General features: G+C 46.7%; 4 protein-coding genes and 1 long non-coding RNA gene across 9 annotated transcripts; 4 read left to right on the forward strand and 1 right to left on the reverse strand.

Moving 5' to 3' along the window:
• Positions 1 to 4,007: 4,007 nt before the first annotated feature.
• On the forward strand, positions 4,008 to 8,116 carry LOC123107034 (uncharacterized). Its single transcript, XM_044529044.1, has 6 exons — positions 4,008 to 4,485; positions 5,209 to 5,276; positions 5,352 to 5,471; positions 5,555 to 6,799; positions 6,902 to 7,118; positions 7,242 to 8,116. Exons 1-5 carry the CDS (start codon positions 4,110 to 4,112, stop codon positions 7,079 to 7,081), a joined length of 1,989 nt encoding a protein of 662 aa, XP_044384979.1. The 5' UTR covers positions 4,008 to 4,109; the 3' UTR covers positions 7,082 to 7,118; positions 7,242 to 8,116.
• A 9,480-nt stretch (positions 8,117 to 17,596) lies between these two features.
• LOC123107035 (uncharacterized) lies at positions 17,597 to 21,873 on the forward strand. The gene is made up of 6 exons (XM_044529045.1): positions 17,597 to 18,094; positions 18,819 to 18,877; positions 19,094 to 19,222; positions 19,339 to 20,592; positions 20,680 to 20,896; positions 21,022 to 21,873. Exons 1-6 carry the CDS (start codon positions 17,722 to 17,724, stop codon positions 21,699 to 21,701), a joined length of 2,712 nt encoding a protein of 903 aa, XP_044384980.1. The 5' UTR covers positions 17,597 to 17,721; the 3' UTR covers positions 21,702 to 21,873.
• A 1,074-nt stretch (positions 21,874 to 22,947) lies between these two features.
• On the forward strand, positions 22,948 to 23,831 carry LOC123103710 (heavy metal-associated isoprenylated plant protein 25). 2 transcript variants are annotated; one of them, XM_044525386.1, is made up of 3 exons: positions 22,948 to 23,212; positions 23,293 to 23,374; positions 23,461 to 23,788. In XM_044525386.1, the coding sequence occupies exons 1-3, from the start codon at positions 23,201 to 23,203 to the stop codon at positions 23,652 to 23,654; spliced, it is 288 nt and encodes a 95-aa protein (XP_044381321.1). In that variant the 5' UTR covers positions 22,948 to 23,200; the 3' UTR covers positions 23,655 to 23,788. The 2 variants fall into 2 exon arrangements, with proteins under 2 accessions (XP_044381321.1, XP_044381320.1); XM_044525385.1 differs by having other exon boundaries at positions 23,015 to 23,212; positions 23,290 to 23,374; positions 23,461 to 23,831.
• A 44-nt stretch (positions 23,832 to 23,875) lies between these two features.
• LOC123103709 (dihydrolipoyllysine-residue acetyltransferase component 4 of pyruvate dehydrogenase complex, chloroplastic) lies at positions 23,876 to 30,395 on the reverse strand. The gene is made up of 6 exons (XM_044525384.1): positions 29,309 to 30,395; positions 29,005 to 29,196; positions 28,812 to 28,899; positions 28,664 to 28,734; positions 28,468 to 28,551; positions 23,876 to 24,196 (listed from the first exon to the last, which is right to left on the reverse strand). Exons 1-6 carry the CDS (start codon positions 30,158 to 30,160, stop codon positions 24,092 to 24,094), a joined length of 1,392 nt encoding a protein of 463 aa, XP_044381319.1. The 5' UTR covers positions 30,161 to 30,395; the 3' UTR covers positions 23,876 to 24,091.
• Positions 24,777 to 27,659, forward strand: LOC123103711 (uncharacterized). 4 transcript variants are annotated; one of them, XR_006449943.1, is made up of 4 exons: positions 24,777 to 25,211; positions 25,291 to 25,363; positions 25,456 to 25,609; positions 26,309 to 27,659. It is a non-coding gene; the product is annotated as an uncharacterized lncRNA (long non-coding RNA). The 4 variants fall into 4 exon arrangements; XR_006449941.1 differs by having other exon boundaries at positions 26,329 to 27,659; XR_006449942.1 differs by lacking the exon at positions 25,291 to 25,363.
• Positions 30,396 to 71,255: the final 40,860 nt, after the last annotated feature.

The following is a 71,255-nucleotide window of genomic DNA, read 5'->3' on the forward strand; positions in this document are numbered from 1 at the left end:
GAACCAACTTCTTCAAATGCTTGGCATCACCCATCAGGTGTACCGACGGCCAGCTCGCCACCATTGGGGCCTCCTTCTCCTGCCCAATCGCGGATTTTCCCATCAAATACCTCAGGCTACCCCTCTCAACCTACAAGGTGTTGGCCTATGCGCTCCTACCACTCGTCGACAAACTCTCCAAGAAACTGGCTACATGGAAAGCTTCTCTGCTGTCACGTGACCAGTGGCTAGCTCTTGCCTGCCACGTCCTCTCTTCCATGCCGGTGCATATCTTGCTCGCACTGGCGATCAACCCATCCATCTTGAAGAAGATCAACCGGCTAATCCGCGATTTCCTCTGGCATGGTAACAAAGATGCACATATTGGCTGCTGCATCGTGTACTGGCAAAAGGTGTGTCGCCCCCTGGCGCTCGGTGGACTGGTGATTCGTGACCTACACCGCACCGGAGTTGCTTTACGCACACGCTGGCTCTGGCTGCAGCACACTGACCTCGCACGCACCTGGAAACATCTCCATCTGCATCCGACCCTAAGGCTTCTCAGCTTTTTCATGCCTCGACAATTTGGACCCTCGGTGACGGCAACACCTGCAAGTTCTGGCAGGATCATTGGCTCCATGGTAAATCTATCCCTGAGATCGCGCCCACCTTATCCTCCCTCATCCCGAGGCAATGCAGAGGACGACAACTTGTTAGTGAGGCTCTCACCGATCGTGGCTGGATCACGAACATCCACGGCAACCTAAACCCCCTTGTGATCATCGAGTATGTTGAGCTATGGAGATTACTCCAAGGCATTGAACTCTCCGAGGAGCCAGATAAGCTCTCCTGGAAGTGGACTATCGATGGCAACTACACGGCGTGGTCTGCCTACCACACGCCATTCCTTGGGGCTACCACCGCACCCTACCGGTAGCTCATCTGGAAGACTTGGGCTCCCTCCAATGTGAAGATCTTTCTCTGGCTAGCCTCCCTCAATTGATGTTGGACCGCCGACCGTCGTGCGCGACACGACCTGCCGCACGACCCATCTGCAAACTGTGCGGCCAGGACGACGAACATCTCCACCACCTCCTCGTTGGATGCGTCTTCTCGCGCATTATTTGGCATGACATCTTGGCCTGGTGCCGCATACCCACAATACCGCCCCCTGGCAGCACCGGCTTCTTCGACTGGTGCACTACGACAAAGACAAACGTGCCGGCGAGCCTACGCAAAGGACTTAACTCCCTTATCATCCTCACATCCTGGGCCATCTGGAAGCACCGCAACGCAGTCCTCTTCGACAACATAACACCCTCCTACTGCAGACTTCTCAACGACATCAAACAGGAGGCGAAACTATGGGCAAGAGTCGGTGCCAAAGGGCTCGATCCGACCATTCTTGTAACATAAAATGTAACTATCGAGGCTGAGCATCCTCCTACTTCTCTCTGCTCACATCTGCGCCTGGGTACCGCCATCTAATATGCACGATACCCAGGACGCCAACCTTGTATTCTCTCTCACCCTATCAATGGAATGATACGCGACCTCATGTATTCAAGAAAAAAAACCTTAAATCTTATTGAACGACCTCAACCAGATAAGCAGGGATTACTATATGATTCAACACATCATCTAGAATATTCTAGAATGTTAAGTGCTTGCTTAGCACAAGAATGGGTAGTGTTGCTAATGCCTCGGCGGGTTCGCCCAGTCCGTCTGCGTCAGTTGCTTCGGGTCATTCCTGGCTGTGGTGGATAGGCACAGATAGACGCCGACACACCCGGGAACACGAGGATTGCACTGGCCGGTTGTTTGCTGCACTGAATAGCGGTCTACTGGCCTCGTTCACAACGCCAACCTGGACGTCGGTCACGAGTAGTTGTACGTACGCACCACACATCATCCTATGGCTTTTTTTGCGCGTCATCCTATGGTTTGACCCATCCCAAAGGGCGCTATGTGCCAATACATCCCTCCTACGCACAACACATATGATCGACGATGATATGGAAAACATATCGTAAGCAAATTAAGGAGTAGTAGAAGATTTGGATCGAAGCAAATCAAAGCACCAAGTGTAAAAAGTATATATACAGTGCACAACTCGGAGGAATTAATTGCATGCATTGCATGCACACCGGAGGATGGCAAAAAAGGGAAGCTGCATGCACCAGATGGACATATCTGGTGCAATATTATTTGGTGTAGGTGTAGAGGACCCATGGACAAAAATCGTTGGAAGAAAATTTACCTTTTCCTTCTTTGGAGCAGCATAAAGGAAGAGGACGAGATATAGAAAGGCAATTACCTGGAAGAAATTAATTCAATACCCTACGGAGGATGGACGGATGAGGAGACAAAAATGGAAAAGTTGTATCCAACCTTTATTTTTAGCCCGTTATACAAGTGTCACGTCGTAGAGCAACGAAGGGGTGTAAACGCACAGGTGGCTATGACAACTGTGGTACCTTTTAAAAGGTATGAGGTAAAATAAGAAAATAATTAACATGAGCATTTATTACAATAAAATTTCTAATAAAATTTGTCCAAAGTATTATATGCACATGCACGGGACCACACCTCCCCCGTGCTCTTTGAGTGAATAGCAAACAACTTTGCTATGACCACCCTATATTTTTTTTTATTTTCAACCCGAGAAATAAGAATATTGTCATCCACATTCTTACACTATGGACCTTCATATATAAATTTACCTCACTCCTTACTTTTTATAAGCATTTAGCCCTCTTTTGGTACTCTTGAATAGACTACACCTTCAGTCGATGTATTAGTGCCCTGTTAACCCCCCCTCGCCCCCCAACTATCGACGGGCAAGCCAATAGATGGGTCGTTCTAGCGTCCGGTCCAGTAAAAGAGTGAGTGCTCGCATAGATTTAGGGACCGGTAGATTTTTAACGACCTGGTTAGTATTTCACGCCACATGCCAGGCCAAGCACCTGGTAAGAGAACTTCCCGATGCCCCGACCATCGCCCTGGGTGCCTAGGGCCCATCTCCGCCCCGCCCTAGTATATCATGTTCTAACAAAGGGGCAAGGGCTTGTTTGAAACCGCATGCACGTGCGGCGTACGTCAACTCCAGCCCAACTCAAATAACATGCTCGTCATTTCCGACCCATATACACCCTCACCCCCTCACCCCCACTCACATATCGTGCTCGACATTTCCCGCCAAATATCAACATTTTCCTTCCTCCCGCGTACAATATTCAAACAAAATGCACATACCAGTGTTCCAATGAAAGGGGTAAGGCCTTTTTGAAACTGAACCCGGCCCACTCAAACATCATGCTAGCCCTTCCCGTTCTTACATCGACCCCACTCCCTCCCCATGCACGGACCGTGCTCTCCATTTCCCGCCCATATATCAACATCTCCCCTCCCCTCGCATATAATGTTCCGACGAAAGGGGCAAGTCATGTATGAAACCATTTGCACGTGCGGCGTGCGCCTATACATCATACCCCACTCAAATATCATGCTCATAGTTTCCCGCTCGTATACCATCCCCTTCCTCCCTGCTTATATATCATGACCGTCATTTCCCACCCATATATCAATGTTTCCCCTCCCCTCGCGCATTATGTTCCAGCAAAGGGGTAAGGCATGTCTGAAACTGTCTGAACGCGCCTTGTACGTACGCATATACATCAGCCCCCCGCTCAAATATCATGCTCATAGTTTCGCTCCCATATATCATCCCCCCTCCCAATCACATAGCTAGCATGCTCCCCATTTTCACCATGGATGCAAAACTCCAGCAGCCCTTGGACAGGACTACCCAATAGAATCAGGACCAAACTGCCACATTTTTTTTGAGGGAGGACCAAACTGCCACTTCCAACCTCTGGGCAAGCTTCACTCAAGTGGAAATCCTCATAACTTGAGGACACTCTCCGCGAAACCACCAGTATTTCCTCCTATAAAATCCCCCTAACACCCATCTCTCGAACAGTGTGTTCACAGGAACAAGAATTCGGTCCAGAAATAGTAGTCCCTAACAGCACCCTGTCCTTGGCCCCCTCCCGTTTGAATCACCCTCCCCTCGGCCGCTTCCCCTTTTCGCTGTCGTCCACTACCAGTGCCAGCCAGGTGAGAAGGCCATGAGTAGCTCGCGCTCTCGGGCGGCTGTGGTGGACGAGGGTATTGCCAAGACGGCAGCGAGGGAGTGGGTTGGGTGGGAGGAGGAGGTCGTGCTGGGGCACGACGACGGCGAGGAGCGCAAGGTGTGCTACTACCTCCTCCGCGCGGCACCCCAGGACAGCGGTAAGAGCGAGAGGGATCTGGCGGTGGTGGGTAAGTACTGGGGGCCTGGGAACATAGCCTACTCGGCGGACGTGCAGTTTCTACTGTCCCTCGAGACGGCGCTGGAGTCTGGGTCGGCATCCGCTAGGCTGGTGACGCTGGCGTCGGAGATCACCGGGCTCAGGTGGAAGTCCAGGAGGGAGATCATGGACTGGCTCACCTCGCTCGTCTCAGGTACCACGTGCTCCTTTTTTCCATGCCCTAGTAGTGAATTTTTCTGGTCGTTTTAGTACCATGTGATTAAGCTGATGGATCAGGCGGCTTGAATTCTCCCCATGCATCTCCAACGATCGATCCGATCATGTTTGGTTAGTGTTTAGTAGGGGTTTACGTCTTGAGCACAAGATCCGTTCTTATTCTATTTTCTTGTGTTTCTAGTGTTCGGATTTGAATGTTTAGGAGCTCTGTAGCGTTAATACACACGCTGCTCCTACGTCCAGCCAGATCGTCAATTTCTTCTCATGTTTCGTCACGTTTTTGTTCGGTTCAGGATTCAGTACAAAGCTAGGGATCATATCCATGACCATCTTGCAGTGCTGTCCTTCTATCCCCTTCCTTTACTACCACTACTCTGGGATATCTTTTGTCTAATCTAATAGATCTACTCCTTTTTGTCAAGAGGATGACAACTTATTGTTAGATATCTTTTCTCTAATCTTATAGATCTACTCCTTTTCTCATGTATCGCCCTATGTATCTTCTATCTTGTCTTGTTCCTGATGTATATGTTTGGTTTGCTAGATCTGATTTACGCGTTTCTTTCCCTTTGTGTTTGGTTAACTTTTCTTGAGATAGTGTTTGGATAACTTATATGTTTCCTCTTGTGTTTGGTCTTCTAAGGCCAATATGATGTGGATAGAAATCGACTAACTTGCCCCGTTGTTGTCGTATTTGTAGATCCTCCATATGGAGCCTTTGGATTGACTTGTCCCGACCACCATGATGGTGGTAGCGCTGCATCTAAGGTACATACGATCGTACAAGCCGTCTTCCTGAGAAATTCTTCCTCTCAACGAAATTAACGCTGGCTGTTCATTCAGGTTATCCTCGCTACTGCTGGGGAAAACAAAGAAGGGTTCACATGGATATGCAAACTGCCCAATCTTGATCAACGTCGGAAGCATTACAAATCCTTTTGGCGAGGGAGACTGAGAATTTCGGTATGTGTTCATCAACTTACCCCTTGTTTTCTTGTTTTGTTTTCGGCTGCCCCATCTTGGTTTACATCTACATGTCTTTGTAGGTTCATGATTTTGTGTTCATCAAGGGTGGAGGGAGGGAGAGCCATGTCGCCTATGTGGAAGACATGTACGAGGATGCCAGCGGGAAGAAGATGGTGCTGGCACGATGGTTCGAGGAACAAGACGGTGAGCACGGTGCTGTATTGCCCCCCGATCTTTATCGCATGGAGATCTTCTTTGGCTATGGGCTGCAAGATCTGAGGGTTGAATTTGTGGAGGCGGTGGTTCCAGTCCTGAATCCAGAGCACTTTGAGATGTTCAAGAAAATACATGGAGGGCGCAGTAGCTGGCAGCCCTTTGTATGTCGTCGGCAGATCGAGGATGAGACCGTCGGGCCCTTTGACATCGCGCAGCAGCTGCAAGGATATGCAAACCAGGAGATTGTAAAGGCAATTGTTGCCGCATCCTCGTCGACGATGGTGCAGGCCAAGCCACCTAATAACAACAAAGGTAAAGCTGCCATTACTAGCCTGGTCGCCGAGAACCATGCTGGTTCTTCCAGTGCTGCCATTATCAATGACAAAATCATGCAGAAGCATATGGCCCCTCCATCTCCATGCAGCACAACTCCTTCCAGCTCTGTTGTTGGTGACAATACCATGGAGAAGCACAACCAGAAGCGCCCTCCATGCAGTGCAGCTGCTTCCAACTCTATTATCGTTGACAAAACCATGGAGAAGCAGAAGGAGATGTCCCCTCCATGCAGCGTAACTCCTTCCAGCTCTGTTATTGGTGACAAAATCATGAAGCAGAAGCAGAAGCCACCTCCATGCAGTGCAACTCCTTCAAGCACTGTTATCAGTGATAAAACCATGGAGAAGCAGAAGCCCCCCGCATGCAGCGCAACTCCTTCCAGTTCCAGCTCTGTTATGGGTGACAAAGCCATGGAGAAGCAGAAGGAGAAGGAAATGCCCCCTCCATGCAGCGCAGCTCCACACAGTGTCACCATTGGCCAGACCGTCGGAAGCAGTGTCGTTCCCCGCAGCGTGGTGAACTGTCAGGCCACCGCACAGAATCAGCCGCCCCTGAGTGGTACTAGTAATGCAGCAGCCAGTGATGTGTCAACCATGGTGAACCCTGCTGAGAAGATGTTCCAGCCCGGCGTCCGTCTTGAAGCCCTAAGCCAAGACAGCAGCGTGAGGGGCTGTTGGTTCAAATGTGTGGTACTCAAGAGGAACGAGAAAAATGACAAGATCTGGGTGCGGTACCAAGACCTTCGAAAACCCGAGGGCAAAGGACAGCTCAAGGTCGGTCCTGCTTCCTCTTCTTTCTCTGGTATACATCTTGCATGTGTTGACGATGATGATGGTGTGTGTGCTCAACACTAGTTTCCTTTCCTTGTTTTGCAGGAATGGCTCAAAGTTGCAAGAACTGCGGAGCCTGACCGCCTGGGCATTCGCCTTGCCAAAAGGCCCATGCTCCGCCCACAGCTCCCATCATGCTACAGGAAGATCGAGTCTCCGGTGGATATCGGGGTCATCGTCGACGCGTGGCTGAACGGCGGATGGTGGGAGGGGATCGTGCTGTAGCAGGAGACTGCTGGCCACGTCAAAGTTTATCTCCAAGGTGAGCTAGCCAGCTTTGAGCTCTCTTGTAATGGTAGTACACTACATACTCGGTTAGTACTTACTAGAACACTGGACTGGAGCTCTGCCTCATGCATGCATGCTTGCTTGCTGAAATTTCCAGGGGAGGGGAGACTCGTGGAGTTCAAAGTGGACGCTCTGCGCAAGTCGTTTGAGTGGCGTGAGGAGCAGTGGATGCCTCTGGATGCAAGGCAAGATGTTGCAGCCAAGATAACCCTTGACCTGAAGAAGCGGAAGGCGGCGGCCGCGGCCGCGGCAAGCCCAGCAGGACTGCTGCTGCAACCTCGGGAGGATCCTGGAACTGCAAACTCTGTTCCTCCACGGAAGAGGATCCTGGAACTGGGTCACCCTTCCAAGGAAGAAAGGCTGCAGGATGGAAAGAGCAAGGGTCCTGCTGATGAACCTGCCAAGACAGTTCCAGACAAGGCAAGCCCGCAGCAGCGCCGTGAGGAGGGTGATGGAGATGGCCTGTCCTGTGGCGGCGGCTCAGCTGATGCCAAGCGGTGCCGGGTTGATCCTGCAAACTCTGACAGCCTCAACTACGCTGAACGCAAGGGCAAGGCTGCGAAATCTTCTGGCGTCAAGAAAATGGGGTCTTCGGAGGGCAGCGGCAGCCAGGGAGGCACCAGTGGCTCCGGCTCCAGTGGAGGCGCTGCGCCGGTGAAGCCAGCAGTGCCTATTAAGGAGATATGTGTCACCAATGGAGAGGCTCCTCTCGTCGCCATGGACGAATCGGAGGTGATCGATCTGACCATGTATGACTGAAGCTGGTAGCAGGATATGATGAAGTCTCTCTGGCCTCAACTTTCCATTCATGAACTGTTATTTCTCAAACATTTCGTTCATTCGCCTATCGCATGTGTGCGTGATTTTTATTACCATTCTAGGCACATAGTTGTTTGTGCTTTCTGAACTTCAAATAAAAGGAGACATTCGTCGTATGTTTTGCTCCTCATCTTTGGTGTCTGTCAACTACTTGTCAGGAATTCTTGTTTTTTTCAGCTCAAAAAAAAATATTCTTGTTTTTCTTCTTCCTGGAGTACACCAAGCGGTGTATCATCATGCATCCAAAGGAGAAAGCCAGGCAAGTTGTTGGCTTGGTGGTTCAGCTCCCCAAACTGGCCCAGGAATCTGATCCTGCCCAAATATGCTGCAGGTAGTTTTCACTGTCTGGACACCAATTCTAGTCTTACTGCTAGTACTTCACTGGGTAGCCGATTTCCTTGCAGCATATTAATCTCCTGGTGAAACTGGCTGGGTCAAACTAGCCAGCTACATAATCTGGTGGCCTGCAACTTTCCACCATTATCACCACTTATCACCGCGAAAGCGCAGGATGATTCTCGTTTTCGCTTGTAAAGATGAAGTCTAGATTCTAATTCCAAGCGCACACAAGGCTGGCGGAGTCAAGACTGATGCCATGAGAAACTAGATAGAAAAGCTCGGATATGTTCACACAGATTTTGCGTAGCCTTTTCCTAGGTTGTTCTCGCTGTGGCGCATAGATGTCTTTATTATTGTGAGGCTTCTGTCACCACTAGTGTATCGATCTCTATCGGCATAATGAATGGTACTTGATATACATAAGAGATACTACGTAGTATGTGGAAGAGAAGAATGGCATTAGTGAGATCAAATTCCAGCAATTTTGCGTCTCATAGGCTACACTGCAAAATTTCGGATACACCGAACAACATTGTTTTCTGAGCTTGAAGCGTAAATTTCTATTTCTAGAATTGATGGCGGACAGAGATAGTTGCAGTAAACCCTTTTTAGATGAGGCCAAGAGCCTCAGATGTTTTCGCCTCAACAAGTCTGGTGCCTCATTGCTAACAGCCCAGTGCCCCAACATGTCATCTTCCATGCCACTTGTCACTTGAGCGGTATTGGGACAAGCAATTATTTTGTTGAACAACCTCAATCGTATAAGCAGGCATTACAATACGATTCAACACATCATCTAGATACCCTAGCACAAGAATGGGCAGCGGGGCTGGTGCTTCACCCAGTCCGTGTGCGTGCATCTGTTGCTCAGGGCAGTTCCTGGCTGTGGTGGGAAGGCACATGCAGACGCCGACGAACCAGCGAACATGAGGATTGCATCAACCGGTTGCTTGCTGCACCCAACAACGGCCTACTGGCCTCTCGCGCAATGCCAACCTGGATGCCGGTCACCAACAATTGTACGTACATGGCACACATCATTATCTAGTTTTTTTTACGCGTCATCCCATGGTTTGACCTGTCCCAAAGAGGCGCTCTGTGCCAAAGCATCCCGTTCACACATAGCACATACGATGATTTAGAAAATGTATCGTAAGTAAATTAAGGAGTAGTAGAAGATTGGATGGAAGCAAATTCACGAGAGGATGGAAAAAAGGGTGCATGCACCAGATGAAAGTATCCGGTGTGTGTAGATGACCCATGCACAAAAATTAGTGAAGGAAAGCTTACCTTTTCTTTCTTTCTTTGGAGTGGCCTGAAGGAAGAGGACGAGATGTAGAAAGGCAATACCTAGTAGAAAATTAATAATGCAATAATACGCTGAGGAGAACGGACAGATGAGGAGACAGAAACGGGAAAGTTGTAACCAGCCTTTATTTTTAGCACGTTATACAACTGTCACGCCGTAGAGCAACGAAGAGGTGTACACACACCGGTGGCCATGACAAGTGTCGTGTTAGTCAAAAAGGTAGTTGCTAAAATAAGAAAATACTTAAGACGAGCATTTATCACGATGAAATTTCTAATAAGATTTGATCAAAGTATGTTATACATAGAATCACATCCCTGGCGGCCATTGAGTGAATAGCTCCAAACACTTTGCTATCATCACCATAGGACTTTCTTATTTTCAACCCTAGCAATAAGAGCAACTCTAGCAGACCCCGCAAAACGCCCGGTCTGCAAAAATTCCGGCAAGTATGCGGGCTCGGGCCATTTTTGCGGCCAGAACAGAGCCGCATATTCGCCCAGCCCACAAAAACTTTTGCCGCAGCCCACAAACCGCACGTCCCGAGCACTACAAGAGCAACTCTAGTAGACCCCGCAAAACGCTGGCCCACAAAGCGCATTTGTAGTTCACGCAAAACAGCTTTTGCGGGCCGACGCGGGCTGGTACAGATGCAGACCCCCCAAACGGATTCGTAAAAAAGTATATTCGCAGAATATGCTTTTTACGGGTCGGCTATGCGGGTTCTGCTCTTTGCGCCGCTGCATCCCCGCATATTATCAGCCCGCAAATCTCAAATCCAACATAATTCAACAATCGAAAACAAATTGAATTATTCAAATCAAACATAAAATAATAATCATCCGCATTATAAATAATTATTCAAATCATCGTAGCAAACTTAAATTAATGCCCGCGGCAATTTGCCTCGCAAGCTTCAACAATTTTCATAAAAAGGGATCGGCGCATTCGATACCTTCTGCGGAAGAGGTGCACAGGATATGTAGGATTCTCCGAAGAATAATCTTGCATCAACATCTCGTTTCCAAGATGGCGATTCCGCGGAATGCACAGACGCCTGACAGTAGATCCTCGCCTCCTCTTCCGGTACTCGTCTTCATGCTCCTTCACGGCAAACGCCATGACCAATGTTTGCTGCCGAAAGGTCGCAAGCATGGTCTCAACATCCGAGTCGTCCGAATTGGACGAATCGGATAGCAAGAACTTCTCGCACGGGGTCAACTCCATCTACACGCACACCGGCACGTCAATCTACTACACAGCTCGCAAAAATCACAAAAAAGGGACTAACCGGTGGCGAGTTTGATGTGGTCGGCGGCGACAAGGGTGGTGCGCTCGGCGGTGGTCGATCCCAGCGGCGGCGGCGACTGGGGGCGGCTCTTCTCGCCGGATCCGGAGAGGCGGTGCAGCGGCTCGGCGCAGGAGGGTGTGGGGCGGCCCCGCGGAGCGATTCCGCCCGCAGATATGGTCGGAATCGCCGGCGGCGGGTGGGCGGAAACAAAGGCGGACGGCGGCGGGAGGAGGGGGAAAAGAGCGCGGGCTGAAATATCCCTCCCGCCAACTGCTTCTCTGTGATGCAGGGCACCGCAGCCGCGAGGCGGAAACCCGCGTTTTCCCGGGTTGGGGTCAGGAATTTGCCGCGCCCCCTAAAAATTTTTGCGGGCCGGGGACGGATGCAGGGTCTGGTCGGGCAGGCTTCCGGCCCGTACCCGCATTTTGGCGGTTATTTTGTGGGTCGGGGGCGGATGCGGGGTCTGCTAGAGTTGCTCTAAGTGCGGTTCCGCGACCCTTTTGCGGGTCCAAACCCTATCCTCCCGCCACCGTGAGCCACCCGATTCCCCTTTCTCCTCTCCCAATTTCTCGCCGCCGGCGACCCTCCGCCCCGCCTCCAGCCACCATGTGGGGGCGAATGTGGAGCTCCAGACGCGGCTCCGGCAGCCGATCCGGCCGTGAGAGGGACCCGGAGCGCGAGCGGCGCGTCTGGTCCGGCGGCGCGAGGAAGCGCGGCGCGCGGAAGTGGACCAACCGCAGGCTTTCGCCGCCGGCGAGTTTCGACCGCCGGGAGACGGTGGAGTACGACCGCCGGCGCGCGTCGTTCTCCTCCGCGCGTTCTTCGTACATCGGATCCTCCTCCTCCTCCTCCGCGGGCTTCCTCCCCGTGAAGAGGGGGTGGTCGGACAAGGAGGAGGAGCCAGAGTCGCCGGCACCGTTCCCCTTCGTGCCGGTGAAGGAGGAGCCCAAGGAGCCCGCTCCGCTCGGCCGCCGCGGGGTCGTCGGGCCTGAGGACTACGTCGCGGAGTTCGATGCTATCGCTGCCTCCATCGCTGAGCGGAGCGTGCGCAAGGAGGAGGAGCATCACCGCCACGCCGAGGAGCTCGAAGCCCTCGAGTGCCGGCAGGCGGTCGCCGCCAAGGAGAAGGCCGAGGAGTGGCGCCGCATCCGCGCAGAGCAGGCGGAGAAGTTCGTCGATCTTTGCAGCTCCGGCGAGGAGGAGTGAGCGTCCGGCTCCTCCACGGCGTCGTCCAGTTGCCGCGACCTCGCTGCCGTTTAGATCCGACCCCCTAGTACTAGCTTAACGTAGTATGTATGCTTGTAGTGTGATGAACTATGTAGTATGCGATGAACAATGTAGTATGTGATGAGCTGTGTTTGTGCAATTTCTCCCGCGAAAGAAGTTTTTCAAATTATGCAGATTTAGATACGGGTTCTGCTTGGACGCGTATGTTTCTGACCCGCAAAAGCGAGTCGTATTTTTGGGGGGTCTGCTAGAGTTGCTCTAAGAGTGTTGACATCCACATGTTTTACACTATAGCCCTTCATATCTAAATTTATCCTCTCCTTTATCCCCCTTTTGATACTCTTGAACATACTACACCTCTAGCCCATATATCATTGCCCCCTCACCCCCTCTCACATATCGTGCTTGCCATGTTCTCATGACCTGCCTATATATTAGCATCTCTCCTCCCTAGCATTTTGTTGAGCAAGACCAGTGTCAAAAGTTAAGCTTTTATATCTACTGTAGAGCGTATCACATGCCAACGCATAAAAATAAGGCTTGATTGAAGAAATATTGTATAATTTAAATATGAAATTGATAATAAAATGCACCAACAAATGGTTTGAGACATACGAAAGGAAAGTTAATTAATGTTTATTTTTGGATGCTAAAAAGAATATAAAATATAGTAATTCATTAGAAAACATAAATGAGAATGGGTTGAAACTCAACAAGGTTTGTCATTTTACTTTGAATGAGCAGTGGAGGTATTAGACAAAAAATAGTATTGGTGTCCAAATGTGAGACCCCTGTGACACATAAAATATATGGTATGGCGAGGCGTGTGTCATCACTAGTGTCTAGATCTCCGTCGGCATAATTAATACTTGGCATACATAAGAAATACTAGTATGTACAGGAGAAGATAATGGCATTAGTGCAAAAATTCTCCGCCGGTTGCTTGCTGCACTGAATAGCGGCCTACTGGCCTCGCTCGCAACGCTAACCTAGACATCGGTCACGAATAGTGATACTTAGGTGCCACACATTATCCTATGGCTTTTTTGCGGGTCATCCTATGGTTCGACCCATTCCAATGGGCGCTCTGTGCCAAAACATCCTGCCTATGTACAGCACATATGATCGACGATTATTTGGAAAACATATTGTAAGCCAATTAAGGAGTAGTATAGAAGATTTGGATCAAAAAAATCAACGCACGGAGTGCAGAAAGTGCATATACAATGCACAGCTCATAGGAATTGTTAGCATGCATTGCATGCACACCGGAGGATGGCAAAAAAAGGAGGCTGCATGCACCATATGGACGTATCTGGTGCAATATTACTTGGTGTAGGTGTAGAGGACCCATGGACAAAAATTGATGAAAGAAAGCTTACTTTTTCTTTCTTTGGAGCAGTATGAAGGAAGAGGACGAGATATAGAGAGGCAATTACCTCGCAGAAATTAATGCAATACACTATGAAGGATGGACGGATGAGGAGACACAAACGGAAAAGTTGTATCTAGCCTTAACAGATGAGGAGACACCGTAGAGCAACCAAGGGGTGTAAACACACAGGTGGCTATGACAGTTGTCGTGCCACTTTAAAAGGTATGAGGTAACGTAAGAAAATAACCAACATGGGCATTTATTACAATAAAATTTCTAATAAAATTGGTCCAAAGTATCCTACGCACATGCACGGGGCCACACCTCCCTTGTGCTCTTTAAGTGAATAGAAAACAACTTTGCTATGACCACCCTATTTTTTTATTTTTGACCCGAGAAATAAGCATGTTGTCTGTTAACCCACAAGTATAAGGGATCGTTTGTAACTTTTTTGATAAATAAGAGTGTCGAATCCAATGAGGAACTAAAGGTAGGACAAATATTTCCTCAAGTTCTATTGACCATCGATACAACTCTATGCACAGTTAACGTTTGCTTTACCTAGAACAAGAATAAAACTAGAAGTACTTTGTGAGAATAAAATTATGAATAAATTGTAAGATAATAAAAGTAGTAGATAGCTTTTGTCACACAAGAAGGTCATTTGTCCCTAGGTGATCGATAACTAGACCGGAGATTATTATTGCAATTTTATATGTTGAAGAAGCATGAGCTAACATACTTTCTGTATTTGGATCATATGCACTTATGATTGGAATTCTAGCAAGCATCCGCAACTATCAAAGATCATTAAGGTAAAACTCAACCATAGCATTAAGTATCAAGTCCTCTTTATCCCATACGCAACACCCGCCTTGCTCGGGTCTGTGCTTTTATCACTCACGCCACCCACCATAAGCGAATCATGAACGTATTGCAACACCCTACAGCGCGGATCCTTCACGTTTGCGCGACACAGAGAGAACCGTAGGACAGCACCAAAATAAAATATACAACTCATACCAATCATGATCATCAATCAACCCATAGGACAAAACAGATCTACTCAAACATCATAGGATAACCACATATCATTGGATAATAATATATAGTGTTGAGCACCATATTTAAGTAGAGAATTGCAGGGGAATAGAGAGGTTACACTGCTTCATAGAGGGGGAGAAAGTTGGTGTTCACGGTAGCAAGATTGTTGATGTAGATCGCCTTCACGATCCTAGCCTCGACGGCACTCTGGCGTCATCGGGAGAGAGAGGGAGAGAGCCCCCCTCCTTCTTATTCTTCCTTGACCTTCCCCCTATATGGGAGGAGGGTTTCTCCTCTAGTCCATGGCCTCCATGGTGGTGGAGGAGTGAGAGCCCCTTCGAGATTGGATCTATCTCTTTATTATCTTCTGTTTCGCGTTTCCCAGATCTAGCCTTTCACCGTTTTCTAAATATCCGAAGATCCGTAGCTCCGACCGCGCTGAAATTTTAACACGAACTTTTTCCGGATATAAGCTTCCTTGCGCCCGAAGAATGGCAGCAACCGCCTTACTAGGTGTACACCACGCGCCAGGGGGCTGGGTCGCGCCCTGGTGTCTTGTTGGGGCTGTCACTATTAGGAAAAGGGCTAAAGATGAAATTGACACTAATGGCGCACTGTACATGTGGTGCGCCATTATTAAATACTAATGGCGCATCATGTGTTGGTGCGCCATTAGTGTGCAAATACTAATGGCGCACCACATCCACGGTGCGCCATTAGTAAAAAAAATAATTTTTTTTAAAACTACTAATGGCGCACCGTGGGGGTGGTGCGCCATTATTAGTTGAACTAGTAATGGCGCACCATGCCATGGTGCGCCATTAGTAACTTGACCACCACTTCCACCGAATGCACCCCCCCCACCCGTGGACCGCCTTTTTCAGTTTTTAAAAAAATAAAAAAATGATGGAAATGTCAAAAAAATAAAAGAAAATAAGTTTTCCATGTGATATGTGGTCTAGTTGTTGTGAAAATTTACAAATATGAATTTCAACTTTATTTGCGAAATCTCTCGAGAATTTGTAAAATGGGCATAACTTTTGCGTACGAACTCGGATGAAAAAGTTTTTTATATGAAAAATCATCTAGTCAAAAAGTTACATCCGAACCCGTTAAACATTTTCAAAATCCTCAAAAACCTAACAGAAAAAATGTTACGGGGCTTTTAAGATCTGGGGAGGCAAAAAAAATCAAAAAAATTCAAACTTATTAATGCCGTACCTGCCCATGATGCGCCATTACTATCTTCCCGCCTTCAAAATTCAAAATAAGTCAAAAAAATAATAAAAAAAAGTTACTAATGGCGCACCTGCCCATGGTGCACCATTAGTATAACCCCACCTTCAAAATTCAAAATAAGTCAAAAAATAAAGAAAAAAGTTACTAATGGCGCACCTGCCCATGGTGCGCCATTAGTATCTTCCCGCCTTCAAAATTCAAAATAAATCAAAAAAATAAAAATAAAAAGTTAGTAATGGCGCACCTGCCCGCGGTGCGCCATTACTATGCCGTATATACGGCTGGGCGTGGTCCTCTCCTCCTTACCTCTTCATTCTTTTCCTCCACTCCACCTCTCCTCCACTCCGTCTCCTCCTCTCCTCCACTCCATCTTCCCTTCTCTCCTCCATCATACTACCCTCCTCCTCTCCGGCGACCTCCTCCTCCTCCTCTCCGGCGACCTCCTCCTCCTCCTCTCCGGCGACCTCCTCCTCCCTCCTCTCCTCCCCTCCCCTCCCCTCACGGTTTCTCCTCCCTCCACTCCGGTGAGATCCTCCTCCCTCCTATCCGGTGAGCTCCTCCTCCCTCCTCTCCGGTGAGCTCCTCCTCCCTCCTCTCCTCCCATCCCCTCATGGTTTCTCCTTCCTCCTCTCCGATGCTCCGGTGAACTCCTCTTCGGCGACCTCCTCCTCCTCTCCGGCGATGTAGGCGAGCGCCTCTCCGGTGACCTCCTCCTCCTCCTCTCCGGCGAACTCCTCTCCGACAAAAGAACACGGAAAAAGAACGTACAAGATCCAAAAACAGGAACAAAATTTGAAATAATATCGTGCCAAAAAACGAGCAAAAAATGGGCAAAAAAATCACGATCCAAATCCAAATTCAAAATTCAAAAATAGCAATGGCGCACGGTGGGGGTTAGACGGTGTGCCACTACTATTTTCCCGCCTTCAAAATTCAAAAATACTAATGGCGCACCAGTGGCCTATACTAATGGTGCACCAGTGGCCTATACTAATGGCGCACCAGTGGTGCGCCATTAGTAAAAAATACTAGTGGCGTGATACTAATGGCGCACCAGTGATGCGCCATTAGTAGGCAAAACTGGTGCGTCATTAGTAGCCCTTTTCCTAGTAGTGTGTGGGCCTCCTTTTGCGTTGATTCCACCTCCCAAAAATCACATATATTCTAAAATAATCCTCCATAAATTTGTATCACATTTGGACTTCGTTTGATATGGATATTCTATGAAACAAAAAACATGCAACAAACAGGAACTGACACTGGGCACTCGGTCAATATGTTAGTCCAATAAATCATATAAAATGTTGTCAAAAGTATGTGAAAGCTGTATAATATTGGCATGAAACAATAAAAAATTATAGATACGACGGAGACGTATCATTGTCATCAACATGTTTTATACTATGGTCCTTCATATATAAATTTATTTCGCTCCTTTCATTACTTTTTATAAGCATTTTGTCCTCTCTTGGTACTCTAGAATACACTACACCTTCAGTCGATGTATCAGTGCCCTGTCAACCCCCCACTCCACACCCCCCCCCCACTATCACATAGCATGCTCGCCATTTTCACCATGGATGCAAAACGATCGGAGCCCTTGGACAGGACTACCCAATAGAATGAGGACCAAACTGCCACATTTTTTGAGGCAGGACTAAACTGCCACTTCCTAGCTCTCGGCAAGCTTCACTCAAAGTGGAAATCCTCATAACTTGAGGACACTCTCCGTGAAAAATCACTCGCATTTCCTCCTATAAAATCCCCCAAGACCCCATCTCTCGAACAGTGTGTTCACAGGAACAACAATTCGGTCCAGAAATAGTAGTCCCTAACGAGCCCCCTGGCCCTGGCCCCCACCTGTTTGAAGCATCCTCCACCCTCCGCTGGTTCCCCCTTTCGCTATCGTCCACCACCATCCAGGTGAGAAGGCCATGAGTAGCTCGCACTATCCGGCTGCTGTGGTGGACGAGAGTAATGCTAAGATGGCAGTGAGGGAGTGGGTTGGGTGGGAGGAGATCGTGCTGGAGGGCGGCGACGGCGAGGAGCGCAAGGTGTGCTACTTCCTCCTCTACGCGCCGCCCCAGGACGGCGGTAAGAGTGAGAGGGATCTAGCGGTGGTGGGTAAGTATTGGGGACCTGGTAACATAGCGTACTCGGCGGACTTGCAGTTCCTGCAATCCCTCCGGACGTCGCTCGAGTCTGGGTCGGCGTCCGCTAGGGTGGTGACGCTGGTGTTGGAGATCACCCAGATCAGGTGGAAGTCTAGGAAAGAGGTCATGGACTGGCTCACCTCGCTCGTCTCAGGTACTACGTGCTCCTTTTTTCATGCCTTAGTGGTGAATTTTTTGGTGGTTTTTGTACCATACATGATTAAGCTAACAGATCAGGCCGCTAGAATTTTTACCATGCATCTCTAACAACTGATATCAATGTTTGGTCAGTGTTTAGTAGGGGTTTACATCTCGAACACAAGATCCGATCTTATTTTTTCTTGTGTTTCTAATGTTTAGATCTGAATGTTTAGGAGCCTTTTAGCGTTAATACACAAGCTGCTCCTATGTCCAGCCAGATCAGTTTCTACTCATGTTTCGTTACGTTTTTGTTCGGTGCCAAGATTCAGTACAAGGGGGATGATATCCATGACCATCTTGTAGTGCTCTCCTTCTATCCCCTTCCTTTATTAGCAGTACTTTGGGATATCTTTTGTCTAATCTAATAGATCTACTCCTTTTTGTCAAGACGACCAGTAATTTATTGTTAAAGATCTTTTGTCTAATCTTCTAGATCTACTCCTTTTCTCATTCACCTCCCTATATGTGATCTATCTTGGCTTGTTTAATTCCTGATGTATGTGTTTGTTAATTTGCTAGATCTGGTTTATGCGTTTACTTCCTTTTGTGTTTGGTTAACTTTTTTTTAGATTAGTGTTTGGTTAACTTATGTGTTTCCTCTTGTGTTTGTCTTGTGAGGCCAATATGATGTGGATAGAAATCCCCTAACTTGCCTTCCATTGTTGTCGTCTTTGTAGATCCCCCGTATGGAGCCTTTGGATTGACTTGTCCCGACTACCATGACGGTGCATCTAAGGTACATACAATCTCAAGCGTCTTCCTGAGAAATGCTTCCTCTCAATGTGGTGGCTCATCTAATAGCAAAGTTTAGTTTTGACAATAGATCTGATGGTAGTCTTGTTAATGATGTACCGCGCTGTGTGGTGAATTTTGTATCGAACGATTGTAAGTTTTGCGATGGTTAATTAATGTAAGGTGGTGTTCAAAAAAATTGATGTATTTGTTCATCCAGGATACCCCCTCAACACTCTCTACTGCCGGGGAAAATAAAGAAGGGTTCACATGGATATGCAAATTGCGCCATCTTGATCAACGTCGCAAGCACTACAAATCCTTTTGCCGAGAGGGAATGAGAATTTCGGTACGTGTTCATCAATGGCCCCCTTGTTTTCTTGGTTTGTTTTCACATACGGACGGATCTATATATCTTGGTTTACATCTATTATTAATTGTGTCGTGCACTATATGTCTTGGTAGGTTCATGATTTTGTGTTTATCAAGAGTGGAGGGAGAGAGAGCCATGTTGCATATGTGGAAGATATGTACGAAGATGGCAGTGCTAAGAACATGGTGCTGGTACGATGGTTTGAGGAACCTGATGGTGAGCACGGTGTTGCATTGCCCCCAGATCTTTATTGTAGGGAGATCTTCTTTGGATATGGGCTGCAAGATCTGAGGGTTGAATTTGTGGAGGGGGTGGCAGCGGTCCTAAATCCACAACACTTTGAGATGTTCAAGAAAATAAATGGAGGGAGCAGTAGCTGGCAGCCCTATGTATGTCGTCGGTGCATCGATGATGGCACCGTCGAGCCCTTTGACATCGCGCAACTCCAAGGATATGCAAACCAGGAGATAGTGAAGGAAATTGTTGCCGCATCCTCCTCGACGGTGGTGCAGGCCAAGCCACCTAATAACAATGGTAAAGCTTCCATTACTGGTCTGGCCGCCAAGAATCATGTTGGTTCTTCCAGCACTGTTACCGGTGACAAAACCATGGATACACAGAAGCAGAAGCCCCCTCCATGCAGCGTAACTCCTTCCAGCGTTGTTATCGGTGGCAAAACCATGGAGAAGCAGAAGGAGAAGGCCCCTGCATGCAGCACAACTCCTTCCAGTTCCGGCTCTGTTATCAATGACAAAACCATGGAGAAGCAGAAGCCTCCTCCATGCAGCGCAACTACTTCCACTTCCAGCACTGTTATCGATGACAACAAAACCATGGAGAAGCAGAAGGAGATGCCCCCTCCATGCAGCACAACTCCTTCCAATTCCAGCTCTGTTATCAATGACAAAAACATGGAGAAGCAGAAGCCTCCTCCATGCAGCGCAATTGCTTCCACTTCCAGCACTGTTATCGATGACAACAAAACCATGGAGAAGCAAAAGGAGATGCCCCCTCCATGCAGCGCGACTCCACAGAGCACCACCATTGGCCAGATCGTCAAAAGCAGTGTCGTTCCCCGTAGCGTGGTGAACTGTCAGACCATCGCGCATAATCAGCCGCCCCCAAGTGGTACTAGTACGTGTAATGTAGCAGTCAATGATGCGTCAACCATGCTGAACCCTGAGAAGATGTTCCAGCCCGGCTGCCGTCTTGAAGCCCTGTCCCAAGACAGCAGCGTGAGGGGTTGTTGGTTCAAATGTGTGGTACTCAGTAGGAGGGAGAAAGATAACAAGGTCAGGGTGCGGTACCAAGACATTCTGAATTCCGAGGGCAAGGGACAGCTCAGGGTTGGTCCTTCCTCTTCTTTCTCTGGTATCCTGCATGTGTTGATGATGATGATGTATGTACTCAACATGAGTTTTTTTGTTTTCCAGGAATCTCTCAAAGTTGCAAGAATTGCGGAACCTGACCACTTGAGCATACGCCTTACTAAAAGGCCCATGCTTCGCCCACACCTCCCAAGACACTACAGGAAGATCGAGTCTCCGGTGGCTGTCGGGGTCATCGTCGACGCGCGGCTGAAGGGCGGATGGTGGGAGGGGATCGTGTTGCAGCAGGAGACTGCTGGCCACGTCCAAGTTTATCTCCAAGGTGAACTGCCTGCCTACTCTCTTGATCACCTAGCTAGCAGTTAATAGTAGTATATATCCAGTTGGTACTTAGCACATTGGACTGGAGCTCTTCCTGATACATTGCATGCTTGCCAAAATTTCCAGGGGAGGGGAGACTTGTGGAGCTCCAAGTGGAGTGTCTGCGAAAGTCATTTGAGTGGCATGAGGAGCAATGGATTCCTCTAGATGCAAGAAAGGATGTTGCAGCCAAGATAACCCTTGACCTGAAGGGTGGTGAGAGATCTTCGAAACAGAAGGCTCAAAAGATGGATGAGCAGTCTAGCCAGACGGCGGCCGCCGCAGCCGCAGAGCTGGCAGCACCAACTGCAGAACTAGTGCAGCCTCTGGAGGAAGGTGACGATGAACCTGCAAACTCTGCTCCTCCACGGAAGAGGTTCCTGGCTCAGGGCTACTCTTTCGAGGAAAAAAGGCTGGAGGAGCATGCCAAAAAGATCAAAGGTACTGCTAATGAAGCTGCAAAACCAGTCGCGGCGGAGGGAGATGGCATGTCCCACGGCGGCAGCTCAGCTGATGCCAAGCGGTGCTGGGTTGATCCTGCAAACTCTGACGGCCTCAATTGCGCTGAACGCGAGGGCAAGGCTGCGAAATCTTCTGGCGTGAAGAAAATGGGGTCTATGGAGGGCAGCGGCAGCCAGGGAGGCGCCAGTGGAGGCGCTGCGCCGGTGAAGCCGGTGCCCAGGGAGGAGATTTGCGTCACCAACGCAGAGGCTCCTGCCGTCGCCATGGACAAATCGGAGGTGATCGACCTGACCCTAGATGACTGAAGCTGGTGGCAGGATATGATAAAGTCTGGCCTCAACTTTCCATTCATGAACTGTTATTTCTCAGACATTTCGTGCATTCGCCTATCGTGTTTGTGCGTGCTTTTTATTTCCATTCTAGGCACATAGTTGTTTGTGCTTTCTGAACTTCAAATAAGAGGAGACATTCGTCGTATGTTTTGCTCTTCATGTTTGGTGTCTGTCTAGTTGTCATAAATTCTTGTTTTTTCAACTAAGAAAATATTCTTGTTTTTTTCTATCTTCCTGAAATACACCACACGGTGTATATATCATCATGCCCCCCAAACTGGCCCAGGAATCTGATCCTGCCCAAACATACTGCAGGTTGAGACCAGTTTTCACTGTCTGGACAGCAAATTCTGGTCTTACTACTTCACTGGGTCGCTGGTCTTACTACTTCACTGGGTCGCTGTTTTCCTTACTGCATATTAATCACCTGGTGAAACTGGCAGGGTCAAACTAGCCGGCTACATAGTCTGGTGGCCTTCAACTTTCCATCGTTATCAGCGCATGATGATCCTCGTTTCAGCTTGTAAAGATGAACTCTGGATTCTAAGCGCACACAAGACTGGCAGAGTTAAGGCCCTGTTTGGTTCAGCTTTTATCAACGGATTTCGCTGCTGCGCAGCATAATCTGAACCAAAGGGCGAACCCAGCAGAATCCGATTCCAGAAATTCGCTGCCAAAATCTGAACCAAAAGCGGAAGCAGCCTAGGACGTGCTTTTCAAAATCTGATTTCGCTGCGGGCCAAAATCTAAAAAAACTGTATTAACTGGTTTGTCAAATGACCTACATCTTTTTCACATCAGATTTTTCACAGCTGTTTTTTCACAGCAGATTTTTGACAGCTACTTTTAGAAATCCACAGCCGAACCAAACAGGGCCTAAGATTGATAAAAAAAAGCTCGGATATCTTCACATAGATTTTGCGTAGGCTTTCCCTAGGTTCTTCTCGCTGACATATCCATCCGTCATCTTCGTTCGTTTTTTGGCCATGATTTTTCCAGATTTTCATCTCTTTTTTTAAACACTGGGTAGTTCGCTACCTCTCCCTGCATATGGGTCTGAGGCGTAAAGGTAAACTGTTAAGTACAAGCTACAGCGTGGAAGAATATATATCCACAAGCCTACAGGTAGGTATCTCGTATGCAGATCTTTTTGCCGATCCAAAAATTATAAAATAGATATCCGGAGCATGTTTGCAGGTCCTACCGGCAACTTATAAAGATCCGAAGAACAGATAGCAAAGGAACAATGTGGGAAGCAGAATCGGATTCTGACAGCACACGTCGAGCCCACGAGGAAACGAAGAAGCGGGTGGCCATAAAAAGAGGCTCTTAAGCAGCGCTAACTCCCCACTTTCTGCACCTAAGGTTCCTTGCTTTCCTCACAACTTCTGTTCCCCGGAACCCCAAGCTTTCTCCGGTCAGTCGACGCGGCTGCTCCGCCACCGCAGAGGAAGAGCAGTATCGTCGTCTTCATGGACTACAGGGTATGTGCCTAGGAAGGCAGCAGCAGCAACACTGACGTGGTGTGTGTCTCTTACTCTGTGTCTCCTGTGCTCTGCAGCAGTTCTACTGCATGACCCTGCGGATGAGCATAGACTGCAACGGGTGCTACCAGAAGATCAGGAGGGCGCTGCTCCAGATGCAAGGTACGTAGCACGTCCTCCTCTTTCCACAGACCTCTCAAGTTGCTGCGTGTCTTGCTCTGTGTTGTTATCTGAAACAAAAATGACAGAGCTGGAGAGCCACCTGATCGACCGGAAGCACGGCCGGGTGAGCGTCTGGGGCGCCTTCAGCCCGCAGGACGTGGCCATCAAGATCAGGAAGCGGACCAACCGGCGCGTCGAGATATTGGAGCTCAGGGAGGCCGCAGGGCCGGGGGGCGCCGACGAGCAGGGCGCCGGCGGCGGGCAGATGCCCTCAAACTGAAACCCACCTTGTATGCACCAGCAGAGCACTCGGATGCTGCTTGTATTAGCTTCTTGACCTGACACTTTCAGGAGGATTTACCCACCTTCTTGTGTGCGAGCTTATGAAATCATCATTTTGATCTGTAGTCCTCTTATGACTTGTTTGAGTGAACTTCACCACTGGCGGCCTGCTTAATCTTGATTTCTTGCTAACCAGCATCATCCAAGCCACAAACAAGCTATTCTCAATGTAAAGATCTTTTGCATTATTAACACCCCAAAGAGTGTAGAATTATTCATAGTTTGATGAATCAGGGTATCTACATCCAAAAAAGAGGAGTATATCTGTGGCTATTCTACAATTTCAACGCCTTCGCGAATTCTCCATAACATTATTCGTATCATGGTCCAATTGGACCAGATAAATCACGTACACGCTTCCGAGGAACTTCTCTTCTACAGTGTTAAGCTCTCAGGGTCCTCGGCAATCTTTGCAAATGTTTGCAGAAATGCTGCCAAGTCAGCGCCATATATAATCCTGTGATCAGCAGTAACATTGACCTGAAAAGGTTATGAGCAACTTAGTTAGGGTCCTGAGCTGCATTTTACTAGGATTTTGTTAATTCTATAAATGTGGTGTTGCAAGTGAAGGTTTAGAGGTCTAAAAGCTGCATGTATAATACCATGAAGTACGATCTTAGGAAAAATTCACAATAAACACGGCATTTGTAGGTTAGCACTGAGAATGTACAGTCTGGACAGAATCATGAGGCAAGCAGTATTTCTTGATAACTGCCACAAAGCACATTTTATGTGATGATGTCCCAAACCAAAACGCGCTTGCAGTTATAGAAGCAAACAAAACTTTACCAATTAGAAACCAGCTCAGGTAAACAGAACATCCTGCAGCCATATTTAGCTGTGGCATGAAGCAGAAATCTTTTCCTAATTATATTATATATATATATATATATAATAATAAAGCAAATAGTGCTTCTGCCCGCCCGCTCACCGTCGTTAAGTTAACCCTAAAAATTGCAAATAATTACCCACCATGCCATCCATAATAATCAATAGTTAAAAAACGGTTCGTTAAAAATAGGAACCTCGCGAATAGCATCACTGCATTGGGCCTATTTCGGCCTGCCCTAACCCCGTGCTCTTCGGCCCGCTCCTGTCCCCGTGCGGTGATCCGTCTCCTCTCCACCCCTGCGATGACCTAACCCATAGCCCCTGCCCACCCCCTCCGCCGCCGGCGCCGGTGCCTCGAAGGTCAAGGGAAGACCCTCTACTCGGCCCCCATCGCCGTCCGCGCCGCCGCCCTATGCCGCCGCCACCACCGCCGTCCAAATCGCCACCCCCATAGCCGTCCAAACTGCTCTCGGCAACACCTCTCCATCCCACGGCTGCCGAAGACAGGGAGGAGGACGAGGCTGGCTAGGCAGGGAGGCCGAGGGTGAAGTGCAGTGGGAGGCGCATCGGTTAGTGCAGAGGGAGGTCTATGGTCAGCTCATTGGAATCTCACAGGCCACCACGGGGAGAGCAATCACGCAGGCACATCAACCTCCCCCACCAGGTATGTTCAATTGAACCTTCACTATTAGTTGAGCTAACCGTCTCCAACAGCAACGTCCCAATCACAAATAATTATTTAGGTTTCTTACTGTGTGCGTGGATGGGGCATCGGAAGGATAGATGGCAGTACTCGTGTGGATGCAACAACTGACTGTTAGTTTGTTCATTCAGAGACTACCACGAACCAGTTTGATTTGTGCTATAATGCTCTTGCAAATAATCATAGATGTTGGTGAAAACTGCAGATGTTGTGGTGTTCAGGAAGGAGCGCAGATACAGCAGCTGTCCATCTGCAACCGCGGCCACGGGTGCCTAATCTAACGCGACCTCCTGTTTTGACATCGTCCTTGGTAGCTGCAAGCGTGGAAACAACCTTGGCAGTGCAGCGGCAGCCATGAGGTTGTTCCTAGACCACTCCACCTTTGAACTGTACAATCTGCTGTGCTTTCTAGCTATTCTATTTATATGTAGCCATAGATTGGTACAGTTAATTCATAAATATGATTCAATAGGATTTGATATTTTTTTCATGTCTCAAGTTTTTAGCTCTTCCCTCCTGGTGTGCAAATTTTTTAGAGGAATTTGGTGTGCCAATTATTTTCCTGCTTACTGTAGTTATAGTTTTTCTCACTGTTAGAGCAGAGTAAAATTCAAACTATGATATTAGTGGTGGTTAGCTGATAACTTGATCATAACAGGGGGCACACTAATCTTCTTTCTTTTCTTCTCTAACAAAGTCTTAATATTATAAGAATGTTGTTCTCTTCTTTCATATTTGACAAATAAAATTTCCCCTAATTTCAGTTTGGATAAGCCAAGGTTGCTTTTGGATCTTAGTAGAAGATAGACGTTACGGATTTATAGACAAACAATAGATGTTGATTTAGGGGTTCCGTCTGATACTCATGTCTTCTCTATTTGGGATACAAGTTCAAGTGATCTTTTAGGCTACTATTAAAGGGAAATATGTATGCCGTTTCGTTCATTTCATCTCCACCTCCCCACCTTGCATGTGTGTTCCCCTTCCCACCGGTTTTATTGATTTTTTATAACAATATGCCTTAGGTTATAAACCTACAATATATTAACATTCAGCAGATACTCATTTTTGTCTGTAGCTACACAATCCAACTACTCAAAGGAACATACAGTTCTAGAAGTGAGAACTGTTGAGCTATTATAGTGCAGCCTTGGGATGATAGATGTTCAGGCCAGCTATGCAGACCTTAAGGTAAATGTTTTTCCAGCTAATTAACATGAAATGTCTTGTAACTTGAACTAATAATGAACAACTGAGGAATGCTTCCTGAATGAATCCAAAATTGTTGGAAACACCACCGTCCAGTTGGAGAGGGAGCTATCTGGATCTCTATCCAACCAGGACATGTCTGCTTACAACTTTTTGTTGAAAAAGGTTGCGAAAAAAAATCTAAATCTGGAGGTAGGTGATCCCAACTCACAACTATGGATAGCAAAAGGAAGATGCAGTACTTGATGTGAAAATTTACAGGAATAGATAATCTAACTTACAATTAATAAGCTTATACTATTATTGTTGATGCAATACTAATTTTACACGTTTTTTCAGTTGTAAATACAATATGAAATAAAAAGTTATTCACAGGACCATGGGTGTTTGTTAGTTTGTATAATCACACAAATAAAATAAGAGTTAATTTGTCTATGTATGGTTTGTATCCTGTTATTTGCTACAATATTTAGCAAGTGTGCAAGCTATTTATGTGAGGTTAACTACGGACCTATAAGCGAAGGAGTTTTTCTTCTCTACACAAGTAAGGTGTAAGCCAGCGATCTTGGTTATATAGTTGACTTAAATCCTGAAGGGACGAGCCTGCATCTTTTCTTTCTGATTTGAAATGTATTCAAAATTCTTATGCCCTGGTGTGCTCTAATTCTTGGTAGTATGTTCTCACATGAACAGTCATTTGAACATTCATCTAACTTTCTGCTTAATAAATTTGTAGCTGAGATGATGTAGCCGAAGGCACACTTCGGTATTGTTTTATTTCAGTCTTCCCTTATCCTTTTTGTCTAAGAGATATTTCCCAGCATGTCTGTCCAAACATATATTACAGTTATTACTAAGAAGGCTATCCTCTTTTCTATTTCAGCTCAAAGATGGATCGACCTGCGCATTGTTGGGATCTGTTTTAATTGAAGTACTTCCTTCTACAGAAACAACTGGTACACAAGGAGCGTGTTTCCTTCTACAGAGGTAGCTGGTGCACATGGATGTAGTGAAACACGGTCAGAAACACTTGAGATATTAGCCGCATATATTGAGATATTTCTCCTTTTATTCTGGGTCCTGTATCCTAAAATAAGTAGCCAACTCATTTATACATGGTGGTCAGGGCAATGTGTAACGTCTACCTTTGGTATTGTATTATTTTGTTCAATGCAATTCATCAAAATGACAATGCAACAACATATGTAAATGTTCTTTACTACCTTCTCATTCTGCGCTGAGATCAATGAAAGTTGCAGGCATCTATAGCTTTGAAGCTAGCTCTTTGGGCGGCTTGAGATAGGACAGCTACATTGTTCTTTAATTATAGGTTCCATCAATGGTAATGATGGTTTCCCAACAAGAATGCTAGGGTAAGCACCTTCATATGTTGCTTATCATTATGGTCAATACATTATTGTGCCTTCTGTTTGTGTAAAATGCGATTTCTACATCATTGATTGTGGCACTCAGAAAGAGCACTCCCATTTCCTGTCGATTTAATGATTTAAGAGAAGTTAGGCTAAACTGCATATACCAAGGTTATGTCATGATGGATGTTTTGCATCATCATTATTACATTAGAGACGATTGGTGTTGAACAACTAGATTAAATATGCCCCGTAGCAACGCACGGGCATTTTTGCTATTACTCTTATGTCACTACAGACCTCATACATAATCAACCAAGTTTACATGCTTATCATGCCTGCATATTATACTCCCTCCATTTCTAAATATTTGTCTTTCTAGAGATTTCAAATGATCACCACATACGGATGTATATAGGCATATTTTAGAGTATAGATTCATTCATTTTGCTCCGTATGTAGTCATCATTTAAAACCTCTAAAAAGACAAATATTTAGGAACAGAGGGAGTATATGATAATGTATTTCAGCAACATACACTAGGGGTTCACACGCATTAATATCTGTTGAATGCATGCATTTAGTACTAACCAGTCAGCTTTGATATATGCAAATTAAAAACTGAAAAGCAAACTAACCAGCATTTCGTTCTTGATACTGAAGAAACCATTCTTGTCAGCTATAACAGTAGGTCTCGATGCTCCAACAGCCATGATAGCCCCCTGGATCGAGCAATTTATATATAGTGGTTCTTAGTTGTTGGTTCTTATGTTGCACAGATGCAATTTATCTGCAATTCATACTGACCGAGCAGAGATCAGGAAAATAACTCACCTGACCAGGTGGAAGGATTGCATCAAATCTATCTACCCCAAACATACCCAGATTGGACAGCGAAAACGTCCCTATACAACAGCAGATCTCCATGTAAGCACAGTTCCAGTGAAAAACTAAATGTCAAAATAAGACACAAGTTCCTTACCTGAGCTGTATTCACTTGGTTGGAGCTGCTTCATGCGCGTCTTCTTGAGCAGGGCTCTCCATTTTTGCGCGAGCAGATATATATCTGACTGCAATGTTAATTTGCATTTTTTTTGAGGCTTTTAATTGATTTACAGACATGCTAAATGTTGCATTTCTTAATAGAAAAGACAGCTATCGCAATAAGCATATACCTTATCAACATCCTCTAATACAGGCGTAAGAAGGCCACCCTCGATGGCAACCGCCACCGCGATGTTGATACTACTGTTGTAACTGAAGCTCTTTCCATCCCTGCAGCTGGCATTCACAACTGGGTGCTGAGCGAGTGCCATGCCTGCCGCTTTCACCAGCAACAATGTTTTTGTAACCCCTTTCAACTTAACCTGCACAATCCATTTTAATCAAACTGTCACTGCACACATGAAAACTTGAGCGGTATCTCAAGAATCTAGCTGTGCAATTCAATATTTTGTCAAAGGTTCATCGCAACGATACCTTCTCATAGAGTGCATCAAGCTTATCGGTCTTGATGGCATACCCAACTCGGAACGTTGGCACTGACAAGCTCTCCACCATGTTCCTGCTCACCGCCGATTGCATCGATGTGAATGGTACCACAGTCGCGCCAGGCACCGGAGGAAGCACTGCTGGTTGTCGGACTGCAGCTACTAATGGTATGCCAGCCGGAGGCGCAGAGCGAGCTGCAGGGGGTGGAGGTGGAGCGGCCTTTGGCTTTGGCTGGATGCCAACGACTGCCTCAACGTCAGCCGCGGTGATGCGGCCGTTTGGCCCGGTGCCGACAACATTGGAGATGTCCACTCTGTGCTGCTTCGCGAGCTTCTTGGCATGAGGCGTAGCGATGCCATTCGTGGGCGCGGTCACTGTTGCCGGAGCAGGAGCCATGGTAGGTGGAGCCGTGGCGGCAGCATGGGGAGGAGGGGTTTCTTCGCCCTGGGCCTTGGATAGGGCCTGGGCACGCGCCTGCGCGAAGGCGACATCCTCCTCTGACTCCGCGAGGAGGGCGATGGGGGCGCCGACGGGGGCGGTCCCACCGGCCGGGACGAGGACGGCGGCGATGATGCCGTCGTGGAAGGTCTCCACATCCATGTCGGCCTTGTCGGACTCGACGACCACCACGGGGTCGCCCTTGGAGACGCGGTCTCCCTCGGCGGTCGTCCAGGAGACGATCTTGCCCTCCGTCATCGTCGAGCTCAGCGCAGGCATGAAGATCTCGCGCACCTTCGCCCGCACCACCGCCATACGCCGACGGCGAGGGGCTTTAACGGACTCCGCACGGCCTGCGCGCCCAGGCACGGTGTAGATGGAGAGAGAAGCCAGCGACGCCATGGCCCGCGGGTGGGGTCAATCACCGATGTCAGCTCGTCGTGGCGAAATTTGGAATGAGAAGGAGCTTGCCGCAGCAGTGAGACTGTGGGACGGGGCGAGGAGGGCTCGGGCCGGGGGAAAATGCGGCGGAATCCGGCGAGCGAGCGCGGCGGCGGCGGCGGTGGCGTGAGGGGGGAGGTGTTGTCATTCGGTGAAGGCAACCGCGAACCAAACCAGACGGTACGACTCTGCCAGTTAGTTCCGTAATACGTGGGCTCTCTAGATGCCGTCTGATCGTGATCTCGCGGTCAAGACATGGACAAGTGGCACCCCTTTCCGCAATGCGTGGGCTCTCCTGGTGCCGTCAGATCATGATCTCCCGGTCCAGACGGGGGGCAAATCCTATTTGACGCCCGCAGGCGTCAAAAGGAGGAGCCTTCGCTGAAGCAAGTCGCCACTTGGGCCGGCCCGCGTACGGATTTCGTTCGCTGCTGTTTTCCTTGTTTCTTGCGGGTTTTTTTTTTCGTTTTTCTTCTATGGTTTTTTTGCTTTCAGTTTTTTCACTGTTTTGGCCGGTTTCAGTTGTTTTGTTCCGGTTTTTTATTTTTCTGTTTTGATTCCTTTTTGTCCTTTCATTTTCTTTATTTTACGTTACCTTTTTTATTTTCTGTTTCTGTTCTTCTTCTTATTATTACGTATTTATATAAAATGTTCACCGTGTGTTACAAAAATCTTCAATGTATTAAGAAAATGCTCATCGTATATTATGACATAGTCCACCTTGCACTATAAAAATGTTCATTGTGTATTACAAAAATGTTCATTGTGTATTATTAAATTGTTTAATGTATATTAGAAAATGTTCATTATGTATTAAAAAATGTTCATTGTATATTATTAAATTGTTCAACTTATATTAGAAAATGTTCATTGTGTATTAAAAAAATATTCATTGTATATTATTAAATTGTTCAACGTATATTTAGAAAATGTTCATTGCGTATTGAAGTTTTGTTCATCATAAATTAAAAAAATGTTTAACATATACCCATAAAATGTCCAGTTTAGTATTTAATTTGTGTTCAGTATTTTTTTTTACAAAAACGCTCACTGTATTTTAAAATTTATTCAACGTATATTATAAAAATGTTGAACATTTTTTTAGAGGATTTGCCCCGTACGTTCTACTTTAAGATTGGCGCTGCATGTAAAACATTCGTGGTAGCTATCTCAGCTGGTTAGCCTCACTGGATTCCAGGATGAGGTCATCGGTTTGATCCTACGCACGCGCTTCTTCTTTTGTCGATTTTTTGCTCACAGCGAGATGATTGGGCCGGCCCGTGTGCGCGTCGCTTCAGCGAAGTTGCAACGATTAGACGCACACAGGCGGCATATAGGAGCACCCCAGACGGGGACCATGGCAGATAGAATTTTGCTCGGCTTTTTTTTGAGACAATTTTGCTCGGCTAATTGTGCGATGGAACTTCCACGACCCAGATCGAGCATGGTCGTTTAGGTTTGGGGGCCCTCGTTTTCCACATTAGGTGTTCTACATTGGTCGATCTATTCGAGTGATCGATAGGTCATCATGCACACCGTCCGATTGCCTTGGTTGTGACCATCTAATTGCATGTGGAAAAGAAATTATAGCAACTACTTCCTCGGCGTCGGTGTAGCGCTCGTTCTCTCTTCCTTTGTTGAGGCGCCCCTCGCTCGCTTGCAAGCATCGGGTGGCATTGTTCGCAGCACCACCATCTCGCTGGTGGCATGCCCATCACTAGCATGGGTCGCTCAACTTGCACCACCTGCCATCGTCGGGCGTAGCTCCTGTTGCTGGTGGTTGGTCGGTCGGATGCAACATATTCGGCTAGGGGTCGTAACTTCTCAAATGGATGGTCGCAAAATCGCTAGTTGGGGTTCGCGGCACGCGGTCGCAACACATGGTCCCCACTGGCCGCAGCACGACATCGTCGTGGTCGTGTGAGCTCACAACACTCCTCGCCACCGCCCACCCATGAGCTCGCATGTCATGGCTGATGACCGGTGACCTCATAGGCTTCGGCCCCACTCACTGCAGCAGCATGGCCGTGTAGCAATGACGGAGGCGTCACGCGTGAGCTTGTTGCAAGAGGGGAGGGAGGAGCGCCGAGAATATTGGGGCGACGACGACATATGAAGGTGGGAGAGAGATTGGGGAGCACCTGTTTCTCCCTAGGGCAGCGCATCACTGAATCTTTGGCAACTGCATCACCTTCACCTTCACTGTCAGTAGACGATGTCTTCTTTGATTGAATTTTCTTCAACACCCGGAACTGCCTCGTTGTATGCTTGGATGTGTCATTCACTTCTCTGCTATGGAGGGCACATGACTTGTCCAGTATATCATCAAATGTAGGCTTCTTACGAGGAGACTATTCTTTCTTTTGGCGTGATGCCTCTAATTGGACCGTACACTAATCGTACATGCAAATGTGTACAATCAAGATCAAGGACTCATGGGTAGATATCACAACACAACTCTAGACACAAATCAAAATAATACAAGCTTAATATTACAAGCCAGGAGCCTAGAGGGCTTGAATATAAAAGCTTGATACACAAAAGTTAGCGGGAGCAACAATATCTGAGTACAGACATAAGTTAAACAAGGATGCCTTAAGAAGGCTAGCACAAAAGCAACATGATCGAAGAGGCAAGGGCTCTTGCCTGGGACCTCCTAACTACTCCTGGTCATCGGCAGTCTCCACGTAGTAGTAGGCACCATCCGGGTAGTAGTAGTCGACTGGGGTGGCATCTGGCTCCTGGGATCCACCATCTGGTTGCAACAACCGGAAAGAAGAAATACGGAGGGAAGGGGTAGCAAAGCAACCATGAGTACTCATCCAAAGTACTCGCAAGCATCAGATCTATACTAAGTATACATTGGTATCAAACGGAAGGGTTGTACTGTGGACTGAACTGCAGAATGCCAAAATAGAGGGGAAGGCCTAGCCTGTCGAAGACTAGCATCTTCAAGCAACTCCAAGCATCTTGCAGCATGTAGAAGAGTAAAGAATAGCATTTTATATTTAACAAGCATGTTGTAGCAATAACGCCCAGAGATCCTTCATTGTCTCCCCGCGAGAAAGCAATCCCGGAGCCACATATCCATCACATGTCTCAAGTAACCAGTTCTAGTTGTAATAGATCAGGATACAAGTCTGAACGTCCATTACCATGGACACGATATTCGAATAGATAACTTCCCTGCAGGGGTGCACCACATTACCCAACACGCTTGATTACTCTGGCCAGACACACTTTTCTGAGTCAATGCCCGGCCTCGGAAGATCAACACGTCGCAACCCTACCTAGGCTCAAGAGAGAGGTCCCCGCCGGTCTACATCCTAAACACTCCGGGGTCTTGGGCCCATCGCCTGTTGCACTCCGAGTCGTTGCGAGCAGGGCTGACCAGGCTCCACCTCTGGGGTGCCGGCCCAGCCGTGCCGCAATGCTGAACTGGACGTCTGACAAAGCTTCGGCTGATACCACAACGCCGAGGCCCATAACTATTCTCGTGTGGTGGTTAGTGTGTAAAGGCCAGAGGCCAACTCAGAACAAATACCCAAACATGTTAGTGCATTGGGGGTCGCGGAGATGAGCAGAGACTCACGATAATGTGAACATGTCGCCCCGTCTCGTGGACTTATGGCAAGGGCCCAGAATGCCCGGTCGTGCCTCGTAGAAAACTCGCGGGTGCTCTACGGGCCTGCCTGACTTTCACATCAACTCGCGGGTGATAATCCCCAAGTGAAGGGAATCATCGTAGCAATTCCCAATGGTGGAAGTGATAAGTATGGAGTGTCGAACCCACAAGGAGCTAAAGGTAAGATCAATATTCTCTCAAGTCCTATCTGCCACTGATACGACGCTACGTACACCGAACGTTTGCTTCCAACTAGAAACGAGAAATAAAACTACGTTGTGGGTATGAAGAGGATAACTTTGCATGGTATTAGCGAGATAAAATATAAAAGTAGGTGTTGTTATCATAAAGTTAGAATATATTACTAAATATTATAAATAGCGAGTGTGGAATAATGGTGGATCGGTGTGCGAAATTGTCTTAGGCAATTGTTAACAAGACCGATAGTCGTCATTGCAATTTCATATGAGGGAGAGGCATAAGCTAACATACTTTCTCTTCTTGGATCATATGCACTTATGATTGGAACTCTAGCAAGCATCTGCAACTACTAAAGATCATTAAGGTAAAACCCAACCATAGCATTAAAGCATCAAGTCCCCTTTATCCCATACGCAACAACCCCCTTACTCGGGTTTATGCTTCTGTCACTCAAGAAACCCACTATAAGGGAATCATGAACGTATTGCAACACCCTACAGCGGGAATCCCTCATGCTTGCGCGACACGGAGAGCACAATTGTTGGGAAACGTAGTAATTTCAAAAAAAATCCTACGCACACGCAAGATCATGGTGATGCATAGCAACGAGAGGGGAGAGTGTCGTCTATGTACCCTCATAGACCGTAAGCGGAAGCGTTATGACAACGCGGTTGATGTAGTCGTACGTCTTCACAATCGACCGATCCTCAGTACCAAACGTACGGCACCTCCGCGTTCAGCACACGTTCAGCTCGGTGACGTCCCGCGAACTCACAATCCAGTAGTGCTTCCGGGAAGAGCTTTGTCAGCATGACGGCGTGGTGACGGTGTTGATGAAGCTACCGACGCAGAGCTTTGCCTAAGCACCGCTATGATATGACTGAGGTGGATTATGGTGGAGGGGGGCACCGCACACGGCTAAGAGATCAATGATCAATTGTTGTGTCTCCAAGGGGTGCCCCCTCCCCGTATATAAAGGAGTGGAGGAGGGGGAGGGGCTGGCCTCCTATGGCGCGCCCCATGAGGAGTCCTACTCCCACCGGGAGTAGGACTTCCCCCTTCCAAGTAGGAGTAGGAGAGGAGAAGGAAGGGAGAGAAGAACAGAAGGAAAGGGGGCGCCACCCCCCTCCTTGTCCAATTCGGACTAGAGGGCGAGGGGGGCGCGGCTGCCCTGGCCGCCCCTCCTCTTCTCCCACTAGGGCCCAGTAGGCCCAATATACTCCCCGGGGGCTTCCGGTAACCCCCCGGTACTCCGGTATATGTCTGAAACCTCCCGAAACACTTCCGGTGTCCGAACATAGTCGTCCAATATATCGATCTTTATGTCTCGACCATTTCGAGACTCCTCGTCATGTCCGTGATCATATTCGGGACTCCGAACTACCTTCGGTACATCAAAACAGAAAAACTCATAATACCGATCGTCACATAACTTTAAGCGTGCTGACCCTACGGGTTCGAGAACTATGTATACATGACCGAGACATGCCTCCGGTCACTAACCAATAGAGGAACCTGGATGCTCATATTGGCTCCCACATATTCTACGAAGATCTTTATCGGTCAAACCGCATAACAACATATGTTGTTCCCTTTGTCATCTATATGTTACTTGCCCGAGATTCGATTGTTGGTATCTCAATACCTAGTTCAATCTCGTTACCGGCAAGTCTCTTTACTCGTTCTGTAATACATCATCCTGTAACTAACTCATTAGTTACAATGCTTGCAAGGCTTATAGTGATGTGCATTACCGAGAGGGCCCAGAGATACCTCTCCGACAATCGGAGTGACAAATCCTAATCTCCATCTATGCCAACTCAACAAGTACCATCGGAGAAACCTGTAGAGCACCTTTATAATCACCCAGTTACGTTGTGACGTTTGGTAGCACACGAAGTGTTCCTCCGGTATTCGGGAGTTGCATAATCTCATAGTCATAGGAACATGTATAAGTGATGAAGAAAGCAATAGCAATATACTAAACGATCAAATGCTAAGCTAACGGAATGGGTCAAGTAAATCACATCATTCTCTAATGATGTGATCCCGTTAATCAAATGACAACTCATGTCTATGGCTAGGAAACTTAACCATCTTTGATTCAACGAGCTAGTCATGTAGAGGCATGCTAGTGGCACTCTGTTTGTCTATGTATTCACACATGTACTAAGTTTCGGGTTAATACAATTCTAGCATGAATAATAAACATTTATCATGATATAAGGAAATAAATAATAACTTTATTATTGCCTCCAGGGCATATTTCCTTCAGTCTTCGACTTGCACTAGAGTCAATAATCTAGTTCACATCTTTATGTGATTAGTTCACATCTCCATGTGACTAAAACCCAAAGGGTTTACTAGAGTCAATAATCTAGTTCACATCGCTATGTGATTAACACCCAAAGAGCGATCATGTTTTGCTTGTGAGAGAAGTTTAGTCTACGGGTCTGCATGGAGCTACTCTAGCTATGCATGGAGCTACTCTAGCTAATTGCTCCCACTTTCAATATGTATCCAGTAGATCGACGTAAAAAGCTTGCATCGACGTAACTCTTTACGACGAACTCTTTTATCACCTCCATAACCGAGAAATATTTCCTTAGTCCTCTAAGGATAATTTTAACCGTTGTCCAGTGATCTACTCCTAGATCACTATTGTACTCCCTTACCAGAATCATGCTAAGGTATATGTAGGATCAAAAGTATGTCTACAGGGGGGTGATTAGACTACTTGACCAAATAAAACTTATCCTTTTCCCAATTTTAGTTCTTGGCAGGTTTTAGCAACTTTGGACAAGTCAAGCAATCTTAACACAATTCAAGCAAGCATGCAAAGAGTATATGAGCAGCGGAAGTAAAGCATGCAACTTGCAAGAATGTAAAGGGAAGGGTTTGAAGGATTCAAACGCAATAGGAGACATGGATGTTTTTGTCATGGTTCTGATAGGTGGTGCTATCGTACATCCACGTTGATGGAGACTTCAACCCACGAAGGGTAACGGTTGCATGAGTCCACGGAGGGTTCCACCCACGAAGGGTCCACGAAGAAGCAACCTTGTCTATTCCACCATGGCCGTCGCCCACGAAGGACTTGCCTCACTAACGGTAGATCTTCACGAAGTAGGCGATCTCCTTGCCCTTACAAACTCCTTGGTTCAACTCCACAATCTTGTCGGAGGCTCCCAAGTGACACCTAGCCAATCTAGGAGACACCACTCTCCAAGAAGTAACAAATGGTGTGTTGATGATGAACTCCTTGCTCTTGTGCTTCAAATGATAGTCTCCCCAACACTCAACTCTCTCTCACAGGATATGGATTTGGTGGAAAGAAGATTTGAGTGGAAAGCAACTTGGGGAATGCTAGAGATCAAGATTCATATGGTAGGAATGGAATATCTTGGCCTCAACACAAGTGTAGGTGGCTCTCTCTCAGAAAAGGTAAGTTGGAAGTGTAGGTTCGTTCTGATGGCTCGAATGAAGAGGTGGTGGAGGGGTATATATAGCCTCCACATAAAATCTAACCGTTACACACAACTTGCCAATCTCGGTGGGACCGAATTGGTAAACTCGGTCGGACCGATTCAGCAAATCTAGTGACCATTAAGATTTTTGGTGGGACCGACATGCAACTCGGTAGGACCGATATGGTTAGGGTTAGGGCATAAGTAGTATCGGTGAGACCGATTACACAAACTCGGTGAGACCGATTTTGGTAATAAGCCAACCAAAGAGTTGGTCAGGTAAACTCGGTGGGACCGATTCGCTCATTTCGGTGAGACCGAAATGTTACGAAAGGGAAACAGAGAGTTTACATTGCAATCTCGGTGGGACCGAAACGTTACGAAGAGAAACAGAGAGATTACAATCCCATTTCGGTGAGGCCGAGATCCCTATCGGTGAGACCGATTTGCCTAGGGTTTGTGGCAGTGGCTATGACATCTGAACTCAGTGGCGTCGGATAGAAAGAATCGGTGGGGCCGAGTTTGACTTTTGGTTTAGGTCATATGTGGATGTGAGAAAGTAGTTGAGGGCTTTGGAGCATATCTGTGATGCCCCCGATTCAATCATACACTAATCATACGCGCAAACATGTACGATCAAGATCAGGGACTCACGGGAAGATATCACAACACAACTCTACCAATAAAATAAGTCATACAAGCATCATATTACAAGCCAGGGGCCTCGAGGGCTCGAATACAAGAGCTCGATCATAGACGAGTCAGCGGAAGCAACAATATCTGAGTACAGACATAAGTTAAACAAGTTTGCCTTAAGAAGGCTAGCACAAACTGGGATACAGATCGAAAGAGGCGCAGGCCTCCTGCCTGGGATCCTCCTAAACCACTCCTGGTCGTCGTCAGTGGCCTGCACGTAGTAGTAGGCACTTCCAGAGTAGCAACAGTCATCGTCGACGGTGGCGTCTGGCTCCTGGTCTCCATCGTCTGGTCGCAGCAATCGGGTATAGAAAGGGGAAAAAGAGGGAGCAAAGCAACCGTGAGTACTCATCCAAAGTACTCGCAAGCAAGGAGCTACACTACATATGTATGCATTGGTATCAAATGGAAAAGGGTAGCATATGTGGATTGAACTTCAGGATGCCAAAATAAGAGGGGGATAGCTAGTCCTATCGAAGACTATGCTTCTGGTAACCTCCGTCTTGCAGCAGAAGAAGAGAGTAGATGGTAAGTTCACCAAGTAACATCGCATAGCATAATCCTACCCGATGATCCTCTCCTCGTCGCCCTGTTAGAGAGCGACCAGTGGGTTGTATCTGGCACTTGAAAGGGTGTGTTTTATTAAGTATCCGGTTCTAGTTGTCATAAGGTCAAGGTACGACTCCAAGCCGTTCTGTTACCGAAGATCACGGCTATTCGAATAGATTAACTTCCCTGCAGGGGTGCACCACATTTCCCAACACGCTCGATCCCCTTTGTCCGGACACACTTGTCTGGGTCATGCCCGGCCTCGGAAGATCAACACGTCGCAGCCCTACCTAGGCACAACAGAGAGGTCAGCACGCCGGTCTAAATCCTATGGCGCAGGGGTCTGGGCCCATCGCCCATTGCACACCTGCACGTTGCGTACGCGGCCGATGAGTAGACCTAGCCTCCCTTATACAAGAGCAGGCATTCCAGTCCAACCCGGCGCCCGCCACTCAGTCGCTGATGTCACGAAGGCTTCGGCTGATACCATGACGTCGAGTGCCCATAACTATCCCCGCGTAGTTGGTTAGTGCGTATAGGCCAGTGGCTAGACTCAGATCAAATACCAAGATCTCGTTAAGCGTGTTATTTAAAAATAACCGCGGACGCCGACCAGGGCCAGGCCCACCTCTCTCCTAGGTGGTCTCAACCTGCCCTGTCGCTTCGCCTCAAAGTAACAGTCGAGGGCCGTCGGGAACTCAGGCCCACCACTACCTGGATGGAGCCACCTGCCCCTTCAGCCCCCACATCAGAATCACTTGCGGGTACTCAACGAGCCGACCCAACTTTAGTCACCACCTGTATAGAATGTATATATCTATGTATTTACCCGTGATCAACACCCGACGTGATCACGGACCGATAGTATAGCATGACAGACTGACAAGAATGTAGGGCCACTGATGATAATCTAGCATCCTATACTAAGCATTTAGGATTGCAGGTAAGGCATCAACAGTTGTAGCAACAATGACAGGCTATGCATCAGAGTAGGATTAACGAAAAACAGTAACATGCTACACTACTCTAATGCAAGCAGTAGAGAGAAGAGTAGGCGATATCTGGTGATCAAATGGGGGGGGGGGGGCTTGCCTGGTTGCTCCGGCAAGAAGGAGGGGTCGTCGACACCGTAGTCGAACTGGGGGTCGCCGGCGGCGGTCTCGGGGTCTGCCGGAGAGGAGAGGGGGAAGAAACAGTAAATACAAGCAAACATATGCATGGCAAGACAATACGTGGTGCTAAGGGTGTTATACCGCGGTATGAGGTGGTACTGGTGAAGGGAGGAAACATCCGGGAAAATATCCCCGGTGTTTCGCGTTTTTGGACAGATGAATCGGGGGGAAAGTTGCGTGTTCGCTATGCTAGGGATGCGTGGCGGACGAACAGGCTGCGTATCCAGGTTCGTCTCGTCGTTCTGAGCAACTTTCATGTAGAAAGCATTTTCATCCGAGTTACGGTTTAATTTATATAAATTTCTAAAGTCTATTTCATTTTCTGAAATATTTAGATTTAACAATAATTCAAGTTGACTAAGTCAACTTGGCTAGTCAAAAGGATAGGTGTGGCCCACATGTCATGGACTATTTAGAAAAAAAAACTAACTTATTTAATGAGGCCTACATGTCATCTACTACTAGACTATTTTAACACAAATTAATACGTACTAGCTAAACCATAGGTAAATGTTTAGAGCCGGTGCGCCGGCCGAACGCTCGGCCGGACGCATCCACGCTGGCAATGGGGCCACACAACACCGCTTAAATATTTCCCTTATCCCCACGATCGCTCCTATCCATTCATTCGCCGCTGTTCTTTCCTTTTATCTCCTCACCTCTTGTTCCCCTGCGGCAGCCTTCAGAACAGTTCTTGCCGGTGATGGCCGCCGTTGATCCCACGCCAGCCTGCCCGCCGTCCATCCCGCAGCAGCATCCCCGCAAATAGGCGCTATTTTGGGAGGCCCCACCACCGCGCGTGCAAAGAGGGGGGTGGGGCGTCGTTGCGTGCGGCACCGATGAGGTGCGGTGCTCGGGACCGGCTGGGGGATTCGCCGCTGACGATGGTGGTGGGCGGCAACGGCGGTGGCCGCCATGGTTTTTTTTGCTGCATCAATTTTTTTGCTGGAACCACTTCTTTTTTTGCTGGAATCTTCTTTCGTTTTTGCTACAAACTGAGAGAGATGATGTTGTGTTGCTGCCATGATTTTTTTGCTACATAAACCCTGGAACCATTTTTGTTTTTTGCTGGAACCATCATTTGACTTCGCTGCAGTGGGCGAAGATGGTTGTTTGGTGGCGATGGCGGTGCCTGCCATGCTTTTTTTGTTGGAACCTCTTAAGATTTTTGCTGGAACCCGTTTTTTAATTTTGCTGCAATTCAAGAGGATGGTGGTGCCGTCGCCGCGAGGATTTTTGCTACATTTAATTTTGTACTAGAACCTCTTCTCATTTTTGCTACAACCTACAATCACAAAGCTACAACCGGCAATAAATTTTGCTACAATGGTGACGGGTGGCGGCACCGACGAGCTTTTTTTGTTGGAAACATCACATTTTTTTGCTATTACCGTGGACATTTTTGTTGCCACCAGCAAACCTAAAGGAGAGTGCTTTTTCGTGAGCTCATCCTCGGGGTGTTGCGACCGGCGACCGGCGCTACGGCCATCCCACCGGTGCTGCCATCGGCAGTGAGGGAGCTGCATCCCCGGGGAAGGTTGCTGCATGCATGGATCCAACGAGGAAGACATGAGACGACGATGAGGAAGCCGGCGACCGGCGGCGAGGGCGGCGACCGGCGGCCACCGCGAGCCACCGGCGATGCAGGCTATGGCAGATGTGCGGCGAGCCACGAGCAACGCGGGCTGTGGGAGACGGGATGGCGGCAGAGTCAACGATGCATTTTTCCCTCTTTCTCTTCTTACGAAGCGGGGTGGAGAAGTTACAGATCGAGCGGTTTAAAACAGGCTAATCGTACGGCATACGTACGACCGGCCCAAATCCTGGCCGGCGCACCGGCGCCTAGTAGCGCCCTACAAGTACTAATTTAAACAAGGGTCGTCCACACGCATGGCGCACACACACAGAACGCACTCACACACACATAGCAGCGATTGGCCATGGCTATGGCCTGCAGCGGTAGCAGTAGAAGCAACTGAGCAGCAGCAACTAAACAACGGCAACGACTAGCATCATCTGCAGAGCAACGGGCAGCAGCAGTAGCATAGCAGGGGCAGTTCGTGAGCAGCTGCAGTACGCGAGCAACAACAGCAGTACAAGCAGTGGCGCTAAACTGTAGGCGGCAACGGTCGGGCAAGCACAGCGCGAGGGGGAGCAGCAAGGCACAGCGGGGCAAGCAGTGGTAGGCAGTGGCGCGAGGCCACGCTCAGGCAGGCGCTCGCGGGTTTGCGGCCAGGGCGTGGCCGGATGGAGCTGCAGCCATGGCGACCACGGCAAGCACCGGAGCAGCGGCAAATGACACAGATCGAAAGGGGAAAGCGAGGTAATCGGTAGTGGGGCTCATCCCAGCGCTCATGGACGAGGTTGGGAGGTTGGGGGGCGTCCCGTAGCAGTGACAACCGGCAACGAGATGCGGCGGCCACAGGCGGGGAATGACTCGATGCCGAGCGTGCGGTGCGGCCCGTCTTGATTTAATGGGGGTAGTCGAAGGAGTAGACGACGAGAGAGCTCGTGGACATCTTGACGCGGCGAGGGGAGGCCCGTGGCCGCGGGATCGATGCGGTGACGACGACAGTAACTCGGGGACGAGCAAATTTTCGAGAAAAAGGGCGAGCAAGGGGATAAGTGAGGGTTAGGGTTCGTCTAAGTTGTTGGGGGTCTTCTTATCCATCTCCTGGAGTGCCCAGATGATCGACACGGCGACAATCGGTGGCGTGGACGGCGTGCGTGCGTGCACAGCACCATGGCCTCCTCTGCTCTGTATAGAGGTGGGAGGAAAAGCCTTTGTGGGCTGGGCCAAAACACTATAACTACATAAAGCCCACCCGCACAGGAGCTTGTTGGTTTTTTTGTTTTTTTTACTTATTTCCCTGTTCTGTTTTCTTTTAGTCTCTAATTTATTTTCTATTCTAGAAAGATAAAAGTACATCCTGATTTAGTATAACTAAATATACTACTGCCATATTAACTATGGCACCCAAATAAAATAGTTTAGTATTTTACTAAATATAAAAGGCATTTATTTAATTGTGTAAGATGTTGTTTTATTTATTTTAGAGTATTTAAATAATTTATAAAAAAGTGGTTTCACCACCATAATCATCTAGGATTTATTTTCTACATTTCGAACACTTTAAATTTAATATTTGAAAACTTTTATTGTTTGACTTGATTTTGAATTTGAATTCAGAATGAGATTTGAATCATCGTGAAACTAACAATAATAATCGTGGTGATGTGGCATCATTAGTAGATGGTTACTGTAGCTTAATTATTCGGACGTCACAATTCTCCTCCACTATAAGAAATCTCGTCCCGAGATTTAGGATGTTGTGTAGGGGGGAAAGTTCTTGTTACGAATTTCTAAAGAGTCTTCTCGGTCTTGGATGCTCTTCTAGAAGAGGATGGTCCATTACGTTGATGTCTTCCAGTCGTACTTACGAAAGCATTGTAACGCCCTCGATGCGGCTATATCTCCCACGTGTCGAAGCACGACTTAGAGGCATAACCGCATTGAAAGCAATGTCGCAAGTGAGGTAATCTTCGCAAACAACCCATGTAATACAATAAGGGAAAAGATACATAGTTGGCTTACAATCGCCACTTCACACAATTACATGAATAAAGCATTACATCAATCAGATACAATCAAGGAACGACTACGGAACCAAAATAAAAGAAGGACCCCAAATGCGACAAAGGTCCCCGATCGATCCCAACTGGGCTCCACTACTGATCAACTAGAACGGAACAACACAAAGGACAAGATCTTCATCGAGCTCCTCCTGAGCTTGGTTGCATCATCTGCACGGACTCAACGGCACCTGCAAACTGGTTTTGGAAGTATCTGTGAGCCACAGGGACTCATCAATCTCGCACCCTCGCGATCAAGACTATTTAAGCTTATGGGTAAGGTAAAGGTATGAGGTGGAGTTGCAGCAAGCGACTAGCATATATGGTGGCTAACATACGCAAATGAGAGCGAGAAGAGAAGGCAAAGCACGGTCGAGAAAGTATGATCAAGAAGTGATCCTAAAACAACCTACGTCAAGCATAACTCCAACACCGTTTTCACTTCCCGGACTCCGCCGGAAAGAGACCATCACGGTTACACACGCGGTTGATGCATTTTAATTAAGGTCAACTTCAGGTTTTGTACAACCGGACATTAACAAATTCCCATCTGCCCATAACCGCGGGCACGGCTTTCGAAAGTTCAAATCCCTGCAGGGGTGTCCCAACTTAGCCCATCACAAGCTCTCACGGTCAACGAAGGAATAGACCTCCTCCCGAGACATTCCGATCAGACTCGGTATCCTGGTTCTACAAGACATCCTCGACAATGGTAAAACAAGTCCAGCAAGACCGCCCGATGCGCCGACATCCTGATGGGAGCTGCAGATATCTCGTTCTCAGGGCAACACCGGATAAGCAATCCGTACAAGTAAAACTAGCCCTCGAGTTTCCCCGAGGTGGCGCTGCAAGGGGCTCTAGTTTGGACCAACACTTAGACAAGCACTGGCCCGGGAGGGTTAAAATAAAGATGACCCTTGGGCTGGCCTAACCCAAGGGAAAAAGAGGCTAGGTGGCGAATGGTAAAACCAAGATTGGGCCTTGCTGGAGGACTTTTATTCAAAGCGAACTGTCAAGGGGTTCCCATTATAACCCAACCGCGTAAGGAACGCAAAATCCGGGAACATAACACCGATATGACGGAAACTAGGGCGGCAAGAGTGGAACAAAACACCAGGCATAAGGCTGAGCCTTCCACCCTTTACCAAGTATATAGATGCATTAATTAAATAAGATATAATGTGATATCCCAACAAGTAAACATGTTCCAACAAGGAACAACATCTCCATGTTCCAACAAGGAACAAGCTTCAATCTTCACCTGCAACTAACAATGCTATAAGAGGGGCTGACCAAAGCGGTAACATAGCCAATCAACGGTTTGCTAGGACAAGGTGGGTTAGAGGATTGGTTCAACAATATGGGAGGCATGATAAGCAAGTGGTAGGAATCACAACATAGGCATAGCAAAAGAGCGAGCAACTAAGCAAGCAAAGATAGAAGTGATTTCGAGGGTATGGTCATCTTGCCTGAAATCCCGCAAGGAAGAAGAACGAGTCCATGAAGAAGACAAATGGACATAGACGAACGGGTCCTCACAATCACGACGTTACCGGATCCAACCCGAAGAAGCAACACCGGAAAGAAGCACACAACATAGTAAACAACCAACACAAGAACATGGTATGATATGCGGGATGCATTATGCGATGCATATGCATGATTTGACAAGGAACGAATGAACCTGGCCTCAACTTGGAAATCCAAGTGTGCCACTGGAAACGTGAGATGATTTCTCTTGAAAATGATATAAAGATCACCGGAATCGGAGTTACGGTTTGGAAATGGCAAGCAATTCAAATATGGCACCAGTCTGCGATAAACAGCAAGTAGCCATCTAAATGCAACAAGATGAACATGCTACAACACCCAAACATGGCATCAAAATACATAGTAGGGATGCATTCATAATGCTTAACAAAAGATGAACACTGAGCTACGGCCAATTCATCCATTAACATGTTCAAACAAGCATGGAAAAAATGCATTTAGTAAACAGATCTTAGACTTAGTGAAATTAACACTTGTCTGGAATTTCAGATCAGGTAGCACACTTTGGAGCAAGAAAACTATATGCTACAGAACATGAACATGGCAAAGTAAAGCATGGCATGGAGCTACTCAAAGAGCTTAACAAAAGTCCCTTAGTGACCTTGAGCCAAAAGGGATCGGAAAATACATTTGCAAGCATGTGAACATGGCAAAAACATAATCAGTTTTCAGACAGTGAAAACTGGAACATGCTGAAACAGATATCAAGTAGGCATGTTTACGAGCTCGATGCACTCACTTCAGAGTAAGTCATTACAATCTAAGCATACACCCATCAAGAATACACATTATACAAGCTATTCATGGCAAGAACAACAACATAGCATGCACGGATCAACTACAACATCTTCGGCAAAATCGCTAACAAGTAGATAATCTGCCCAGATTCACGAAATAGCAAAAGTAGAGCTCGATTGACTCAGGCTAGGGTGCTTCATAATTGCAAACAAAGACATGGATGGATAGAGCACCACAACATTAACAAATCATCCTTACTGATCATCCTCAAAAGAGGCACGGATCACTTGGAAACAACATGAACATATGGCACATTAATAAAAACAGATCAAGGACTTAGAGAAATCCTAAGTCCCTGAAATCAGCATAAACGAATGCACTACTTTGCAAGCTTGTGCTAGTCACCACACACATCACAAAAATACATGGATGGCACCTCTGGAAATATGACAAAGCATATAACAAAACATATGTAGAGCTCAGGGACATATCATGCACACATTAATCTTGACAAAAATGACAAATATCTAAATGGAGCAGCAGATCTGACAATTATCTCAAATAGCACTCTTCCAACAGCATTTCGGGCATCAAGATGAGCTCAAATGAAAATGATGCAATGAGATAAAATGATGCACTCTCTGAGATGAACATTTTGATATGCTACACGCCCAAAACGGATCTACGGATGCAAAGTTACGACATGATGAACATGAGCATATGAAACCGGGAATTTCGGGGACTTAGTGAAATTATACCCTCCGCAAAAAGTCAACGGGACGAGGAGAAGCGGGACGGCGCGGATCCATGACGGAGGACGCTGTTTGGTTGGAGGGATGGGTGGATCTCATCCACCCTCCTCGGATCCGACCGGAGTGGGGCTCCGGCGAGCGCGTCGCCGGCGAGGAGCGAAGCTCCGGCGAGGTCGCAGCGGGGCGGCGCCGGAGGGAGGCGAGGCGGTGGCCGGACGGCGGAGGAGCTCCGGCAGGGCGCTGGCGAGGACGTTGGCCAGAGCGTCGCGGCGGTCGAGGACGGCGGCGACGAAGGACGGCGGCAGGGCATGGCGCACGGCGGCCGAAGTGGCGGCGCCAGCGCGCGGTGGCCGGCGACCGAGCAGGTGGCGGCGGGTGCGTGCAAGTGCCTGCGGACAGCGGCGGCGACCGGGTCCGCGCGGGCCGGATCTGGGCCCCACGGGCCGCGCAGCGGGGAGGAGAGAGAGGGCGCGGCGCGGGCTGATGTGGCGCGCTCCGATTGGCCGGGAGCGGTCGCCGAGGTGATGTGGCAGGCTCCCATTGGTCGGAGTGATGTGGCGGCGGCGGTGGACACGTCCAGCGGCGGGACGGACATGTCCGGTGACGCGAGGAGGAAGACGCTAGGGTTTGGACTGCGCGAAAATTCGGGGAAAGCCACATATTTATAGGTAGAGGGAGCTAGGAGAGTCCAAATGAGGTGCGGTTTTCCGCCACGCGATCGTGATCGAACGACCGAGATGATAGAGAGGGTTTAGATGGGTTTTGGGCCAAAATGGAAGGGTGTTGGGCTGCAACACACACGAGGCCTTCTCAGTCCCTCGGTTAACCGTTGGAGCATCAAACGAAGTCCAAATGGTACGAAACTTGACAGGCGGTCTACCGGTCGTAAACCAAGGCCGCTTGGCAAGTCTCGGTCCAAACCAGAAATGTTTAATCCGCACACACGAGAAGAGGGTAGAAATGACCACCAGAGGAGAACGAAGTGCCGGATTGCAAAACAGACAACGGGGAAAATGCTCGGATGCATGAGACGGACATGTATGCAAATGAAATGCACATGATGACATGATATGCAATGCATGACACGCAAGCAATGACAAGACAACAACAACGAATAACTGGACGACACCTGGCACATCGGTCTCGGGGCGTTACAACACTCCACCACTACGAGAGGATCTCGTCCCGAGATCTAGAATGGCACCGGAGGGAAAACGGAAGAGAAAGAGAAGAGGTAAAACTAAGTTGCTCCTTTGACAAATGAGCGAAAACTAAGAACCTTGAAGAGGTTAAGCCAAAGACCGAGAGAAAGCAATGGAGATGAACGAAGTTGAAAACACTCCATTAGGAAAGGGGAACAAGGAAGAACAAGGTTGAAAGCACTTCGATTGAAAAGAAAAGGAATTAAATAAGAACTTGATAAGATGAGAAGATACTTGATGAAATCACAATACACTGCCTTCGGAACAAAAGTAAGAATGGAATGGGATGAACAAAGGGAAACAAGATCTCGAGGGAGCACGCTTGCGACAAATGCTAGAACGGAGTTGTTGGAAAACCAACAATGAAAAGAATAAGCTTGATATGGTCTTATGGAAAACATCTCAAAACTATGAGGTGAAATTCTGCCACTAACGGAAACGATATATTGGATTGATAACAACAAGGAGATGAGAAGCTTATTTCACCGGGAGGGTAGATGAATAACTTGGGTTATTTATAAACACCATAGATAGCAACAATCCTTAGGGAAGGCTTGAGGTGAAATATAACCCAAGATAGCTCTAATGACGAGATTGATGGATTTAAAATATCCCGATCTTGACAACATGTGAATCATGAAAACATGAACTCAAATTATCAAGAATGACCTAATACCACCTCCAATGATACGGTAGACAGAAATGCACTCTGGATTACAATATGAAGAAAGCTTGAGCTCCTCTGAAAAGAAAGTTGATGAACGTTTCGAGAAGGAATATAAATCCTTGATGAACCATCATGTAGAACCTTCATGAAGAACTCCGGTAAACAAAAAGAATAACGAAAATAAAGAGAAGTCGGAAACACAAGGTGAAACCTTGTAATGATTTAGATGGATCTCCGTGATAATTAGAGCTTGGAACTCCGGAAAAGAAAAGATAAGCATCTCGAACTAAGAATGTGATATGATGAACCACTCCGGAAAAAAAGAATTAAACACTAGGATGAAACAAGAATAAGAATTACATTATGCTTATCCTTCACCGATTAAATTGATGACAATCAACGGATTCTACATATTACTTATTCTCGTAGAAAAGATTAAGAGAGATATAGCGTCAAACTTGGGAAGGTCTTCAACGAACCACCGGTAGAATTGAAATAACGAATAAATTGATATGATGAACGAAGGAAGACAAAATCTTGGAAGAACCACCGTAAGAATTGAAAATGAACGAAGAGAAGATAAAGAAACACCATGAAAAATTAGCAAATGAATGAAGATGCTTGAGAGAAATTATATATGAGAGAACGAAGAGATCATGCACTGATTAGAGGATATTTGAATGATGCACCGGTAAGATTTAGAGTATGAGAGCTGAAAGCTGGAATGAATAAATCTTAGATGGCGGGCTCCGGATAATCAAACTAAAAAGACTCCTGAATTACTCCGGATGGGTGGAAAGAAATCTCACAATCGAAAATAATTATGAGAGGATGGCAACAAACTAGAGGCACGAATCTTGAAGAGAATGAAGCAAGATATGGAGGAAAAACTCTTCTTCGGTCTTCAAAATCTGAGAATGATGATGAGAAACACCACCATGAATTGTTGATGCACTCCGAAAGGATCAAACAAAGAGGTTGAGCCAACGATGAAAATAATTTGAAAGATCTTGGAGAAAGGCACTTGACTGATGAAAATCATTCTTACGTCAAACTTCGAAAAGAATTTGAGAATACCTCCGAGAAAATAAGAAGAGCCAGGTAAGATCCTGGGAAAAGACCTGTGGGTTAGGGCCCACTGAAAAGAAAATACCGTTGAAATGATTTAAAAGAGAGGTTGCACCGGTTGAATTAAAAGGCTTGAATGAGATAACAACCTAGAAAGATCTTGAACGAATGCAGAGTGGAAAACATTAATCTTCGAGATATCTTGAGCACTCCGGAACAAATGAATAGCGAGAAATGAATGGTTATGAGGAGCACCGGCATGAGAAAAGCATTAGAAACAAGGGGAAAAAGGGATATGATCAACACCAAAAGTTTGAATTGGAACCACCGGAGAAGAGAAGAAACAAAGAATGATAACTTGAAGCTCCGTTAGGATCTTCATGAGAATCACCAGATAAGAATATTGACGGAAAAGGATGGAGAGACTTCACAAGACTAAAAGGATACGTGATTAAGACATTTGAGTCCTTGAGGAAAAAAGGGTGGGTGGGCGGGAAAAACAAAGGCAACTTGGAGACGGATGAAACAAACACCGTTCAGAAGAAACTGATACTTGATCTTGCGGATGTTGAAATGATCAGATCCACTTGAAGAGAAGCACGCCGGTTAAAAGGGATTGACAAAAACAATCTTGATGATCAAGAAGGATTGGTATTCACATCGGAGTATGAGAACACCACTTAGGAAAGGTATGGAATCAACATTTGACTTCGAAGCAACTCGAATACCACAACTCAAAACAAAACAAAGGATTGGCTTGCAGAATAAGCCGGAACAAACATATGATAGAGATTTCGTCCAAAGTTTTCGTGGTGGGGCCTACACGGGCTCGATCGTACATCACCATCATGTACAAGGCAGTGCACATGACATACGAAGCATCCCCGAGTCGGCATAGCCAAGGACTCTTTAAGACACAACGAGACCATTGTAAAACCGACCGTGAATAGGCGGACCACTAGACGTCGAACCCCAATTTCAAATCATACATTTGTCGGAAAGATATCCTAAGAGCTACTAGAATTCCCACTTATGAAACTCCCGAACCTTTCCGGTTATGCAATCAGGTGTTGGGGATACAGGGGAACCATAATATCTCACCCAAATCTAGCAATTCCTACATCCAACTGTATCCATCCTTCAACACATAACCGAGAAACCTTCAGAAATCATATACCTCAACCTTTGAAAAGCATCTGTTATACGAGTTATGGCAATACTCCCGAACTCCCGCCCCAGTACTGGGTGGCGTCGAGGTTATCTCACCAACGAACTGCATAAAAGTGATTTTCGATGTCGGCGTACTAAACTCAGGTATTCTAGAACTGCAACGATAAAATTGTGACGACAACACCTCGGAGCTCAACTCCCCGAGACACTGCCACAAAACCCCTGACAGGAGGCACCAAGACAACGTTCTCGTCACAAAACCATCGGAACGATTCCAAGATACCCGCGTGATCCTAAATTTTTTTAGGGAAATTTGAGAAGAGAAGAGTCAAAACTCTACGTCAGGATGCCTTAACAGAGCGATGAGGAGGCTGGGAAGTAAAAAGAATTCCTAGACTCTCCGATATATAATTCCTAAATGACTCAAAACATTTTTCTAGACACAACTCGGCCGCTAAAAACGATCAAGCAATGGGGGCTCCTAAGGTCGGGGAAGGCTCTGATACCAACTTGTAACGCCCTCGATGCAGCTATATCTCCCACGTGTCGAAGCACGACTTAGAGGCATAACCGCATTGAAAGCAATGTCGCAAGTGAGGTAATCTTCGCAAACAACCCATGTAATACAATAAGGGAAAAGATACATAGTTGGCTTACAATCGCCACTTCACACAATTACATGAATAAAACATTACATCAACCAGATACAATCAAGGTCCGACTACGGAACCAAAATAAAAGAAGGACCCCAAATGCGACAAAGGTCCCCGATCGACCCCAACTGGGCTCCACTACTGATCAACTAGAACGGAACAACATAAAGGACAAGATCTTCATCGAGCTCCTCCTGAGCTTGGTTGCGTCATCTGCACGGACTCAATGGCACCTGCAAACTGATTTTGGAAGTATCTGTGAGCCACAGGGACTCAGCAATCTCGCACCCTCGCGATCAAGACTATTTAAGCTTATGGGTAAGGTAAAGGTATGAGGTGGAGTTGCAGCAAGCAACTAGCATATATGGTGGCTAACATACGCAAATGAGAGCGAGAAGAGAAGGCAAAGAACGGTCGAGAAAGTATGATCAAGAAGTGATCCTAAAACAACCTACGTCAAGCATAACTCCAACACCATGTTCACTTCCCGGACTCCGCCGGAAAGAGACCATCACGGTTACACACGCGGTTGATGCATTTTAATTAAGGTCAACTTCAGGTTTTCTACAACCGGACATTAACAAATTCCCATCTGCCCATAACCGCGGGCACGGCTTTCAAAAGTTCAAATCCCTGCAGGGGTGTCCCAACTTAGCCCATCACAAGCTCTCACGGTCAATGAAGGAATAGACCTCCTCCCGAGACATTCCGATCAGACTCGGTATCCCGGTTCTACAAGACATCCTCGAAATGGTAAAACAAGTCCAGCAAGACCGCCCGATGCACCGACATCCTGATGGGAGCTGCACATATCTCGTTCTCAGGGCAACACCGGATAAGCAATCCGTACAAGTAAAACCAGCCCTCGAGTTTCCCCGAGGTGGCGCTGCAAGGGGCTCTAGTTTGGACCAACACTTAGACAAGCACTGGCCTGGGAGGGTTAAAATAAAGACGACCCTTGGGCTGGCCTAACCCAAGGGAAAAAGAGGCTAGGTGGCGAATGGTAAAACCAAGGTTGGGCCTTGCTGGAGGAGTTTTATTCAAAGCAAACTGTCAAGGGGTTCCCATTATAACCCAACCGCGTAAGGAACGCAAAATCCGGGAACATAACACCGATATGACGGAAACTAGGGCGGCAAGAGTAGAACAAAACACCAGGCATAAGGCTGAGCCTTCCACCCTTTACCAAGTATATAGATGCATTAATTAAGTAAGATATAATGTGATATCCCAACAAGTAAACATGTTCCAACAAGGAACAACATCTCCATGTTCCAACAAGGAACAAACTTCAATCTTCACCTGCAACTAACAACGCTGTAAGAGGGGCTGAGCAAAGCGGTAACGTAGCCAATCAACGGTTTGCTAGGACAAGGTGGGTTAGAGGCTTGGTTCAACAATATGGGAGGCATGATAAGCAAGTGGTAGGTATCGCAGCATAGGCATAGCAAAAGAGCGAGCAACTAAGCAAGCAAAGATAGAAGTGATTTCGAGGGTATGGTCATCTTGCCTGAAATCCCGCAAGGAAGAAGAACGAGTCCATGAAGAAGACAAACGGACGTAGACGAACGGGTCCTCACAATCACGACGTTACCGGATCCAACCTGAAGAAGCAACACCGGAAAGAAGCACACAACATAGTAAACAACCAACACAAGAACATGGTATGATATGCGGGATGCGTTATGCGATGCATATGCATGATTTGACAAGGAACAAATGAACCTGGCCTCAACTTGGAAATCCAAGTGTGCCACTGGAAAGGTGAGATAATTTCACTTGAAAATGATATAAAGATCACCGGAATCGGAGTTACGGTTTGGAAATGGCAAGCAATTCAAATATGGCACCGGTCTGCGATAAACAGCAAGTAGCCATTTAAATGCAACAAGATGAACATGCTACATCACCCAAACATGGTATCAAAATACATGGCAGGGATGCATTCATGATGCTTAACAAAAGATGAATACTGAGCTATGGTCAATTCAGCCATTAACAGGTTCAAACAAGCATGGCAAAATGCATTTAGTAAACAGATCTCAGACTTAGTGAAATTAACACTTGTCTAGAATTTCAGATCAGGTAGCACACTTTGGAGCAAGAAAACTATATGCTACAGAACCTGAGCATGGCAAAGTAAAGCATGGCATGGAGCTACTCAAAGAGCTTAACAAAAGTCCCTTAGTGACCTTGAGCCAAAAGGGATCAGAAAATACATTTGCAAGCATGTGAACATGGCAAAAACATAATCAGTTTTCAGACAGTGAAAACTGGAACATGCTGAAACAGATATCAAGTAGGCATGTTTACGAGCTCGATGCACTCACTACAGAGTAAGTCATTACGATCTAAGCATACACCCATCAAGAATACACATTATACAAGCTATTCATGGCAAGAACAACAACATAGCATGCACGGATCAACTACAACATCCTCGGCAAAATCGCTAACAAGTAGACAATCTGCCCAGATTCACGAAATAGCAAAAGTAGAGCTCGATTGACTCAGGCTAGGGTGCTCCATAATTGCAAACAAAGACATGGATGGATAGAGCACCACAATATTAACAAATCATCCTTACTGATCATCCTCAAAAGAGGCACGTATCACTAGGAAATAGCATGAACATATGGCACATTACTAAAAACAGATCAAGGACTTAGAGAAATCCTAAGTCCCTGAAATCAGCATTAACGAATGCACTACTTTGGAAGCTTGTGCTAGTCACCACACACATCACAAAAATACATGGATGGCACCTCTGGAAATATGACAAAGCATATAACAAAATATATGTAGAGCTCAGGGACATATCATGCACACATTAATCATGGCAAAAATGACAAATATCTAAATGGAGCAGCAGATCTGATAATTATCTCAAATAGCACTCTTCCAACAGCATTTCGGGCATCAAGAAGAGCTCAAATGAAAATGATGCAATGCGATGAAATGATGCACTCTCTGAGATGAACATTTTGATATGCTACAAGCCCAAAACGGATCTACGGATGCAAAGTTATGACATGATGAACATGAGCATATGAAACTGGGAATTTCGGGGACTTAGTGAAATTATACCCTCCGCAAAAAGTCAACGGGACGAGGAGAAGCGGGACGACGCGGATCCGGGACGGAGGACGCTGTTTGGTTGGAGGGATGGGTGGATCTCATCCACCCTCCTCGGATCCGACCGGAGCAGGGCTTCGGCGAGCGCGTCGCCGGCGAGGAGCGAAGCTCCGACGAGGTCGCAGCAGGGCGGCGCTGGAGGGAGGCGAGGCGGTGGCCGGACGGCGGAGGAGCTCTGGCAGGGCGCTGGCGAGGACGTTGGCCAGAGCGTCGCGGGCGGGGCGCGCCGGCGCGGCGGTCGAGGACGGCGGCAACGAAGGACGGCGGCGGGGCATGGCGCACGGCGGCCGGAGTGGCGGCGCCAGCGCGAGGTGGCGGCGACGCTCGGTGGCCAGCGACCGAGCAGGTGGCGGCGGGTGCGTGCAAGTGCCTGCGGACGGCGACGGCAGCGACCGGGCCCACGCGGGCCGGATCTGGGCTCCGCGGGCCGCGCGGCGGGGAGGAGAGAGAGGGCGCGGCGCGGGCTGATGTGGCGCGCTCCGGTTGGCCGGGAGCGGTCGCCGAGATGACGTGGCAGGCTCCCATTGGTCGGAGTGATGTGGCGGCGGGGGTGGACACATCCAGCGGCGGGACAGACATGTCCGGTGGCGTGAGGAGGAAGACGCTAGGGTTTGGACTGCGCGAAAATTCGGGAAGAGCCACATATTTATAGGTAGAGGGAGCTAGGAGAGTCCAAATGAGGTGCGGTTTTCGGCCACGCGATCGTGATCGAACGACCGAGATGATAGAGAGGGTTTAGGTGGGTTTTGGGCCAAAATGGAAGGGTGTTGGGCTGCAACACACACGAGGCCTTCTCATTCCGTCGGTTAATCGTTGGAGCATCAAACGAAGTCCAAATGGTACGAAACTTGACAGGCGGTCTACCGGTCGTAAACCAAGGCCGCTTGGCAAGTCTCGGTCCAAACTGGAAATGTTTAATCCCCACACACGAGAAGAGGGTAGAAATGACCACCGGAGGAGAACGAAGCACCGGATTGCAAAATGGACAACGGGGAAAATGCTCGGATGCATGAGACGAACATGTATGCAAATGAAATGCACGTGATGACATTATATGCAATGCATGACATGCAAGCAATGACAAGACAACAACAACGAATAACTGGACGACACCTGGCACATCGGTCTCGGGGCGTTGCAAGCATAAAGGTTGGGTATTCCGGGAGAGCAGACCTCTACAAGGCCGAAACATCGGGGAAGGTGGCAAAAAGTAACTCTCGAATTGAAACTTAAGAAAATATCGAGAGCAAAGTAGGGAGGTAGCATGGGAAGTTTTGAGCGAGGGGGGCAATCGTTCAATGCCTGAAATAAGGCGTGAAAGAGGTTCAAAGCAACGGGAATAGATATTGTGTCTGATTCCAGAATAGATCACTAGGAAGGTGGCCCATGAATTACATACGAAGCCAAATGTGAGGATTGACTTTGGGAACAGGGGTGTTCATGAGAGTCAGGTTTCGATCCCGTGGAACTGTGGGTTATGGGCCCACCATGTGGTTTAAAGTAGGAAGGGGGCTGACATCTTGCACGGTCACGATAGCAAGGCATGTCAGAGGGTAGCCTGTCAGTTATGTCGGCAACAACATCGGTACCAAGGGCGAGGGATGAAGAGAACCATTTTCCTGCTCGTTAAACAAGGCGGACCAATAGGCAAGGTTCTCGTCCATCGATGGCTATCGGAATGTCATCAAAAATAGTAACAGGGTCTTACTGACAGAGTTGTACCGCAAGGTGTTTACATAAGCAGTGAATTATTACTGCTTAGACCATATAGATCACAAGAAAGATTAAACAAAACAATGGAAAGGAATATGTGTTTAAACACATATTTCAGGGGTATATTCTTCCCAAGGACAAGCGGACCATGATATCCATGACAGGATATAATGTAGAAAACCCTTTAGTTAAGAGGAGAGAAATCTCATGACATTACCCATACAACGGTGTTTGGATAATTGAGCAAGAAACATTTAGCATTGGGCTTCAAATGTTCTTGTTGAAAATCGGAGTACCACACACATGCTCCGAGATAGAATTGACATGGTCTTCAAGCAAAGGTTAGACTTTGGATACACAAAGGATCCATCAGGATAAACTTATTAAACAAGGCATTCAATTTCCTCACGGAAAGAATGGTTAACCTTGTTAAGAAGGAAACTATAACACTAGGTTCTCCCGGCCAGGTGTGCTAGGCATGACATCACCTGGTTATAACTCCTGGGAATATATTCCAACCATCATATCTAACCGAGTTTCAGATCTGATTGGTGTCAGGATACCTCAGATCAGGATGCCTAAGAAGAAAAGGTGCAACACAATTTGACGAGATGACATAGTAAGTTTCTCGGGGAATTAACTATGGAAGCAAGTTCCAAAACAAGAGTTCATCATTAAACCAATGATAGGATGAGGAGGTGGCTGATGGTCTCAGTGACAATTCATCGAGATTTCCATCAAGATGGATTTCCACAATTATGTGAACAAGGAGATAACATTTGTCAAAACAGATGGTATAATGGTGTATGCTCGAGGAAAACATACACAATTAACCATTGGTTGAAAGGTGCACCCATAGTATGGGGTTAGGTAGCATGACTGGTGTTATAATGGTGATTCAATAACCAATGGTCTAAGAATGAAATGTCAACCATTAAGTTCAAAGCAATAGGGTTGCTAGAAGGAAGGAATCCAAACGACATAGTTCAATTGTTGGAATCAACACGGGGACCAAGAAAGAATGGTGATGGTGAGAAGTATCACTATACCAAGAATTCTTAATAGGTGGTGAAATTCCCACGACATCCTTGACATAAAAGATGGTAATACTCCAAGGTAAAGAACAAATGCTGGATAGCAAGGATCTCAAGGTATAACACGAAACATGAACAAGTTTGTGTTGAATAGAAGGCAATAAAGTGGTCGATGATAACACAAATCATCGAGGGCAAGGATGGTATTTCTCTTCTTAAATTCAATTGATATCCTGGAAGAGCTCGGAATGTTGATGATGATCACGACAAATTTTGTCGAGATATTTCATGAAGATGTAATCGATCAGCGATGACATCAAGTCAAAGGAATGATGAAGCAAGAGGTTATTGGAACCACAGTTACGACACAAACTCGAAATCAAGCTTGATGTTTAAGGTGAAAGTGGATGATGAGGAAGATCGACGTAAGCTTAGCTATCGTTGCAAATTGGTGCTCCGAGAATAAGGACCAGGTAGCACAGTTAAAATCATCACGACAATGATATAGCCAAACAGGCTAGGAATGGCTTGAAGGATTATTAAACTCATAAGCAACAAAAAATTACTTAAGAGTTATAGAATCGGAGTGCGGAATAGATTCACTTATTGGTGTTCTCGAGTGACAAACAACCCAGCACCCATGAAGTAACAATGAGAGGGAAAGGTAGTACTTCACCAAAAGTTTCATAAGATGTAGTGCAATGGCATGATATCCTCGAGATACCAGGGGTAATACTCGAAGGTAGATCATAATAGAGGTTGGGCAGGCATATTGATCTGTAGAAGACAAGTGCTTTAACTTGTCCGAGAAATGGGATCAAGGAAGAACAATCATGGCCGGAACCACAGTTGAAAAGGATTAAACATAGATACAAGGCAAATTTATAACAAGGGGATTATTATTATTATTACAAGAAGCTTCGATGATAAGTTCCACATCGAGTCCATGGGCATGAACGCAAAGTTCAAGGTCAACTCCCACTTCTCCAATGCTTAACCTTTCATTCACTTCTCACTTTTTGAAGAAGTTGTAATTTTTAAATTTTATCTAACAAAACACCAGACGAGTATGACTCGTGATTACTCTCGGGTTTACCCGGATCTGGGAAGGCATATAAGTTCGACCCTTAGGGGCATCTTGGGAACTTATACCACAAGATTCAATAGTAAATAACACAAGCTCGATAGTAGAGCATGGGTGACAAAACGAGAGGATACATTTTACCGAAGGAATTATGTATTAGGGAAAGAATTTCTCGAGGTTTTTGTATACGAAGGACATTGTCGGATGATATTTCAACAAAGGATCCGACGGTCCTCTAGGGATCTGATGTGAGTATCGGTACTCAACCAAAGGAAGAATGCAAGGAGGTCAGATTATAGAAACAACTGACTAATTCAAAGCTCAAATGCAAAGGAATTATGATTTCCAATTCAAGGGATCAAAAGCAAACGCTTTGATTAAGGATGAATATGTTGAGTAGGCTTAGGGGTACAATCGCTGGCCATTTGATTGGTCTAGATCCAGCTCATTTTTAAAATGATGTCTGAGCTGGAAGGATGAATTCTAGGACCTGATTGAAGATTGCGAGCATTCGCGACATAGTGAATCAGCGGACTCAAAATGATAATGTCAAGGGATGCCAATAAGATTACCAGACTTGTGGCATTACCCATAATGCAAGCAAGAAAGAATTTCAAGAGCAATAGGCTGCTGAGGATTTTGAAAGATCAAATAGTATTTCGAAGACTTATATGAAACACCTGAACAACTGAGAATGAGCGGATACTCAATAAGTGCAAGGAATTATATGTAGGGGCATTCTTGTGGCAAAGAACTTTATGGCAGTAAGCTTAAAGGATTCTCGAAACAATAGAGAGAATTTCAAGGTATCTTGTAATAACAAGATCAATGGGGAATCATTGTATGAATGGAAAGTGTATGTGGTTATCCATAGGGTTTATCGATGGAAGGTAATTGCAAAAGCTATGACACAAAGTCTCGGGAGAACATCGGAGAGTATTGTCAGAATCTTCTGTTGAAGCAGTTGATCGTCTGAAATGAAGGGACTCTCCGGCAGGAAGTGGTAACAAGAACCTAGAGTTAGATTTTAGCAAAATCATTTAACCCGAATAGAAGAGAGATCAGAGTCCCAGAGTATAGGTCGAGGAGTAAAGGATCCTAAAACCACCCAGATGGCGACATGGGCCCTTAAGGCACACAACCATGTTAGTAAAAATATTTGTAATGTCAAGACTCAACTTTGGCCAAGGAGTGTGGAAGGGGGATTCCTAACAGCAGTCAGCTCTGATACCAACTTGTGACGCCCCCGATTCAATCGTACACTAATCATACACGCAAATGTGTACGATCAAGATCAGGGACTCACGGGAAGATATCACAACACAACTCTACCAATAAAATAAGTCATACAAGCATCATATTACAAGCCAGGGGCCTCGAGGGCTCGAATACAAGAGCTCGATCATAGACGAGTCAGCGGAAGCAACAATATCTGAGTACAGACATAAGTTAAACAAGTTTGCCTTAAGAAGGCTAGCACAAACTGGGATACAGATCGAAAGAGTCGCAGGCCTCCTGCCTGGGATCCTCCTAAACCACTCATGGTCGTCGTCAGCGGCCTGCACGTAGTAGTAGGCACTTCCAGAGTAGCAACGGCCATCGTCGACTGTGGCGTCTGGCTCCTGGTCTCCATCGTCTGGTCGCAGCAATCAGGTATAGAAAGGGGAAAAAGAGGGAGCAAAGCAACCGTGAGTACTCATCCAAAGTACTCGCAAGCAAGGAGCTACACTACATATGTATGCATTGGTATCAAATGGAAAAGGGTAGCATATGTGGACTGAACTGCAGAATGCCAAAATAAGAGGGGGATAGCTAGTCCTATCGAAGACTATGCTTCTGATAACCTCCATCTTGCAGCAGAAGAAGAGAGTAGATGGTAAGTTCACCAAGTAACATCGCATAGCATAATCCTACCCGATGATCTTCTCCTTGTTGCCCTGTTAGAGAGCAACCACCAGGTTGTATCTGGCACTTGGAAGGGTGTGTTTTATTAAGTATCCGGTTCTAGTTGTCATAAGGTCAAGGTACAACTCCAAGCCGTCCTGTTACCGAAGATCACGGCTATTCGAATAGATTAACTTTCCTGCAGGGGTGCACCACATTTCCCAACACGCTCGATCCCCTTTGTCCGGACACACTTGTCTGGGTCATGCCCGACCTCGGAAGATCAACACGTCGTAGCCGTACCTAGGCACAACAGAGAGGTCAGCACGCCGGTCTAAATCCTATGGCGCAGGGGTCTAGGCTCATCGCCCAGTACACACCGGCACGTTGCGTACGCAGCCGGTGAGCAGACCTAGCCTCCCTTATACATGAGCAGGTGTTCCAGTCCAACCCGTCGTGCGCCGCTCAGTCGCTGACGTCATGAAGGCTTCGGCTGATACCACGACGTCGAGTGCCCATAATTGTCCCCGCGTAGTTGGTTAGTGCGTATAGGCCAATGGCCAGACTCAGATCAAATACCAAGATCTCGTTAAGCGTGTTATTTAGAAATAACCGTGGACGCCGACCAGGGCCAGTCCCACCTCTCTCCTAGGTGGTCTCAACCTGCCCTGTCGCTCCGCCTCAAAGTAACAGTCGGGGGCCGCCGGGAACTCAGGCCCACCACTACCTGGATGGAGCCACCTGCCCCTTCAGCCCCCACATCAAAATCACTTGTGGGTACTCAACGAGCCGACCTGACTTTAGTCAACACCTGTATAGAATGTATATATCTATGTATTTACCTGTGATCAACACCCGACGTGATCACGGACCGATAGTATAGCATGACAGACTGACAAGAATGTAGGGCCACTGATGATAATCTAGCATCCTATACTAAGCATTTAGGATTGTAGGTAAGGTATCAACAGTTGTAGCAACAATGACAGGCTATGCATCAGAGTAGGATTAACGGAAAGCAGTAACATGCTACACTACTCTAATGCAAGCAGTAGAGGAAAGAGTAGGCGATATCTGGTGATCAAGGGGGGGGGGCTTGCATGGTTGCTCCGGCAAGAAGGAGGGGTCGTTGACACCGTAGTCGAACTGGGGGTCGCCGGCGGCGGTCTCGGGGTCTACCGGAGAGGAGAGGGGGAAAACAGTAAATACAAGCAAACAGATGCATGACAAGACAATAAGCGGTGCTAAGGGTGTTCTACCGCGGTATGAGGTGGTACTGGTGAAGGGAGGAAACATCCGGGAAAATATCCCCGGTGTTTCGCGTTTTCGGACAGATGAATCGGAGGGGAAAGTTACGTGTTCGTTATGCTAGGGATGCGTGGCGGACGAACGAGCTTTGTATCCGGGTTCGTCTCGTTGTTCTGAGCAACTTTGATGTAGAAAACATTTTCATCCGAGTTACGATTTAATTTATATGAATTTCTAAAGTCTATTTCATTTTCTGAAATTTTTAGATTTAATAATAATTCAAGTTGACCAAGTCAACTTGGCTAGTCAAAAGGGTAGGTGTGGCCCACATGTCATGCACTATCTAGCAAAAAAAACCTAACTTATTTAATGGGGCCTACATGTCATCTACTACTAGACTATCTTAGCACAAATTAATACGTACTTCCTCCGTAAATTAATATAAGAGTGTTTAGATTACTAAAATAGTGATCTAAACGCTTTTATGTTAGTTTATAAAGGGAGTACTAGCTAAACTATAGTACTAATTTAAACAAGGGCCGGCCACACGCATGGCGCACACACACAGAACGCACTCACACACACATAGAAGCGATTGGCCATGGCTATGGCCTGCAGCGGTAGCAGTAGAAGCAACTGAGCAGCAGCAACTAAACAACGGCAACGACTAGCATCATCTGCAGAGCAACGGGCAGCAGCAGTAGCATAGCAGGGGCAGTTCGTGAGCAGCTGCAGTACGCGAGCAACAACAGCAGTACAAGCAGCGGCGCTAAGCAGTAGGCGGCAATGGCCGGGCAAGCACAGCGCGAGGGGGAGCAGCAAGGCACGGCGGGGCGAGCAGTGGTAGGCAGTGGCGCGAGGCCACGCTCAGGCAGGCGCTGGTGGGTTTGCGACCAGGGCGTGGCCGGATGGAGCTGCAGCCATGGAGACCACGGCAAGCACAGAAGCAGCGGCAAACGACATAGATCGAAAAGGGAAAGCGAGGTAATCGGTAGTGGGGCTCACCCCGGTGCTCATGGACGAGGTTGGGAGGTCGGGGGCGGCCCATAGCAGTGACAACCGGCGACGAGATGCGGCGGCCGCAGGCAGGGAATGACTCGATGCCGAGCATGCAGTGCGGCCCGTCTTGATTTAATGGGGGTAGTCGAAGGAGTAGACGACGAGGGAGCTCGTGGACATCTTGACGCGGCGAGGGGAGGCCGGTGGTCGCGGGATCGATGCCGTGACGACGACAGTAACTCGGGGACGAGCAAATTTTCAAGAAAGAGGGCGAGCAAGGGGATAAGTGAGGGTTAGGGTTCGTCCAAGTCATCGGGGGTCTTCTTATCCATCTCCTGGAGTGGCCAGATGATCGACACGGCGACAATCGACGGCGTGGACGGCGTGCGTGCGTGCACAGCACCATGGCCTCCTCTGCTATGTACAGAGGTGGGAGGAAAGGCCTTTGTGGGCTGGGCCAAAACACTATAACTACATAAAGCCCACCCGCACAGGAGCTTGTTGGTTTTTTTTGTTTTACTTATTTCCCTATTCTGTTTTCTTTTAGTCTCTAATTTATTTTCTATTCTAGAAAAATAGAAGTAGTTCCTGATTTAGTATAACTAAATATACTACTGCCATATTAACTATGGCACCCAAATAAAATAGTTTAGTATTTTACTAAATATAAAAGGCATTTATTTAATTGTTTAAGATGTTGTTTTATTTATTTTTGAGTATTTAAATAATTTATAAAAAAGTGGTTTCACCACCATAATCATCTAGGATTTAATTTCTACATTTCGAACACTTTAGATTTAATATTTGAAAAAATTTATTGTCTGACTTGATTTTGAATTTGAATTCCGAACGAGATTTGAATCATCGTGAAACTAACAATAGTAATCGTGGTGATGTGGCATCATTAGTAGATGGTTAATGTAGCTTAATTATCTGGATGTCACAATATCACTAAGCATTTTGAGCAAGAGCCTGATTAAGCAACACCTCATCCCTCCTTGATAGTATTGGTTTTTCCTATAGACTCAATGTGATCTTGGATCACTAAAATAGAAAATGTAGAGTCTTAAGCTTTGAGCTTGAGCCAATCCTTTTGTCCTTAGCATTTTGAGGGGTTCACTTTTCTCATCCATGCCATGCCAATCATTGAGCTTTCCTGAAATATTAATCTTGAAATAGCATTAGCTCAATGAGCTATATGTTGTTAGGAATTACCAAAACCGCCTAGGGATAGTTGCACTTTCAATCTCCCCCTTTTTGATAATTGATGACAACATATAGATCAAAGCTTCGACAAATGATAATAAGAGTGAAAAACATTGTCGCTTTGAGAAGTATGTGAAAAGCAAGAGCTCCCCTTAAATCTGTGCATAGTTTAAGATTTGCTTTGGACTGCAAATGCACAATGAGTTAGTATCATGGGTTACTCTTCCATGTCACATACATCTTGGTGGAGCGCTCAAAATGATAATAATTAAATACATGCACTCATCACCAAGCAAAGTGAATGATCATATGGGGATATAAAAGGATAATGTCATGCAACAAGCATTAAGGTAGCATATGATCAAACACATGATCATCCAAGTATCACACAAAAGCATAAAGTATCTCAAACAAGCAAATAACAAAGTTCAACCACCAAAAAAACAAGAGAGAACAAAGAGCAATACACTCTCTCGAAGCCTATGATCTATACATTTTCTCCCCTTTGGCAACAAGTTACCAAAAAATTCATAAAAAATGCATTGTGCTAGATCTACTCCCAGGCTTGGTCTTCAGGTGGTGGTGTAGATAAAACTCCAAGGACGACGGCATCAGTTGATGTAGATGGAGCTGGTGGAGTGGGTGTTGGAGCTGGTGGCACTAAAGCTGTAGCTGGTGCAGATGAAGTTGCTTTGGTGTCTGTAACTGGCACTGCAGCAGATCTCTGTCCTATGGGCACTCTAGCAAAAGCATCAGTGGTAGACTTGCCCTTCTTCTCCCGCACTTCATCCTGAAGTTGCTCAACAACTGACTATATCTCAGTGACCTTCACATATAAATCGTAGAACTTCTGCTCCATGATCCTCTCCAAGCTCTCCTGGTTTTGAGTCAGGTTGGCCAGTCCCTTCTCAATCCTCAGAGTGGAGGCAATCAAGTAGCCAAGCCGATCTTGCTTCCTCTTCAGAAGATATTGAGATGCCTCATCAATGGTTGGCATCTTGGCATCTTTGCAGCCTTTTCAGTCCTTGGCTTCTCCCTCTTTGCTTGTGCTTGCACAGAAGATGGTTCATTCTCGCCCATCACCACAGTGTTTTCCTCAAAGTCTGGGTAGATGGGCATATGTTCCTTGTCCAAGAGATATGTGCCAGTGCCCATCTTGGAGTTGATTAGCTCCTGGATCTGTGGGGCATACCCACAACTTCTCTTCTGATCTGCAGCTGTTCTCTTTATAGTTTCCACAATTAGGCTCATGACTTTGAACTTTTGAGGCGCATCAAATATGTGAAGCAGGTTAATTGCATGGCCTCTGATCATCTTGTGATCACCTGACTTTGGCAATAGAGTGTGCCTGAGGATCCAGTTGATTGTTGGCAAACCTGACAGAAGGTAATGTATTGATCCAAATTTGTGTGTCTCAAGAGCAGCATCTGGGATCTCTCTGTACATATGTGCCATGGTGTTGTGATACTTCTTCTTCTTGGCATAGACATCCAAGTCATCTTCATTCTCCTTAGGAGCATTGATCAATTTTGCTCATTCTTCAACTGTTGACTGGTACCTAGTACCTTCAGACATCCAGACAATCCTTCCATCTGGGTAGAAATGAGCTGTGGAGTAGAAGTGCATAATAAGCTCGTCATTCCACTTTGTGAGCTTCTGCCCAACAAAGTCCTCTACTCCACAAGACTTGAAACTATCATAGACTCCAGGATAGTGTTGTTCATTTTCCCTGATGTACTCCCAGTCCATCCATCTCATATCATAGACTATAGGCTTCTTGTCAACCAACACTGTCTCATAGAAGTCCTGTTGTTCCTTTGTATGGAACCTGTAGTCCATAGCAGTTCTTCTCCTCACTGCATAGGGATCAGTCAATCTCCACTGTCTGAGTCCTGCATCCTTCCTGAGCTTCATGTCCTCAGCTACTGGATGAGCATCATTGTGATATGGAATTTTGGGCTTCAACTTCCTCAAGACATGTGACTCATCATCTTCTTCTTCTATAGCAGCTTCAGGCACTGGGGCCTTGTTCTTCTCTGTAGCTGGAATATTCCTTGTACTCCTCTTGGGTGCAATTTTGGGTTTTGGAGCAGCTGCCTTGGGAGCTTCTTTGGGCTTAGATGGAGCAACCCCTGATCTTATAACATCTCCCATAAGCTTTTGAGCTTTAGGTGCTGGTGCAGCAACCTCTTCCTCTTCCTCTTCCATCATTGAGGGCTTCCCTAGTACTTTGTGTTGGAAATATGCCCTAGAGGCAATAATAAAAGTGTTATTATTATATTTCCTTGTTCATGATAATTGTCTTTTATTCATGCTATAACTGCATTATCCGGAAATCGTAATACACGTGTGAATACATAGACCACAATATGTCCCTAGTGAGCCTCTAGTTGACTAGCTCGTTGTGATCAACAGATAGTCATGGTTTCCTGGCTATGGACATTGGATGTCGTTGATAACGGGGTCACATCATTAGGAGAATGATGTGATGGACAAGACCCAATCCTAAGACTAGCACAAAGATCGTGTAGTTCGTTTGCTAGAGCTTTGCCAATGTCAAGTATCTCTTCCTTTGACCATGAGATCGTGTAACTCCTGGATACCGTAGGAGTGCTTTGGGTGTATCAAACGTCACAACGTAACTGGGTGACTATAAAGGTGCACTACAGGTATCTCCGAAAGTATCTATTGTTTTATGCGGATCGAGACTGGAATTTGTCACTCCGTGTAAACGGAGAGGTATCTCTGGGCCCACTCGGTAGGACATCATCATTTGCGCAAATGTGACCAAGGAGTTGATCACGGGATGATGTGTTACGGAACGAGTAAAGAGACTTGCCGGTAACAAGATTGAACAAGGTATCGGTATACCGATGATCGAATCTCGGGCAAGTAACATACCGATAGACAAAGGGAATTGAATACGGGATCGATTGAGTCCTTGACATCGTGGTTCATCCGATGAGATCATCGTGGAACATGTGGGAGCCATCATGGGTATCCAGATCTCGCTGTTGGTTATTGACCGGAGAACGTCTCGGTCATGTCTGCATGTCTCCCGAACCCGTAGGGTCTACACACTTAAGGTTCGATGACGCTAGGGTTATAAAGGAAGCTTGTATGTGGTTACCGAATGTTGTTCGGAGTCCCGGATGAGATCCCGGACGTCACGAGGAGTTCCGGAATGGTCCGGAGGTAAAGATTTATATATAGGAAGTCCTGTTTCGGCCATCGGGACAAGTTTCGGGGTCATCGGTATTGTACCGGGACCACCAGAAGGGTCCCGGGGGCCCACCGGGTGGGGCCACCTGCCCCGGGGGGCCACATGGGCTGTAGGGGGTGCGCCTTGGCCTTCATGGGCCAAGGGCACCAGCCCCAAGAGGCCCATGCGCAAGGAAACTTGGAGAGGGAAGAGTCCTCAAGGGGGAAGGCACCTCCGAGGTGCCTTGGGGAGGATGGACTCCTCCCCCCTCCTTAGCCGCACCCCTTGCTTGGAGTAGGGGGCAAGGCTGCGCCTCCCCCCTCTCCCCTGCCCCTATATATAGTGGAGGGGAGGGAGGGCATCCATACCTGAGCCCTTGGCGCCTCCCTCCCTCCCGTGACACCTCCTCCTCTCCCGTAGGTGCTCGGCGAAGCCCTGCAGGATTGCCACGCTCCTCCACCACCACCACGCCGTTGTGCTGCTGTTGGATGGAGTCTTCCTCAACCTCTCCCTCTCTCCTTGCTGGATCAAGGCGTGGGAGACGTCACCGGGCTGTACGTGTGTTGAACGCGGAGGTGTCGTCCGTTCGGCACTTGATCATCGGTGATCTGAATCACGACGAGTACGACTCCATCAACCCCGTTCACTTGAATGCTTCCGCTTAGCGATCTACAAGGGTATGTAGATGCAAACTCTCCTCCCCTTTCTACTCGTTGCTGGTCTCTCCATAGATAGATCTTGGTGTTACGTAGGAAAATTTTTGAATTTCTGCTACGTTCCCCAACAGTGGCATCATGAGCTAGGTCTATTGCGTAGATTCTTTGCACGAGTAGAACACAAAGTAGTTGTGGGCGTTGATGTTGTTCAATATGCTTACCGTTACTAGTCCAATCTTGTTTCGACGGTATTGTGGGATGAAGCGGCCCGGACCGACCTTACACGTACTCTTACGTGAGACAGGTTCCACCGATTGACATGCACTTGGTGCATAAGGTGGCTAGCGGGTGCCAGTCTCTCCCACTTTAGTCGGAACGGATTCGATGAAAAGGGTCCTTATGAAGGGTAAATAGCAATTGGCATATCATGTTGTGGTTTTTGCGTAGGTAAGAAACGTTCTTGCTAGAAACCCATAGCAGCCACGTAAAACATGCAACAACAATTAGAGGACGTCTAACTTGTTTTTGCAGGGTATGCTTTGTGATGTGATATGGCCAGAAGAATGTGATGAATGATATGTGATGTATGAGATTGATCATGTTCTTGTAATAGGATTCACGACTTGCATGTCGATGAGTATGACAACCGGCAGGAGCCATAGGAGTTGTCTTTATTTTTTGTATGACCTGCGTGTCATTGAAGAACGCCATGTAAACTACTTTACTTTATTGCTAAACGCGTTAGTCATAGAAGTAGAAGTAGTCGTTGGCGTGACAACTTCATGAAGACACGATGATGGAGATCATGATGATGGAGATCATGGTGTCAAGCCGGTGACAAGATGATCATGGAGCCCCGAAGATGAAGATCAAAGGAGCTATATGATATTGGCCATATCATGTCACTACTCTATTTGATTGCATGTGATGTTTATCATGTTTATGCATCTTGTTTACTTAGGACGACGGTAGTAAATAAGATGATCCCTTACAAAAATTTCAAGAAGTGTTCTCCCCTAACTGTGCACCGTTGCTACAGTTCGTCGCTTCTAAGCACCACGTGATGATCGGGTGTGATGGATTCTTACGTTCACATACAACGGGTGTAAGACAGTTTTACACAGCGAAAACACTTAGGGTTAACTTGACGAGCCTAGCATGTGCAGACATGGCCTCGGAACACGGAGACCGAAAGGTCGAGCATGAGTCGTATAGTAGATACGATCAACATGAAGATGTTCACCGATGATGACTAGTCCGTCTCACGTGATGATCGGACACGGCCTAGTTGACTCGGATCATGTAATCACTTAGATGACTAGAGGGATGTCTATCTGAGTGGGAGTTCATAAGATGAACTTAATTATCCTGAACATAGTCAAAAGACCTTTTGCAAATTATGTCGTAGCTCGCGCTATAGTTCTACTGTTTAGATATGTTCCTAGAGAAAATTATAGTTGAAAGGTGATAGTAGCGATTATGCGGACAGTAGAAAGCTTATGTCCTTAATGCACTGCTCAGTGTGCCGAACCCCAAACGTCGTTTGTGGATGTTTCGAACATCGAACATACACGTTTTGATAACTACGTGATAGTTCAGTCAAATGGTTTAAGTAGAGGCACCAAAGACGTTTTGAAACATCGCGAAACATATGAGATGTTTTGAGGGCTGAAATTGGGATTTCAGGCTCGTGCCCATGTCAAGAGGTATAAGACCTCCGATGACTTTCTTAACCTGCAAACTAAGGAGAAAAGCTCAATTGTTGAGCTTGTGCTCAGATTGTCTGAGTACAACAATCATTTGAATCGAGTGGGAGTTGATCTTCCAGATAAGACAGTGATGGTTCTCCAAAGTCATTGCCACCAAGCTGTTAGAGCTTCGTGATGAACTATAATATATCAAGGACATATATGATGATCCTTGAGATATTCGCGATGTTTGACTCCGCGAAAGTAGAAATCAAAAGGGAGCATCAATCGTTGATGGTTAGTAAAACCACTAGTTTCAAGAAGGGCAAGGGCAAGAAGGGATACTTCATGAAACGGCAAATCAGCTGCTGCTCAAGTGAAGAAACCCAAGGTTGAACCCAAACCCGAGACTGAGTGCTTCTGTAATAAGGGGAACAACCACTGGAGCAGAATTACCCTAGATACTTGGTAGATGAGAAGGCTGGCAAGGTCGATAGAAGTATATTGGATATACATTGTGTTAATGTGTACTTTACTAGTACTCCTAGTAGCACCAAGGTATTAGATACCGGTTCGGTTGCTAAGTGTTAGTAACTCGAAATAAAAGCTACGGAATAAAACGGAGACTGGCTAAAGGTGAGCTGACGATATGTGTTGGAAGTGTTTCCAAGTTTGATGTGATCTAACATCGCACGCTCCCTCTACCATCAAGATTAGTATTAAACCTGAATAAGTGCTCTTGCACCTAAAGGAATGGTTTATTGAATCTCGGTCGTAGTGATACACATTTTCATGCCAAAAGATATAAGATAGTAATGATAGTACCACTTACTTGTGGCACTACCATGTAAGTCATAATGGTATAAAACGCATGAAGAAGCTCCATGTTGATGGATCTTTGGACTCACTCGTTTTTGAAAAGTTTGAGACATGCGAACCATGTCTATTGGTGTATATGCATGAAGAAACTCCATGCAAATGGATCGTTCGGACTCACTTGATTTTGAATCACTTGAGATATGCAAATCATACCACATGGGCAAGATGACTGAAAAGCCTCATTTTCAGTAAGATGGAACAAGATAGCAACTTGTTGGAAGTAACACATTTTGATGTGTGCAGTCGAATGAGTGCTGAGGCATGCAGTGAATATCATTATGTTCTTACTTCACAGATGATTCGAGTAAATGTTGAGTATATTTACTTGATGAAACACAAGTCTGAATTATTGAATGGTTCAAGTAATTTCAGAGTGAAGTAGCAGATCATTGTGACAAGAGGATAAAATGTCTATGATATGATCATAGAGATGAATATCTGAGTTACGAGTTTTGGCACACAATTAAGACATTGTGGAAATTGTTTCGCAATTAATACCGCCTGGAACACCATAATGTGATGGTGTGTCCGAACATCATAGTTGCACCCTATTGGATATGATGCGTACCATGATTTCTCTTATCGAATTACCACTATCGTTCATGGGTTAGGCATTAGAGACAACCACACTCATTTTAATAGGGCACCACGTAATTCCGATGAGATGACACCGTATGAATTATGGTTTAGAGAAACCTAAGTTGTCGTTTCTTAAAAGTTTGGGGCTGCGACGCTTATATGAAAAAGTTTCAGGTTGATAAGCTCGAACCCAAAGCGGATAAAATGCATCTTCATAGGAAACCCAAAACAGTTGGGTATACCTCCTAATTCAGATCCGAAAGCAATATGGATTGTTTCTAGAATCGGGTCCTTTCTCGAGGAAAGGTTTCTCTCGAAAGAATTGAGTGGGAGGATGGTGGAGACTTGATGAGGTTATTGAACCGTCTCTTCAACTAGTGTGTGGCAGGGCACAGGAAGTTGTTCCTGTGGCACCTACACCAATTGAAGTGGAAGCTTATGATATTGATCATGAAACTTCGGATCAAGTCACTACCAAACCTCGTGGGATGACAAGGATGCGTACTACTTCGGAGTGGTAAGGTGATCCTGTCTTGGAAGTCATGTTGCTGGACAACAATGAACCTACGAGCTATGGAGAAGCGATGGTGGGCCTGGATTCCGAT

This window comes from Triticum aestivum, chromosome 5A, assembly GCF_018294505.1.
Source record: "Triticum aestivum cultivar Chinese Spring chromosome 5A, IWGSC CS RefSeq v2.1, whole genome shotgun sequence".
NCBI classification, from domain to species: domain Eukaryota; kingdom Viridiplantae; phylum Streptophyta; class Magnoliopsida; order Poales; family Poaceae; genus Triticum; species Triticum aestivum.

Excerpts from the sequence above, each read along its gene's own strand:
- LOC123107034 (XM_044529044.1), top strand. The coding sequence starts at position 4,110 with ATGAGTAGCTCGCGCTCTCGGGCGGCTGTGGTGGACGAGGGTATTGCC. Across the intron at positions 5,277-5,351 it reads GTGGTAGCGCTGCATCTAAG|GTTATCCTCGCTACTGCTGG; the intron begins GTACATACGATC and ends CTGTTCATTCAG. Across the intron at positions 6,800-6,901 it reads AGGGCAAAGGACAGCTCAAG|GAATGGCTCAAAGTTGCAAG; the intron begins GTCGGTCCTGCT and ends CTTGTTTTGCAG.
- LOC123107035 (XM_044529045.1), top strand. The coding sequence starts at position 17,722 with ATGAGTAGCTCGCACTATCCGGCTGCTGTGGTGGACGAGAGTAATGCT. Across the intron at positions 18,095-18,818 it reads GCTCACCTCGCTCGTCTCAG|ATCCCCCGTATGGAGCCTTT; the intron begins GTACTACGTGCT and ends TCGTCTTTGTAG. Across the intron at positions 19,223-19,338 it reads GAGAGGGAATGAGAATTTCG|GTTCATGATTTTGTGTTTAT; the intron begins GTACGTGTTCAT and ends ATGTCTTGGTAG.
- LOC123103710 (XM_044525385.1), top strand. Across the intron at positions 23,375-23,460 it reads GGCGCTGCTCCAGATGCAAG|AGCTGGAGAGCCACCTGATC; the intron begins GTACGTAGCACG and ends CAAAAATGACAG.
- LOC123103709 (XM_044525384.1), bottom strand. The coding sequence starts at position 30,160 with ATGGCGTCGCTGGCTTCTCTCTCCATCTACACCGTGCCTGGGCGCGCA. Across the intron at positions 28,552-28,663 it reads CAATCCTTCCACCTGGTCAG|GGGGCTATCATGGCTGTTGG; the intron begins GTGAGTTATTTT and ends TGCTCGATCCAG. Across the intron at positions 24,197-28,467 it reads GTATCAAGAACGAAATGCTG|GTCAATGTTACTGCTGATCA; the intron begins GTTAGTTTGCTT and ends TAACCTTTTCAG.